At 37.3% G+C, this 70263-nt stretch overlaps 7 protein-coding genes and 1 long non-coding RNA gene across 19 annotated transcripts; 2 read left to right on the forward strand and 6 right to left on the reverse strand.

Moving 5' to 3' along the window:
• Nucleotides 1-13624: 13624 nt before the first annotated feature.
• Nucleotides 13625-15592, forward strand: LOC147868465 (uncharacterized). Its single transcript, XM_087333242.1, has 4 exons — nt 13625-13817; nt 14024-14116; nt 15055-15123; nt 15254-15592. The coding sequence occupies exons 1-4, from the start codon at nt 13689-13691 to the stop codon at nt 15365-15367; spliced, it is 405 nt and encodes a 134-aa protein (XP_087189368.1). The 5' UTR covers nt 13625-13688; the 3' UTR covers nt 15368-15592.
• A 3114-nt stretch (nt 15593-18706) lies between these two features.
• On the reverse strand, nt 18707-27968 carry LOC147868466 (transcription factor LHW-like). 7 transcript variants are annotated; one of them, XM_087319560.1, is made up of 11 exons: nt 27809-27968; nt 27229-27486; nt 26817-26993; nt 26618-26720; nt 23853-23894; nt 23505-23561; nt 21574-22818; nt 21372-21473; nt 19918-20016; nt 19578-19703; nt 18707-19295 (listed from the first exon to the last, which is right to left on the reverse strand). In XM_087319560.1, exons 2-11 carry the CDS (start codon nt 27324-27326, stop codon nt 19182-19184), a joined length of 2163 nt encoding a protein of 720 aa, XP_087175686.1. In that variant the 5' UTR covers nt 27327-27486; nt 27809-27968; the 3' UTR covers nt 18707-19181. The 7 variants fall into 7 exon arrangements, 6 of the variants coding, with proteins under 6 accessions (XP_087175686.1, XP_087175657.1, XP_087175665.1 ...); XM_087319531.1 differs by having other exon boundaries at nt 26817-27008; XM_087319539.1 differs by having other exon boundaries at nt 19207-19703; nt 21574-22436; nt 22527-22818; nt 26817-27008.
• Nucleotides 27969-30084: 2116 nt separating this feature from the next.
• On the reverse strand, nt 30085-33893 carry LOC147868467 (heat stress transcription factor A-1a-like). 2 transcript variants are annotated; one of them, XM_087319579.1, is made up of 3 exons: nt 33147-33893; nt 30888-31946; nt 30085-30414 (listed from the first exon to the last, which is right to left on the reverse strand). In XM_087319579.1, the coding sequence occupies exons 1-3, from the start codon at nt 33522-33524 to the stop codon at nt 30394-30396; spliced, it is 1458 nt and encodes a 485-aa protein (XP_087175705.1). In that variant the 5' UTR covers nt 33525-33893; the 3' UTR covers nt 30085-30393. The 2 variants fall into 2 exon arrangements, with proteins under 2 accessions (XP_087175705.1, XP_087175697.1); XM_087319571.1 differs by lacking the exon at nt 30085-30414 and having other exon boundaries at nt 30777-31946; nt 33147-33892.
• A 1768-nt stretch (nt 33894-35661) lies between these two features.
• On the forward strand, nt 35662-39781 carry LOC147868468 (NAD(P)-binding Rossmann-fold superfamily protein). Of its 2 annotated transcripts, none has more exons than XM_087319592.1 (9): nt 35662-35901; nt 37554-37634; nt 37753-37823; nt 37919-38014; nt 38093-38173; nt 38447-38509; nt 38604-38777; nt 39210-39305; nt 39395-39781. In XM_087319592.1, the coding sequence occupies exons 1-9, from the start codon at nt 35700-35702 to the stop codon at nt 39464-39466; spliced, it is 936 nt and encodes a 311-aa protein (XP_087175718.1). In that variant the 5' UTR covers nt 35662-35699; the 3' UTR covers nt 39467-39781. The 2 variants fall into 2 exon arrangements, with proteins under 2 accessions (XP_087175718.1, XP_087175726.1); XM_087319600.1 differs by having other exon boundaries at nt 35767-35901; nt 37761-37823.
• Nucleotides 39782-40080: 299 nt separating this feature from the next.
• Nucleotides 40081-40821, reverse strand: LOC147868469 (uncharacterized). Its single transcript, XR_015529791.1, has 3 exons — nt 40594-40821; nt 40366-40439; nt 40081-40255 (listed from the first exon to the last, which is right to left on the reverse strand). It is a non-coding gene; the product is annotated as an uncharacterized LOC147868469 (long non-coding RNA).
• Nucleotides 40822-43510: 2689 nt separating this feature from the next.
• On the reverse strand, nt 43511-47113 carry LOC147868470 (uncharacterized). Its single transcript, XM_087339549.1, has 2 exons — nt 45406-47113; nt 43511-44229 (listed from the first exon to the last, which is right to left on the reverse strand). Exons 1-2 carry the CDS (start codon nt 47111-47113, stop codon nt 43529-43531), a joined length of 2409 nt encoding a protein of 802 aa, XP_087195675.1. The 3' UTR covers nt 43511-43528.
• A 2897-nt stretch (nt 47114-50010) lies between these two features.
• Nucleotides 50011-57835, reverse strand: LOC147868471 (type I inositol polyphosphate 5-phosphatase 4-like). Of its 4 annotated transcripts, none has more exons than XR_015529799.1 (12): nt 57692-57835; nt 53820-53946; nt 53649-53717; nt 53393-53480; nt 53034-53138; nt 52082-52703; nt 51784-51974; nt 51573-51681; nt 51238-51386; nt 50925-51144; nt 50638-50790; nt 50011-50531 (listed from the first exon to the last, which is right to left on the reverse strand). XR_015529799.1 is itself a non-coding variant. In XM_087319630.1 (12 exons), the coding sequence occupies exons 1-11, from the start codon at nt 57743-57745 to the stop codon at nt 50746-50748; spliced, it is 1794 nt and encodes a 597-aa protein (XP_087175756.1). In that variant the 5' UTR covers nt 57746-57835; the 3' UTR covers nt 50011-50531; nt 50712-50745. The 4 variants fall into 4 exon arrangements, 2 of the variants coding, with proteins under 2 accessions (XP_087175756.1, XP_087175749.1); XR_015529792.1 differs by having other exon boundaries at nt 50910-51144; nt 57692-57834; XM_087319630.1 differs by having other exon boundaries at nt 50712-50790; nt 50910-51144.
• A 9261-nt stretch (nt 57836-67096) lies between these two features.
• Nucleotides 67097-70183, reverse strand: LOC147868472 (cytochrome b5-like). Its single transcript, XM_087319643.1, has 3 exons — nt 70027-70183; nt 67641-67707; nt 67097-67547 (listed from the first exon to the last, which is right to left on the reverse strand). The coding sequence occupies exons 1-3, from the start codon at nt 70102-70104 to the stop codon at nt 67294-67296; spliced, it is 399 nt and encodes a 132-aa protein (XP_087175769.1). The 5' UTR covers nt 70105-70183; the 3' UTR covers nt 67097-67293.
• Nucleotides 70184-70263: the final 80 nt, after the last annotated feature.

Genomic DNA, 70263 nt, shown 5'->3' on the forward strand with positions numbered 1-70263 from the left:
CAATGCCGCTCAAGCTATTAACACTTAAAACTAACTACAAAACCAACTCTAATCTCATTGTACAACCCCAATCACATTCACATGACAACATTAACACTTAGGAATTAGTCGCGTACAAGATTATATGTTTATTTTGTCCCATTGGTCCAATTTGGCATCCACATGAACCATTAAAACTATAATATGTGGCGGTTTCTTTTCTGGTAAATTCGCATATGAGATATAGAAGTCCTCATAAGTGATAGAACTCGCCAATTGTTAATGGAGTGAGTACGATATTTACTGCTATAGGCATAACATGGCATTGTTACCCCATTTTGATAGCAATACTTATTATGGAAAGGAGGCATCTTACCTACTATTTCCAATACGTGAGGCCAATTCATAAGAGAAGTTGTTTTGGATTTAGGATTCTATATCTTTGATGAATTCACAACCATTCAGAAGGACACAAGCCAAAAACTATGCTTCAAATATAAACGTGATCAATTATTTATCCAAGAGTGACATACTTTCTTGGTCATGCAAGAAAATCAAAAGGTGTGAAATAGATAAACTTTAGACTACCATTCAACCCTCTCTGCGTCCTCCTTCAATGCCTTTCTTCTATAGCAACCAAATGCCAATGCCTTAGGCATCTTGTCTTTGTCCCCCACTCTTTGAATTGAGTTTTTCGTGGTACTTTGTCTTGGTTAGGTTGGTAATTAAAGTTTTGCACTTGTTTCATGTAACAACCTAGTTTATCTAGAGTAAGACATTGATATACCTTTTATTCGTTGATAATGGATAGTTTCCTAGAGTTTTCACTATAAAACTTATGGTGGATTCTACATTCTTGTGTTATTATATTATTTTATTTTATTTTTTTCCAAAAAAGATACTACATTAGTATTAGAAAACGCCATAAGGCCAAACATACAAAATATACTACCGATCCTCTATGTTTTTCTAAATTCTAACCATCGGCTTAAATAAATACTTTGTTGTTGAGTAAAACCACTCCACCTTATCAAAAAGCCGTCTATAAAATATACATATGTCCCAAATGGCATGAACCTCCAAATGCTTAAGTTCCGCTTGATGCGTATTACCTTTTATACTATCCAACAACCCTCTGAGATTATGCACAATCTCTATCCAATTTCCCGAAATAATAATTATAATAATTAACTTGCCTTAGATTAATTTTGCTTCCTACTAAAGTAACATAGTGCATTTGGCATTTTAACTACCCTAATAGCACAAGGTTTGAACCTCTCCAATACCAAACATAATAATTGGTTGCAAATGGGATGTAGAGAAGAACATCAAACTAGCAATTAAGCTAAGTTTCACACAAATTTAAATAAATTGAGGGAACACATTTTAGATTCTTTATCTCATCATCATGAAGCATCATATTTACCAATAGGATAATAGCTCAAAGTTTTCCCTTTCTTAAAGTTGTACCTCCTACACTCTAGCTCCATAATATTGAGAGGTTTTGAGCTTCCAACACCTTTTTTTAAAGAGTATGATCTATTACTATGGTGCTACGTGAATTGTTGATGATTTCGCCCTTCACTTCTCTCTCATGTCATGTCTAAACCATCTCCTTCATAATTTCCATCATCACCAAGTCTTCTCTCATCACTCTGACTCCCTAATCCCTTTTTAATGATAAGGAGCGTGAAACACATTGTTAACAAGAAAGTGATATCTTGTCAGCTAAAGAGTCTCAAGTGAATGAGGTTTCGTGATTCACATATTTTGTGTTTTTTTTTTCCAAAATGAAGCTACTTTCCCATTAGTTAGGTACGATTATTACAAAGAGACTGTACAAGGAGGTTTAAACATAGATCGGGGAATCTCCCTCCAATCAAGTTCAAGAAATTGAGACTAGTTACATCGCCTTTTGGACTGACTACTTAGTGTAAGTACCTACAGCTAAAACAGTGCCCTGTAGTGATGGCTAGTACGAGACAACTCTTGGGATCGACAACAAAGGGAAGGTGGTAAGTGAGCCAGAAACAGCCAGCGTGGGGGCTGGTAGTTCCACCTCGGGCCACTTCCTCCTTGTGTCATCATAGGCGCGTTCCGCCATTTTTGCCAAATTCACATATTTTGTGTTGTGTGTGTGTGTGTGTGTGTGTGTGTGTGTGTGTGAGAGAGAGAGAGAGAGAGAGAGAGAAATCGGAGTGGAGTGTTCGTCTTGCCTATTGGCAATTCAACATGTTCCAATACCCATGTAGTTAGTGGGTGACCATACTCCATTGTGACACCCATTCTAAGTAATGTTTTTCACACACATTTATTAACATAATTGTGTGTTTTCACAAAGAGAGAGAGAGAGAGAGAGAGAGAGAGAGAGAGAGAACAATGACGTTCCAGTAATCGTGTTGAAACATGTTTCTGATGTAACTTTGTACTCAAAACTCCGTTTTGTATGATTTTTGCCTCGTTGCGAAGCTACTTCAGATAGCTTTCTAAGGATTATTTGGAAGCTAAGTTTCGTTGTTGTTACAAGAAGCTACAATAAAAATTGACATCGTCTCAGGTTAGTTCTCTCAATCTCTATTAGGATGGCTAACACAACAACAAGAAGTGAGTTGATGATTGTCGATGGATGCGGTAGTAATGATGGTTGTGAAAATTACAAGAGGCAAAAATGTATTGATTCTATAGAAGATGAGAAAACATCATATGTTGCTATGCTTGGAGATGATTATGATAATGACAATCGTTGTGATTTTGTTTATGGAAAAAAATGAGAAAGATTCTAAAGATTGTGTGGAGGAGGATGTTGTAGACGTGGTGATGGAGACCAAGGCTATGTTAGCAACTTTTGATGGGTCTTATGGTCGTGGTGTTATTTTGTATTACACGAGCGAACTTCCTTTGGTATCATGGATTAAGCAGTGGTTGAATTCATTCATAATGCCTAATTGTGTTGAGGATGTGTATGTGGGTCCAAGAGGTTTCTATGATGTGGTTTTTCGATCGTCGAAACACTAGGACGTTTTTTGGTGATGGAAATCAAGTATTTTGAGGATTTGATATTGTTGGTAGGAATCTATGCACCCAATAATGCTAATCAACGCATTGAATTATGGTCTTCAATGTATCCATGGTTATTAGTGGGCCGTTTTTGTGATGTGGCGTGCTCGAGAGTGGGAAAAACTAGTTAAAGGGGGGGTCAAAATGTGCATGTGCAATGTGTGTGCACACAAAGGCAATTAATTGTGCACATGCAAAAGAAAGGGTGGAAAGCAGGTATAGAAACTCGTGTAAAAAGTAAGAGAGAGAAGAGATAAAAAGTAGAGGGGAGACAGACTATTCATTTGTATATATAGAATTATATACTATATAAGAGAGAGTTAATGGGCTAGTGAATAGTAACATTGACTTCTAGCTAAAGGTGCTCGGTTCAAATCTGGTCTTACAATGTAGTGTGATTTAAGGAATTTTATTCCTCTTTCATTGAAGACAAAATTGGCGACCCCCCTTCTTTGACCCCCCTTCTTTTTTGGAGAATGTTTTGGGAGGAGGAGACTCTTCATCTTCTTTTTCACCACTTCTATTCATCTCATACCCCTTCATCCCCTCATCGCCACGTGCTCGTCTTCTTCGCGTTGGCACTCAAAGTGCTCGTTTACGGTGCTCGTGAGCCCGAGTTCGTTGGTTCGACGTTGCTTCGCTACGTTCGTCGTTGCCAGCCCGTGTGCTCACCGTTCGGGTGGTCGTGGTTCGTTGCGGTCGGCATTTTTGTGGTGCTCGTGTGTTCGTCTTCGACGTGTTCGTGCTCTGTGGTCGGATTTGCTCTTGTCTCTAAGGACATTTAGTATTTATGTTTTGTTGAGCTTGTGATTAACTACAAGTTGTCACATTGTAATCAAACCCTATTTTATAAAGGGCCCTCTTGTGTTGGAATTGAACACATATTTATTTCTTTAGCCAATATCATTCGTGTTTTTCTTTCTTTCTTTCTTTCTTTCTTTGTTCTCGTCCACTTGTACGTTCGGTCGTGTTGTGATGAGGGAACGTTTCGGGCGTGCCCATGCACCTCTCCTCCTCATAAAGGCGTACGAGCATTCTTGCGTGTGTTTGTGTCTTCCTTGTATGTCCGGTCGTCTTTTCACAAGGGAGCGTTTCGGGCGTGCCCATGCACCTCTCCTCCTCATAAAGGCGTACGAGCATTTGTGCGTGTGTTTGTGTCTTCCTTGTTTGTTCGGCCATCTTGTGACAAGGGAGTGTTTCAAGCGTGCCCATGCACCTCTCCTCCTCATAAAGGCATACGAGCATTTGTGGGTGTGTTTGTGTCTTCCTTGTACATTCGGTCATCTTTTCACGAGGGAACGTTTCGGGCGTGCCCATGCACCTCTCCTCCTCATAAAGACATATGAGCATTTGTGCATGTGTTTGTGTCTTCCTTGTCCGTTCGGCCGTCTTGTGACAAGGGAGCGTTTCGAGCGTGCCCATGCACCTCTCCTCCTCATAAAGGCGTACGAGCATTTGTGCATGTGTTTGTGTCTTCCTTGTACGTTCGACCGTCTTTTCACGAGGGAGCGTTTCGGGCGTGCCCATGCACCTCTCCTCCTCATAAAGGCGTATGAGCATTTGTGCATGTGTTTGAGTCTTCGTTGTACGTTCGACCGTCTTTTCACGAGGGAGCGTTTCGGGCGTGCCCATGCACCTCTCCTCCTCATAAAGACTTACGAGCATTTGTGCGTGTGTTTGTGTCTTCCTTGTACGTTCGACCGTCTTATGACGAGGGAGCGTTTCAGGCGTGCCCATGCACCTCTCCTCCTCATAAAGACGTACGAGCATTTTTGCGTGTGTTTGTGTCTTCCTTGTACGTTCAACTGTCTTGTGACGAGGGAGTGTTTTAGGTGTGCCCATGCACCTCTCCTCCTCGTAAAGACGTACAAGCATTTGTGTGTGTGTTTTGTGTCTTCCTTGTACGTTCGACGTCTTGTGACAAGGGAGCGTTCGGGCGTGCCCATGCACTCCTCCTCATAAAGACATACGGGCATTCGTGTTTGTATTATCGTCCCCTTGTGCATTCATCTTGCGTGCTCATCTTTACTTGTACCCGTTTGATCACTAGCTCGTGTAGTGATCTCGAAAACTCGTCTAGTCATGATCAACGAAAGCCATAGGCCTCACAAAAGTGGCAACGAGCCCTTGCTTGGGAAGGGGTCGGGAAATAATTGTCGTAAAGCAAACCTCGGGTCTTCTCTATCCCTTCAGTACTCCCTAGTCCAAGACCCCCGTGGTCCCGACCAAGTAACACATGCGCGGAAACATCGCGACACCATGCTGGTTTGTTAATGGGTGATTTTAATATGTGTGTTGATGTTTCACAATCTACTTCACGATTCTCATTGTTGGATTCTCTCGAGCAAGTAGTTTGGGACAAATTGGCATCAGAGGTTTTGAAGTTAGATGTATGGAAATGGTTGCATAGAGAGATTCCCTAGATGGATGTAGCTCAATTGGTAAGGTTGCCCAATGGAGACTAGGAGGTGATGGGTTCAACCCCTACATTCCATAGTGCCATCTAGTGAATTAAATGAGATACCTAAGGTGAGATAATTGGTTAGGGTAAGGTACTTGTGATAAGAGAGAGAGAGAGAGTTTGCTCAGATGGGTGTAGCTCAGTTGGTAAAGTTGCCCAATGGAGACCAGGAGGTCATGGGTTCAACCCCCACATTCCACAATGGCATTTAGTAAATTAAGAGATACATATGAAGTATATAATAGAGAGGTGAGAAAATTGGGTTTCGAACCACATTGAGAGAGAGAGAGAGGGTTGCCCAATGGAGACCACCCAAGAGGTGAAGTATATAATAGAGAGGTGAGAAATTTGGGTTTCGAACCACGATGAGAGAGAGAGTTGCCCAATGGAGACCATGGGTTTAACCCCTACATTCCACAATGGCATCTAGTGAATTAAGAGATACATATGATATGAAGTATATAATAGAGAAGTGAGAAATTTGGGTTTCGAACCACGATGAGAAAGGGAGAGAGTTGCCTAGATGGGTGTAGCTCAATCGGTAAGGTTGCCCAATGGAGGCCAGGAGGTCATGGGTTCAACCCCTACATTCCACAATGGCATCTAGTGAATTAAGAGATACATATGAAGTATATAATAGAGAGGTGAGAAATTTGGGTTATGAACCACGAGAGAGAGAGAGAGTTGCCTAGATGGGTGTAGCTCAATCAGTAAGGTTGCCCAATGGAGACCAGGAGGTCATGGGTTCAACCCCTACATTCCACAATGGCATCTAATGAATTACGAGATACATATGAAGTATATAATAGAGAGGTGAGAAATTTGGGTTACGAACCACGATAAGAGAGAAAGAGAAAGAGTTGCCCAAATGGATGTAGCCTAGTCGATAAGGTTTCCCAATGGAGACCAGGAGGTCATGGGTTCAACCCCTACATTTTACAATGGCATCTAGTATATGGACTATTAAAAAGGTGAGAGATTGGTTTCGAACCCAAGAAGTAGTGCTAATAGTTTTAACAACTTACCACTAAGGTTAGCTAATTACGATAAAGAGAGAGAGAGCCTTTATGGATCTTGAGTTAGGTCTCATCTATCATATTACAAGGAGGATAATTATTGGGCCATAGAAAATGAGCTACAATCTTGCATGATCAGTGTCTTGTTCATGTCAATTACCTACCCTCTAGAAAGGTTCACAACAATCCCTGATCTAAGGAGGAGGGAGTAAGCATGCTCTTGCCAATTCAATTTGAGCACAAAAAAAAAGTCTTGTTCATGTCAATTACCCTCTAGAAAGGTTCACAACAATCCTTGATCTAAGGAGGAGGGAGCAAGCATGTTCTTGCCAATTCAATTTGAGCACAAAGAATATCAATGTAGGTTTGAATATTCAAAATATGTGTCCTAAGAAATTATACTACTATTAACTAGATACTTGCTAATGATTGGATTCCAAAACATAATGGATGTAAAGGGGGAATAACAACTCTTCCATCCTCTTATAGCTTGAACACTTTCCTCTTATATTTATAGTTTACGGTCCTTACTTCTAGGCTTAGCTAAGACAAATGCATTGCAAATGTTTTCATATCCCTCATTTCCTTGGAAAGAGAGTTTTAAATGATAAATTCATCCAAATTTTCTTCAATTGTTGTACAAAATTAATCCAAAATGTCACTATCTATGAAATTTCCAAATTGTCTTATTGTAATTTAGAGTTTTATGACTACTACATTCCTCATGCAACATGAACTAATACGCAATATGTGCATATTTCAAACAATCCATTCGAGATTGTCACATGACTAACCAATACAATTATTTCACTCATATAATCCATTCTTGGAACCATGACTAAACAACCTCAAGAATCATGTTGGTGACATGATGAGTCAATTTTATCGTCCATCTATAGATATTTTTAGTAGTTACATACCTCCTCCAAATCTAAATTATATAATTTTCATTGGGAATTTATTCTATGGACTTGAACATCATTAATTTCCGAGGGCTAACATATAAGTGGTAACAAACCAATGGTAACAAAAGTCTCCCAATATGGTAATGGTAGCATAATGGTGTTGCATGTTTAAATCATGTGCTACGTTAGTACGTAGGTGCACACAAAAAAATGTAAAATTTGAGTAGGAAAATGGTGCCCACTTCACGAAGATCATGGTGCAACACTTACTGAGAATGAGATTGGAGATTGTCATGAGGGAATTCTTACTAAAGAGAATGGCTTGGTCATGATACCTTGTTGAACACTATTTTTATGTTTATTATAAACGAGGGTACAAAGTAAGTGCTACATCATGGGGGGTCTTGATTTGCATGCACCCCATTGAAAGTATCAGGACCTTTGATTTAAGTTGATGCAATTCCGACACGTACATCCTCTATCACAATAGAGTACAAGGTTGACATGTTTCATTTATTTATCTCTTCACATTATATATTCTTAAAATTATTTTGAAACCCCAAAATGATGTCTATACTATTATTATATATAACAAGATTGTACTCATGGTTTAGTAAATATGTGTGTTGATAGGTTTTGAGCATTATTAGTCAATAAAGAAATAGTTAGTATCGAACCACAATTGCTTCATTGTTCGCTTCGCCCATGATTTGTCATTTGTAATATTTTTGAGAGGCAACGAAGTTCCCCTTATGAGTGTTTGGGTGTGTGAGTTTGTCCCAAAATATAGTGATGAATTAGGTATAAAATATATAAACGTGGGCACGTGATATCAAAATGTTTAGGCTCAAGAGAGTTACGTTGTACAACCTGCAATTTCATAATGTGAATCGAGATATTAGATGATAAAATAACAAAATAAAACTATTGTAAGGCAAAACACATAACAAGTGTCAAGAGTTGGATTGAAAAATAAAGAAGTCATGGTAGGGTTAAATGTGATCATAGCAAAGCAAAAACTTTGGAATTTGGAATTTATAAGCTTAGTCAATAAAGAAATGGTTAGTATCAAGCTACAATTGCTTCATTGTTCGCTTAGCCCATGATTTGTCATTTGTAATATTTTTGAGAGGCAACGAAGTTGCCATTATGAGTGTTTGGGTGTGTGAGTTTGTCCCAAAATATAGTGGTGAATTAGCTATATAATATATAAACGTGTGCATGCGATATCAAAATGTTTAGGCTCAAGATAGTTACATTGTACAACCTGCAATTTCATTATGTAAATCAAGATATTCTATTATAAAATAACACGATAAACCTATTGTAAGGCGAACACATAACAAGTGTCAAGAGTTGGATCGAAAAATAAAGAAGTCGTGGTAGGGCTAAATGTGACCATAGCAAAGCAGAAACTTAGAAATTTGGAATTTATAAGCATATCCATTTTCATGCTATTCCATTGTCACTTGTTCACATTCCCGATACAATTTTAAATATCCATTCAAGAACATGTAATTGGGTAGATTTGCAAATTCGCATTTCAAGGTTGCAAGTATCGCAACCAATAATGGACTTCGTAGGTTTGACTTAAGTCTATGAACCACTTCATAAGGCCATTATAAAATAGTAAATCATTCATTTATATTTCGAGGAGTTTTGCCTATTCATGTTATAATCCATTTAATAAACGTCGACACTCAAATGTGTATAGTGTAACCTAATTGTTGTCTAAATACCTCATTTTAGCCAATTCATCCATAATGCACTCTAGCATGCATGACAAAGGCATCTCCAAGTTTAGACTTCTCCATCTTTGGGAAACCCTACTTCTTATCTATTGCCCCGTTTGTTTCATCGACAATCCTTCATTCTATCAATATCATACGCAATATCTTCAAACTTAGGTTGACAATGTGTCATTCGTAAAAATATCTAACAATAACACTTGACTTGAATGTATCATGAGATTTTAAAGAGCTTTGCTTACATATGCTTATATACACATGGAAAGGGATGCATAATTATTAATGAAAGAAACATAACTAAGCATGTAGTTTTATTTGTGTGGAGATTATTCCCATTAATTACTACCATATGTCATGATTGCCTCTATGGTGCCAAATTTGAGTATGCTAGCATGAGAGCACATGTACAACTCTACTTTTTTTGGTTCGTCGAGCCAATGAGGTGGTCGAAACCCTACAACCATTTGCAAATTTTGCTATACCACTTCATTTATTAAGAAGAAAATTACCTAAAGTAGTTGTAGAACAAGAATAACCAACTTCGCTAAATATTTCCGGAAAAAAGAAAGTTCTTATTAGCCCCCTAACATGTGTGATACTTTTATGCATAACTTTGTTATTGGTTAGAATGTTAATCCTCAACAAGGAACCATGGTCACGACTCACCACCAAATGTTTGTTTCATAGCCAATTTTGTGAATAGTTTTTTTTAATACAATGGTCGTAATGAGTGGAGTCAAAACAATTTCTAAGATGAAGTCGCACTCAACATGTCGAGAAGTCCATATATTTGGAGGTCTTGCACTTTTCTAGTTCAAGAACAAATATGAGGATGGACATCTATGAACCTTGGTTGTGATACTATGGTTATAACTTATAACTTATATCTTTGTAAATTACAAATCCCTTATATGTTTAAAGCTTTATGAGGAAACAAAGTCAATGAAAAAACTAGATGTTCATGATAATTTTGTCCACAATTGCATTTTGAATATATTGTCCCACATAGTTGACGAGAAAGTTAGTCTCCTAAGAATAGCTAATGTCTATGGATTGTCAAACACAAATATATGAACGTAAAGGTCAATACAATTGGAAGTTGAGCTACCAAACCCACACATTAATTTCCATGTTGTATAACTAATATTATGTTCTAATTTGAATGGTGCTACCCCTACATTCAATTAGAGCTTTAACATATATAGCCTTGTTGGGAAATAGAATGTTGGAACAAATTTTATGTAAGTTCAATTATGAGATGGTAAATGACAAATCAGCTCATGTGGTTTCATTTTTGCCAAATACTTATTTTCAAAACAAAACCTATTTTTGGTTGATATGTCTTGGTTGCCTTTTTAGTACCATGATTCATGTTTGGTTGAATCTACAACATTACCTTGCTCATATTAGTTTGGTTAACGGTCACAAAAGTCATTTAAGTATCACAAAAACATGGATATGTGATACTTCTTAAATTGTACTAGATTTTATTGCTATTCTTTCAAAGATGAAATGTTGGCGCTAATAGAACCTTGGGTAAGAGTTCTTTTGTGGTGAGATCTTTGTCAAATGACAAGTTTTGGAACCACCTATTGGATTGATGTGGACTATAGCATGTAGTGGGTTATTGTGGAAAATGCATCACTCCATTATTATGTGCAAATTTACTCCAACATAATGCAAATGACTACAAATGCCTTTCAATTGGCAAGTTGTTTATGAACAATATTTGGTCATTGCATGGGTTTCCACACACTATAATTAATGATTCTTACCTTGACACTACTAGTTTTATTACTGCTATTCATCAAATAAAATGGTCCAACATGTTGTCTTAATCACCAACGTCTATGATAGTTTGGCCTAGTTTGTGCACCAAGGTATCAAACTTAGGACCTCATGGTCTGATTTACTTATTGTTGGGGACCTTGTAACAAGCTTTGACTCAAGCTAGTTCCTAGCATAGCATATCAAGGTATGTGAGTGATGCTTAAAAGACAAGAAAATAAAGAGAACTAGTTAACATATTTTTTAAATTAAATCGTATTTTCAAACTAATACTCAGGGGGTCGAACAAACTCCTAGATTTATCTAGACCCAACTTGACCTTGGATACATATATACACATAAAAGAAAGATCAATTTTTGTAGGTTTTATTATTTTGTCATGTTTCCACTTTCACTCTTGTTTCAATACAATAAATCACTTAAATATTAGCCCATTGTGTGTGTGTTGGGGGGAAGGGAGATGGAGGGAGGGATCATCTTACTTAGAGTAAGTATATCAAATATTTGCTCGAGGAAAATTAATTTAATACTAAGCACGATTCGGGGCTTGAAAACAGCAAATGTTTTTATTTGAATGTTGTCTGCACAAGAATTTGACACTTAAAATATCAAATGTTTGGTTTCTAGGCATGTGAACAAGAATTTGATGCGTCAATACTCAATATTGAATTCTTGCATCAAAACATTTGAAACAAGGATTGGATTAAACAAGAATTTGAAACTTACTAATAAAGTCTTGTTTCTAAAGGATTCTTGCTATTTTGTAGATTTGGAATGACAGAGCCATTTTTTATTACTCTCACTTTTGATCGTCTACAAGGAAATAGACAATCGGTATTGCACTTAATGTTATTATCATGATTCACAATTATAGGTGCATTAAATCTTTTTAAATGGCAGGTATAAATAGTATATTGGAGTTTTGATGTGTAAAGCTTCAATCCATAAACTTCACAATTTTTTGTAGCTTTGTTTTTAGGAAATTTGAGAATAAGATACTATATAAATTGGTTCTTTTCAAAATAGAGCTTATTGTTCATAGTTTTACAAATTTGAACAAGATTAAAAGGGATGTTCCCCAAAATATAGCTATGTAACTAGCATTTGTTCATGTGTTGGGAATAGTTAAGGGAACTTAAACATCGTTCATTCATAATGTCATCGTCAACCTCGTTATTTTATTTATGTCGTGCTCATATTGGTATTTGTGTGCCTTATTGGCAACTTAATTTGTCAAATGCAAGGGGAAGGCAACACATGTATTACTTTTTGGTATTTGTATTGAAACGTGCATTACTTGTTTGTAGACATTCATTTCGTGCTTATTAGTTTGCTCTTTTGTAAAGGTAACGTACACCTCGTACAATATATTCCTAAGCGAACTACGCTCGTGAAAACTATTGTGGCAACCTTCTACAATCTTTAAAGTTTAATTGATCAAGAATGTGTGTGTGTGCCACTCATGTTTTATATTGAAGGATGTGTTTATAACCCACCGACGACGTGAAACGTCGTCGATGGGTTATAAACACATCCTTCAATATAAGTAGTTTACGTCGTCGATTTTTTATAAGTAGATATGCCATGCATATAGTTTACGTTAGTAACAAAAACATGTAAATGAGTAAATATTATGTTCTTGTTATGAAAACAACTTTGAAAATCCTCTTGTTGTGACCAAGAATGTGAACCATGATGAAGAAATGGTGGCATCATGTCTATTGTGCGTGTGTGAAATTTGAATATATATATATATATAATTGCATACGTATTGTATATTCCATGATGACTGATGCGAACATTTGAATCTTTCTCCAATAGAGTGGGACACATATGTATTTATAGTTCTTACTTGAAGTTAGGGAAGGACAAAGACTTGTGTGTGTGTATAATGTGTGTTATATCACGAGTTTGAAACAACTCGCCCACCACGATTGAAACCTCAAAGCGGGATTGAAATTCGAGAATGCAAAAAAACGTTACAGCGATGGTGGCGAAAAAAAGGAGTGCATGCACACGAGACAATGGTGGAGAGGAGCGTGTAACGGATTGTAGTGAGAGGGAGGAGGTGTCACGTGGTGGGCGAAGCGATAATGGGAGTGTGGTGGGTTTGTGCAAATGGCAAATGACAATGATGACAAGTGTGAAGAAGAAGAAGAAGAAGAAGAAGAATGGATCTTATCGATGAGTTTTTATGGTTGGGGGCGTGGGCTTGTTGGGTTGGGAAGGAAGGAATGTTGGTTTGGAAAGGAAAGGATAAAGGGGATAGGCACTAACTAGCTAGCTAACTAACGAAGTAAGTAACTAACTAGCGAACAAATCAATCTAGAGAAACGATAAATGAGAACAAAGGGGTCAGAAATGTAATATACTCTAACTTGAAGGGCAGGAAAACAAAACAGAAAACAACAGCAGCATGTGTGTGTAGAGGGGGGGGGGGGGGGGGGGGGGGGGTGACGACGACGTGTGGAGCAGCTGCAGAAGCTCCCATGAAATCATGCCAATCCAACCCCCCCCCCCTTTTTCTTTCCAATGTCTAGTATATAAAGCGATCGATCGATCGTTCATACCCTCGCGAGTTCGAATCTTGAACGCCCCCCCTCCCCCCCTCCCCCAATCCATCCATCTCTCTCTGTCTCTGTGTCTGTCTCTCTGTGTGATCTCCAAATACAACGGAGAACAATCATCGCTCCTATTTTCGATTTCCACTGCATCACTACCAACCACTACTGCTATGGACACCAACATTGCGCTCGGTATCTCATCCAACCAGTCCGATCCTTCTTCACTGATGAATGATACCCCTAGACTTCATCATCATTCCAGTGTTGCAGAAGGCTTCAATCCAGTACCCCCCCGCTCAGTATGTTACTTCAACTACCACTACAAACACTACCATTAACCTAACTAAATCTTCCTCTCTTTCTTCCTCCTTCCGATCAATATTGCTTGCTTTGCTTCCATTATTTGTACAGTTAGCATGTTTTGTTTGCCTGGAAATGGTTTCTTCATGAGTAACGATCGTTGCTTGGTTAAATTTAATTTGGACTTCTTTTTTGTGGACCTTAGGATGATGATGATGATGATGATGATCAAATAGACCCTTCGGATCTTGACACCAGATTCAGGATCCTTCGCCAGCTCTTGCCCCATGGCTCGCAGGTAATAATGTACATACATTCTATAGGTTAGCTTTATCTCTACACATTAAACATTATACGTTGTAGAAGATTAAATTAGGTTAGCCTTCTCTATGTGTATGTATGTATGTATGATGTGTTTATGTGTGCATATGTTTGTGGGTGTGTTTATGTACGCATGTGTGTCGTGTGGTGTGTTTATGCATACATGTGTGTATGTGGGCATGCATCGATTGCAGTTAAAGTGGGGGGCGACAAATCCCACCCCAATTGTTCAGGATTCATTCATGTTGCCTTGGGTGAACAATTTGTTTTGGAAAAATGGCTCCCTCTGTAAATAATGTGTGCTTGTCATACACTTTTTGTGGTTGGGTGCTCTCATTCATGAATCATGACCATTATGAGTGTTTGAACAATGGCTCCCTCTATCATTATTCACTCCAATCCTAAAAATTTCAAACTCAATCATGCGTGAATTTCCATCCATGATGAAACATGATCAGGGTGGAGAATCCATATAATTTGTTCATTTAATCATGCCAAGCACCAACATTTTAATTTTCTTTCTCTTAATATACATACTCTATATATGGGTATATATAATTAATTGGCCAATAGTCAACTCATAAAAGGTATACCGTATGCCTATGTATATCAATTGAAGCAAGCTAAACCCTCATTAACTACGTGGTCATCCCAATTGAAACTTTGAACTTGTTCATTATATTATTCACTTTATTTTCAAAGTTTTGAATTATCACACCACCAAAACTCAATGGAACTATGTGAAAATTTGTGATGAAAACATTTCTCACACATTTCGAATTGTATGAGTGCATATGTAAAATGCATCTCTTAGCTATGTTGCGTTCGAAACCCAAACACAATGGCTTGAGTTTGCCATAAAATTTACAATTGATTGTTCTCTTATACTAACATGTTCTCATGTCTTGTGTCTAGTTACAAGACAAAGATGACCTCCTTAAATTGGCACATGACTATGTTCGAGAGCTTGAGAGAAAAATTCAGGTAACTTTGGAACTACTTGTGCCCATACTATTTCTATTAACTTTATTTTGAATTTCCTTTGCCCACATGTAGTAGGGAAAAAGATAAGTATAGCATTTATATCAACCCTTATTCATTGTATAATTCACAGTCATTCAATTTCGAGGTCATGACGAACAACACATCAAAGCAAGAAAACCTAGGGGCCTTGCAAAGGAAAGGGTTGTGCATTGTTCAACTTTCAAAGCTAACAACAGCATTTTAGCACATCATTTGCAAAACAAAAGAAAGGACACTTATAGTGTAGCAATATAGTGCTTGGCATCATCCACATAGTTGTTATGAAAAGCAAGTTGTTCAATCACCTAACCATGTAGTGCAATGAAGCAAAAGCTCTTTGAGAAATATAATTTAACATCGCGTTCCATCCAACAACATGATAATGTACCTACCTTTCAAGTTGATAAATTGAATTTGTTAATGTTGGTTCCATTCCATTAAGATAAAATGTTTTGGTTTTAGGAATTAAGTTATATCTTTCATGAGAGAATGTTGTGGCAATCTACTAAGAAGTTTTATTATTACATGCTCATTTTGATCAAATTTAATAGCATCCACATGCTTAACACAATGAGGTATGGGAATTAATCGAATGATTAAATACATCCTTGTTTCCCATTATGATCGATATTCACTATCAAGGGCTAACAGTAACTTCACTTTTGAAAAATTTGTGTTATAATCTCTTCGAAAATAAGCTTCATACATGGATGTATATGGTGGTTTTGTGGCGTATGTTAGGGTTTATGGTTGAATGAGGTTTATTGTGATGATACAATGACAGTATTCATGACATTTATGGCGACCTTTATTCAATGGATGTCCATGTTGTGCAACAAAAGTCAAGTCCAACATCAATCATGTTTTTGCATGTTGTGTGAATTTCTATTCACCTTAATGCAACTTCATTAATGTATATGAAATGCTTGAGCATTATCATATATTGGGCAAAAAGAGTATACAAACCCAAGTTTACTCAAAGATTACACAACCCAATAAATTGATAACTTCAAAATTCAACAAGACTTGAGCATTGTTATGGCTACTTGATACTTGAATTACTCATCTTTTCTTGGAAATAATGGGCTAACAATTATGTTATATTACGTGGGATATGATCAAACTTACAAAAAATATAAAGATAGTCTTGAATGTGACCACATGAAACATTAAAATATCCGAAAACTTGACATTTTTGCGAGTTATAAATTCTCTGAAAGGATATCTATAAAAATAATATGTTATTGGGCAATGAAATGGTGTTGAGAGAGTTTTCAAAAAGCACATTCATTCTACAACAAAGACCAAGAAGTGCAAGACTAGGCAAAAAAGTTGTTGCTCGTTGAAAGCAACATTCGATTAATGTCTAATTCAGGTATGTTTAGTCTATGATCTATGGGCTTCATATTCGATAGAAGTATAAATTCATTCAAGATATTAAAATATAATCAAGTGCTTTGAAATATGATATTTTTCAAACATTTTTTAAGGAAAATGTACAACCCAAGAAAAATCTTACATGTGATTTTCAAATGGAACAACACTAATTCTTAGCTTTGCTACAACATTCTTTATCTTGTGTTTCATATTCAAATCATTACCTCCGGTTTACCATGATAAATGCATATGAGTAGCTTAGAGCTATGAAAGTGGTCATGGACAATGAAAGGAATAACCTGTAAGTATTGAAAAATGTGGGTACACACCAAGTCCATGCCCTAAGTTTTCATTTCAACCAAAATCAAGCTACTTTACCTCCTTACATGTTGTGCAAAGGATAAATGAGAACGGAGGTAGATAGAGATAGAGATAGAGATAGAGTTTTTCAAATAGGACAAACTAGACTAAAGGTGAAACATTTTCATGTAGTCTATGTTGAGAGCACATTGTGACTATTAGAGACAAAGAAAATATGCATAGTCAATGACTCTACTTGGCTTTGCCCCAACATGCAATCTAACATCAAAGAGAATGTGAAATAAGTCATATGAAAGTAATGGTGCGGACAATAGACAAAGGGACAAGCTGAAGCTTTTATTGGTGGAAGTGGTTTCTTTGTTTAGAGAAGAAGATGAACTTTTTGTTTGGAGAAGCGCGGCAGAAAAGTTGCATTTGTACATGAACCTATTGAAACATCATAATGTAAGTATAATGCATTTGAGATTCCAAACCATATAGATCTTTTTTTCTTTTTTTCTTAACATGCTTCCCATGCAATCTTGGAAATCAATGTGAGATGTTTTTCCTAACATACTCAACAACCCTTTCCATCTCATGAAATTGATGGGAAGTGATCCAATCATGAACATGGAATGTATGTCATTAATAAATTAATGTAAACCCTCGTTAGGAAACACTTTTTGGATGTTATCAAGTGGTAATATGTTATATTGCCCATACTTCTATCCCATAGAGAAGCATTGTTGTCACCAAATTGTCAAATGAGTTAAATGTTGAGAACCGAACATTTGATTTCTCCTCCATTAGTATGTTTTCAAATGCAATATATTAATCCCTTTATCGCATTTCCAAGTGGTGAGTACCTCCTAGTGTTGAGTAACATATTCATTCCATCTATAATTTGAGGGAAGCTCGAGCCCAAGATATTCAAAGCTTTTTATTGTTTCAAGTTGATCATGTTGTACACAATTCGTGATTTATCTTTATTTTGAGTCTTTACAAGCTTAACCTTCGTTTAGATCTATTGACACTCAACTTGCACTAATAAGCTTTTGGGCATTCTATAAAAATTTAGCTAGAAACAACATATCATTTGCATATAATAAAAACATGATAATATCAATCCCAATGGTAATAACTTTGATGCCCTTTCTTGTTTTACAAATTTGTCAACCATTTGTTCTAACTTGTCTATATATAAACCAAAGAGTAGTGATAATTATCCTTGGTTAGCACCATTATGCCAATGCACAATTTTTTGAGAATTTGCCTCCCATTTGCACATGACATATCATTGTTGAGCAAGAGAAGGAATGTTGGCATTAAAAGAGACAATGTGTTGACTCAAGGGAAGTACTATAATGCAACCTTATTTGTGTATCTGAGAGCTCTAGTCAAATCAACATGTATTTGGCCTACACATCACATCACTACCTCATCGAAACAAAAGTCCACTCACACACAAACGCTCCATTCATATAATGAGAATGGTTCATGTCTCATAGGCTAAATCCTAATTTGATGGCCTTGTGATTTGATTGACAAAAAATCTCTACCTAGGAAGAATGGGGGGGAAGGGATCTATTTCCGAGGATGACTCACATTTTGAGGTATGAAATTCTTCCTAGTTCATTCACAAAGTATTCCTTTTACTACTCACCACAATTTGGTGAATGAATTTATTCTACATTTTAGCATGAGATACATTATGTCAATGTGCTAACAAGGCTTTATATTTACAAATTTGGATCCTCATCAAGGAAAATAAAGCATATCAAGATGGAGTTGCACACACAATTTAGCAAATTTAGACTCAGCATCCAAGAAATTATTCCTCAAACTCCAAATCAATCATATCTAACACTGAGTTTGAATCCAGATATTCTATTGTGTTAAGAGAGTATTGTATATAACGGGGTGTGAATAAATGCACAATTACAATGTCCCTAAAAGGGTATTCTGGAACTTTAGGCCAATATCTACAGATCTCAAGTAGGTATATACATACATTGATGTTGAGGATTTCTATGCCTTTAAATTGAAGAAATATCAAAATAAAATATCCAATTCAGACTAATGGTGTGATGTGGCTATTGTTGAATTTACAAAATCAAGCATTTAGAGACAGACATTCCTTACATGTGCTTGGTTATTAACCATTAATCTCATCAACATATTTGATGATAGGGCGAGTACATGATTGGATGTGCAATCAAGACCTCAGATGTTCTTTCGAACCTTGATGAGGTGTATTAGATGCTGTAATCTGTTATAAAAGTTACAGCTACAGACTCTATAATAAAGATCTTATGTATACTCTTGGAGAACCTTAATGATGATCATTTGGGTGCTTGGCTGGCTATGGACATTGACGAGATGTTGCTTTTATTAGGGAGGGGTAGTTTTTGTACCAATGGTAATAATACATCAACTCTTTGGACATCCCTATTAGCCTGCATTAAAATAGTGGAGCACAACGTGAGGAAACATGATCTAGTTTTTGCCATATTGTTTTCTTTACTAATTAGCCGAGTTCCAGCCTCATGCATATGAAATCAAAGGGCAAAATACCAAAAATTATAAAAAGTCAGGCGGAAATTGTACACATTTCTCTTGGATTTAGTTCTAGGAAAGCACAAAAAATGCAACAGGCTGTTTAAATCTTTTTTTCTGAGTATTGTATGTAGGTCTATATCCATACAAAAGAAACAATCTACAGAAACAAAAGCACTCGCCTCAACGAAAAATTTCGCCCAAACTTTGTCCTCGTGAGATTCCATAATGCCTTTGAGAATTGTAAGTCCTAAGCTCCGAATGATTTCTGCAATTTCTAGAAAAAGACCTTTCTCTTCACATATCATCTGCTCCACCCACGTGAAATAAAGTCAGGATCTATCATCAATTATATATTATCAGGATAGTACCAATAATACCCTTCGTGTAAGGACTAAAATATCAACACTACCCCTTGAGGTTCCAAAAATATTGGCATGACCCTCATTCAAAAAGCTATAAACACATATTTACATTATATAGAATTCATAGTAAGATATGATGGAATTCTATTAGCTTCACCTCTACAAGCATTTGTCGTGGTTGTTTAAGGTCTTTTACAAGTATGGGAATTCTAGTCTCCTGGTCTAGAAACCAGGATGCACCACTTTCTATATACCCCTGTAAAAAGCAGCAGCTGATATGTCAACAAATATAGTTCTTTTGTTTCCTATGAGTGATACCTTTTCAGATGTCTTAACAATTGCAAAGTTTTTAATCGGCATTGAGTATATTTGCAAACTTACAGCAAGTATCCAAACAATTAGAATTGTCATAATTCTTGCTAATTTATATAAATGCGTGATGTTCGTAACAATGAAGCTTAATGTGATAACACATAAAAATTATAGAATATTATAGGCTGAAGTACAGAATGTATATAGTTTAGAAAAATGGACCAAAATAGGGAAAAGGATTAATCTTTATCTACATGTAGCAAAAAAAAACATTATCAAAGCTGACTTTATGGATAGAAAGTCCAAGAAAGGGACTCCAGGTGCGGGTTCACCATAAAGTGATATGAGGATGTGGATCAATCAAACCAAGGTAATAGGAAATAAAAGTCCATCGCATAAAACAACATTTGAAAAAACTCCTATAAACCATGGACATGGAATCAGAGCAGAGCATTGTTGGTCTAGACTTGATCAAGGTTGAAATTGAGCATTTAGGATAAATGAGCACAGAGCCATGTTCAATCACCTCTCTCAAACTCGACCTTAACTAGCTCTCAACAACGGATCCTTCTTAATAAGATGGTAGATACAATTATATGAGCAGATTCCCAACTAGTCACAATCAACCACTTCTGCTGAGAATCACATACTGACTAAAATGCTCAGATCATTAATCACTTCTGCAAACTGCAAAAGCAATACCTCCACATCTTTACTCTATAATCTCTTACCAATCACTGCATTGTCTTTATCCATAGAGGGAAATCATATAATAGTGAGACTAGGAGGTTATGTGCTTGGTATGCAAGATGCTTATTTTGAAATATGAACTTTAGTTTTTATTATTTTGTTAAATCTTGTTATGGGCTGGGTATGCAAGACGCTTATTTTGAAATATGAACTCATATATTTCATCATTTTGTTAATCCTGTAATGCAAGCTGCTTATTTTGAACTACGAATTTATAGTTTTATCATTTTGTTGATTTTTGTATGGGCTGGTATGCAAGCTGCTTATTTTGAAATATGAACTCGCAGTTTTTATCATTATCCCTCTCTATTGACAAACTTTTTGAATGTAATTTAAAGAAGCGAATCAGATACTAGCAGGTTGACCATTTCAAATCATGCAAGTCAACCACATGAGCTTCCTTACTATATATAGTTTGCAGAGACAGATCTTTCACTACTTTGCTTTAAGAAATTATGGGATGGTCCAATTGAACAATCATCATATGCTCTATGTACTTTCAAAAAGCATACAGTCTATAAATTGATATAAAAAAATTCTTTACTGTACCTTCAGCTCCCCATTTTTCTTTAATTGCTCAGCATGCAGCGCGACACTCCGTAAGAAGAGCATATGCTTTATAGTTTTCTCCAGTAAGGCATCAATGCTACACTGCAAAAACACGCATGCACTGATTCACAATATAAAAAATTTCACAATATCATATCCATATATTTTTCTTACAATCCAATCTACAGAAAGTGTTGATTACCTTCAATCCACTAGGTACAATATCCCTCAACTCTCGAACACGGTCTTGTATCTGCTGTCTATCTTTAGGCCTTGGTCTTGAACTGTCTCCAGACCTTGACCTCTTCTTACCTCCTCTGTCTTCAGACTTTCTTGAATGAGATTGTTGGGTATCATCTGACCTCAGACTCTGTTCCTCATCTGCCCAACCTCTAATGATACCTTTACCAGGAGAAACATTGGACAAAGACAAGTTCTGATGCCAATGGGATAAAACTTCTGCATCGTTGTACAAAACATGTCCTTGAACAACGTCTTGTAACTTTGTAGTAGAGACAGGAGATTCATGTAGTGCCACTTTTGTGTCTGTTTCCGTGACAGTGGTCAAGAAAGACGTACCATTAGGCACATTTGAGCACAAAGTCTTATCAGGAAAGCTTTCATCTGTTAATGATGAGGATGCTGATTGATAACTGTTGGGAGCATTCCCCACTACAGCATCTAGCAAAAGTTCTGATTTATTTTCTGGAAAATTAATACTTATAATACTTGAGGGCAATTTCTTAGCCCTTTGCAGGTCCTCCATTTCCCCTTGCTTAAATGTCAAACCCAAAGCTTGAGAAAGCTCATCTCCAATACCCCAATTACAACTTTTTCCCGGGGCAAAAGAGGATAAAAAGGTTTCAAGTTCATGTGTACCATTATCAGTGTGGTTGCTAAAATTTGAAGTCTTAAGTTCTCCGTCATTGGCTGTGCTTTCAGACTTAACACGATTGTTGGTATTCTCATCGATTGTTGCAAATTCATCATTGACCCAAGTGGGATTGAATGATTCCTTCAAACCCAAGTTGCCTTGAAAAATGTTCGGCATACAATGCTTTTCAGCTGTAAAGAAATGGGTACTTGAAGATGTATCTAAAGGCTTACGTATTTCTATTATTTTCTGCGCACATGTTCCAGAAGAAATGCCAATACATGAAAAATCTTCATCCTCTTTAGCACCAAATTTTGAGGCAACAATTCCATTGAATCCAGTTTGAACAGTAGCTGCCATGAATCCTGCACCTATTATCCTAGATGAATCAATACAGTGATCTTCTGCATTACTTGGAGTTAAACTTCTGTTATTGGTGGATGATAGAGCAATATGTGTCAATGGTTTCCCCTGAACTCCTGAAAGCATGTCTGACCGAACGACTGATGGTGTAGCTTGTAGGTCAGTAAAAACTGATTTGACATAGTCAATCCATTCAGGATCCTCTTTTATCTGATATAAGTTCACAAAACCATTACGTTCTGCAACTGTTTCATAACATAATGATACTTACGAGTCATAAATGAAGTACACAAGCTCAGAAAGGTGAATCTCTTTTATCTGATATAAGTTCACAAAACAATTATTTCCGCAACTGTTCAGAATATTATAACACTTACGAATCATAAATAAAGTATACAAGCTCAGAAAGGTGAACCTTTTTTATCTGATATAAGTTCACAAAACCATTACTTTCTGCAACTGTTTAGAATATTATGACACTTGCAAATCATAAATGAAGTACACAACCTCATAAAGGTGAAACTCTTTTATCGCATATAAGTTCACAAAACCATTACTTTTGGCAACTGTTTCATAATACTATGACACTTACAAGTCATAAATGAAGTACACAAGCTCAGAAAGGTGAAACTATTTTATCTGATTTAAGTTTGTCACAAAACCATTACTCTCTGCAACTGTTTCATAACATTATGACACTTACGAGTTATAAATGAAATATGAATGAAGTACACAAGCTCTGAAAAGTGAACCATTAGTAATCCACAAACACAATATGTACATGGCATGCACACAATATTTATTGATAAAGAAACCATGAACCATGTATGTTTAGCACATGATAAATTTTACTATTATCATCAAGAACGGAAAACAATAAAAAAGATATTTGGTACCAGTTTTGCTGAACCAAGCTGAACAACACCCTGAGTAACAGCAATGACAGCAATGGTCTGTGAGAGCAGAAACGTCCAACTGATCATTACGATGATCCAAAAACTCTGAAATAACCCTAATTCACTCAATGCTCCTGACTTTTCATTAAATCTGCAAATGTCCTTGATCAACACCCAAAAGAGAGAAAAACAGAATGATAACCACATAATTGTTCTTCTGGGGGATCAGCATGGATATTTGGGGAAATAATGAAAACTCAAAAGGTATTCATGCAAATAAAGAAAAACCCTGGGATATTTTCAAAGTTTTTCCCTTTCCTTAACCACTTAGTACTAACTATTGTTCACCTTGATTCCTGCAGCAAATTGACCCTGCCATCCTTCAGGATACTATACAAGCACAAAAGACATTCTGTTAGCATTGTTACATCATAGCAAGTTCCTTGTTCATGTCAAAGACAGCATAGAATCATTTGCAAAATATAATGCAAATAATATGCTCAAAATTCTACTTTCTACAAGAGATTTGAGAATAGGAAAGCAAATTTTCATACCATATTGAAAACAAAACTAAAGTTTATACCCCTACATCATTACTGTTGAGAATCAAGCTCAACCCCTTACATGCTTATGGAGAGAAGCACAATGTGGGAAAGTGTGTGAGCATACTTTATTGTAATCCATGTGAACTATCTAATTATACAAAGACCAAGATTGTGATATCTAATTAGTTTTCGAGTGTAAATGTGGTCAAAGAATATTACATATTCTTATGACAGTATCGTACTAGAGTGGATGTCTATGACAAGAATCCATCAACCATATTTAATGTTGCAGTCCCTTGAGGATTTGTATATAGCGCCCACTTCGCCCATTGTGTTCCCTTGATGATTTTTACTCGATTAATATAGTTTTCTTTTCAGGGCATAAGTTGTCGTCCCTCCTCTTGTGTACTTTTTTTATTTCTAGTTGTTTTCTCTGATACCATGAAAAGAATGCTAACTCTCATAGTCGGGGTGTGCAAAAGCGTAGTGCTTGTGTGAGAGGAGGTGGGTTGATGAACTTGTCATCGGTGTAGAAAGCCACGTTGAGACACAGAAGATCAAAAAACTGCTTTCAGAAAAGTTCAAGATGAAGGATCTGAATGACATACATTATTTTCTCGGCATCGAGGTCATTCAAACTCCAGACAGATTCCTACTCTTACAACAATACATGTTGAACCTGCTTACGAGTGCCAATCCATCTCGACACCCGTTGATTAAAATATGAAGCTAAATGACATTTCAGCAAATTCTTAACCCGACGCAGTATCGGCAAATAATTGGGTGTCTTATCTACTTGACTATCACCCAACCAGACCTCAGCTACCCAATAGGACTCCTTAGCCACTTCATACAAATAACCGGCAACAATCACATGGATTATACTAAGCGAGTGTTATGATATGATGGTGGAACACTTGATAACAGTATCTTCTACAAGCACAGAGTACCGCTTCAACTCGAAGGGTTCAAAAATGCTGATTGGGCAGGCAACAATTCTGACAAGAGATCCACCTTGGGATTTATGTTTTTGTTTGGGAGCAGAAAGTCTCCTGGAGCAGCAAGAAACAGCCAATAATGGCTCCGTTGAGCACCGATGTGGAGTATAGGGGGAACAAATGTACCTGCATGCAAGGCGTATGGTTTAAACGGCTTTAATGAATTAGTCAATGAGCCAATACCAATCCACTGTGACAATCTCAACAGCATCCAGCTCACAAAGATTTCATTGTTTCATTCCCCGAGTAAGCACATTGAGGTACACTATCATTATATCCATGAGCAAATATTGTCCAGAGACATTGACCTCCAATACATCGGCACCAACAAGCAGGTGGCCAATATTTTACAAAGGCGCTTGGTCTTGACAACCTGCAACAATTCTTAGTGGATCTAGGCCTTACACCACTCCATATCCCGAGCTTCAGGGGGAGTACAAGTAGAAAGACGAGTAATGTGACCGAGACCAAGGAACAAGTGGAGAATCAACACCCAAGATAAGCATAAACGGAAGACCAAGACCAGCATCAACAAAGAAGTCCAGCTCATCTAGTCCGGCTCGGCTCTGCAAGTTGGAGGAAGACTTTTAAAAGCCGGAAGTTACGTCAGTTCTAAGCACGACCTTGAATAGACACCCATGACGAGATAGATGAAAAGGGAGATGGGGTAAGACCTGTACATGCTCAGCACCTAGAGCGAAACCCCGTTTGGATAAGCCCAGCAGAAAACAACACCTCGAGATTTTTTATCAACATTTTTTGGATCGGCAAGGTCACTGATTGACTTTGCCTAATCAAGATCAAGTAAATCGGAGCAACATGAAGACCATGGTCCAGCAGTTCAAGCAACTTCGACCAACTTTTCAACTAAACCGAAAAACCAAGATTAAGAGGGTACAATTGACCTTGTGGAGACATGTTGAGAATCTAAGGCAAATTCCTTGTGCTGCACATGTATCGAAGTGGTTGGTGTTGGCCTCTCAAGATTCCTCTCTCATAAACAAGAAGACCAATCTTGCTTCAAGCAAGGCCAATTATAATATTGACAATATGTCAGGATGTAATGTTGTTTGATCATCTTCCATAAAGACAAGATCAGAGGACTGCCTCCTCCGTTATTATGCTTTAGCCTAAGGCAAGCATCTAAGTCAAGCATACCTGATCAAGCATATATACGTACAGTATGCAGAAACAAATGGATCCCAATGATATTATACTAAAAAGTATATAGGCACAAAGAGTATCTTGAAATTTGGGATGTGCCAATAGCCGAATTTATGATGACAAGCCTTATACAAGTTGTTCACGAATCACAATAAAGCAAGTTATCTCTGTATTACTGATTTCGTATGTATGTTAAGAGCTAAAGTCAGCACACAACTTCCAGGCATAAGAAACAGGGGAGGAACTCCTTCACACCCATATACATGTACATATTAGGATTTAGTACATACCAATTAGTCATGTACATTAGGATTAAGTCTCAATTCATCATAAAGTGAGAAAATAACAATGCCTTATTCAGAGAAAGAAAGAAACAATTTAAATAACAATAATCCATAATCACTACCTTCTTGAGCATAGACTGATTATCAAGCTTCTCTCCAGAAGCAGCATCCACGTTATGGAAAACCCACTTAGGTTTGCCAGTAAATGCCACTCTTCCAACAATACTGAACCATGGCAACAACTGAAAAGCTTAGAGATAATAGCTTCTATGAGAAACAAAGGGGAAAAAAAAATTAGAGCTGCTTTTCGTAAAAGCTCACCCTTCACCCATGGGGAACACACAATATGACATTTTGGCAACAGCAAGAGAAATCTGCCCTTCTAAATCACCACAGTCTCCTCGATTGAGAGGGTGTCCTCTACTTTCTAGGACACCCCCACATGAACCTAAACCTTTCTTTGGTTGATCATAGTATCCTTCTTCCCATGTTAGCATCCTGTTATATACGAGTCTATCACAAATAATTAGACTCTTGGTGGCCAAATTTGCAAAAGAAAAAAAAAAATTAGCCCTCACAAATTTTTAACCCATAACTTTCTAGAATCATAATCAGCAAAGGGAAAGCTTATAAGTAGAGCATATACTTTGAAGATATCCCTGGATATTATTATTGCTGTTAATGTTATTATTATAATATCATATCAACAAATATAGAGGATGAAAAAGCTTACATTTGACTACGCCGCTTCAATTTCCAAAAGACAGCATAACACCAGCCGTTTTTTGAACAAAGGCTTTTCAAAGCTTGTTGAAGATGCATAGTTGGCATTATTCTTTTCTTATTTTTAACAAGTAGAAATTTTCTTAAATCGTTCTCCTTTTCTTTTCTAAGTCTAGCTTCCACATCATGAACCCTTTCCAATAGCTTGGTGATCACTTCCAGAATTCATAACAGGAAATTGTTTCTCCACGCTTCTTGACTTTATCATCTAATGAGATAAAAAACAGCTTAGAGCTGGAATGATACCATACATCTATACGCATGTTGATAAGAATCAAATCAGTTATACAGGTGTAATTGTGTTTTCTTTTTCCTTTTTTCTGGATCATTGAAAATATGCTCAATGAAGGACGTGTTTAATCGAATCCTTAGGCTCCATTTGGATTTAATTAATTTCGAATATGTAAAGCTTTTTAAATTAAAGAATCGATCTTTAGCGAAATGGTCAGGAAAACGAAACTAAATTTACTTGATTTCGAGTATTCAAAAGCTTGTTCTACCAAAGAATCGATCTCTACATAAACGAGTACCTGCTACAATCGGGAGAGTGAAGTGGAACAGAGCGGTAACAGAGGGGTTGGAAAAGAAGAGAGTAGAGAGAGCGATGGAGAATGGAGAATGGAGATAGCGTCAGTTCTTCTCCGGCCCTCATGTTTTTGTTTTCTTCTTCCGAGTTCCTGTCGCAATTCTCTGTATATTAGTCAAAAAGGAGTTGAGCATAGCATCGATCAGGTCCCGAGCTCGAGACCTTGTTTTCTCACATTTATCATTTCACCTAAACTGACTATAGTCTATATATATGCATGCGACATCACTATATGTCCATACATTATACTGTATACATATATGAGAGCTATATGTATAATGTATATGATATATCCAACCATATGCCAATCGGTGGTGATGTTATATACATATGTGTATCTCGGTGTACCAGACACACAGCCACAATGTCCCAAACTATTGTCATAACCACCATCTTAGTTAGCTATAATATGTATATGATATATCCAACCATATGCCAATCGGTGGTGATGTTATATACATATGTGTATCTCGGCGTACCAGACACACGGCCACAATGTCCCGAACTATTGTCATAACCACCGATCGATGAACTCATAACGTCGTGATCTCTAGACAATCAACACAATCATCTCAAATGTGGCCCAATTGGCATTCATGGCATGTGCTTATAGCTTGATCAGTGAACCCATAACCTCGTGGTCTCTAGACAATCAATACAATCATCTCAATCGTGGCCCAATTGGCATTCATGAGTGCACGCACACACGCACACACATTCCTTTTCTAGAAAATCCTCTTCTCTTAAAAAGATTCCTTGAGATCTTGGTGACCCTCTCTTTTAAACTCTTTTTCCAAAGGTTAATAAACTTTTCAAGCTTATATAGGCTTATATATGACTTGTTGCTTCCTCCCAATCACTTGTGGCTTTCCAAATCATTTTCCACTAGGAAGCCCCTCCAATGGGTTTAGAGTCCAGAAACTCTACCATTGCCTTATTCTAATGCTAATAGCCTCTCTCTCTCTCTCCCTGATTGGCTTGGCGGTAGCCAACTCCAATGGGTTTAGAGTCTAGACACTCTACGACTTGTCCCACAAATCGCAATAAAATCTTGATCAATTCAATTTAGATGTATATTATGTCTATCCTTGAGTCTTATATAAGGATTGTGATAATTACCTACCGCTAAGCTACCAAAATTTTGTTACTCCGTATATATAGTCCAAAAGTTCACCTCTTTGATACTCCATATATATGGACTTAATTTACTAGATGCCACTATGGAGTGTAGGGGTTGAACCCATGACCTTCTAGGCTCCAATGGACAACCTTGCCAACAAAGCTAAATCCATCTTGGATCTCCTAAAGCTCATTCTTCCCTCACATTGCATTGCAATTAAAAAGATAAATTACCTACCAATTATAATAATAACACTATAAATTATTGCAGAAATTTATCAACACGCTCTCACATTTCTCAACTCAATCTTACTATAAACTTCTAGCCATTCTAAAGCTAATTCATAAAGTAAAAAGTGCATAAGAGGTTCTTGAATCATCACACTTGCATATTGATTTTTTATTTGACTTGGTTGCTTTATAATTTAAAGTATTGTTTTGTAAGCATCTCATTTCTTTGTTGATAACAATCAACAATGGAACTCTTTCTTCATTATATTATAGCTTATTTCCAGTATACATGTCAACATTATTTCTTGATTGTAAGTTGTTATAGGTCATTACAAAGGCAAAAAATTGAAAGATATTATACACTCTCCTCTAAGTTTACTTGGGAAGCAGCTAAAAATGTTAAAGACACAAACAAATTAAAATTTGGATGGATGCACAATGTTCAATAGGTTCCATGTGAACCAAGTATTTTTGCAACAAGGGAATCACATAGAGGCTCATGCTTCACATTTTATAGTACAAAATACGCATGTTCTGCCAAATTTAGCCTATCTTTTTATTGAGCAAAGACAATCACTCATACAAGCTAGAGCCCATTCACCCATTTTTTCCATTCGACTTAGTTCATAATCTCTTCAATGTTAGACAAGGTGAGTGCTTTGGGGCTACTATGATCACACTTAACCATGCATGGTTTGGCCCAAACAAATTCACAATCTGAGTCTACTACTCTCGAGTGCCCACTTTTGATCACATCCACGTTTGCTTTTGCCACATTTTTAACCCAAACCAATGACCACACATTTCTCACTCAATGACAATGTACACTTTCAATAGCAATGTTCACTAGTTAAATTCTTGAACTTCACCTGTTACCGATCGATTGCTCACATTGAAAAGGTTGAATGTGACTCGACACAAAAGGCTAATTTGAAATGCAACAAGTTATTTTGGAGAAGCGCATATTTCATGTTCTTCAATCCATGCAGCCTATGGTGGCCCCAAGAAAATTTGATGCAATTTTTGAAGCTGAGCTTAATACAGAAGTTATTACTCATTGTCAACTCCATCCTGATATGTTTCAAATCCTTATTTAGATTAAATCATGCAATGAATTTGAATTCGCACAAAGTAATAACCATCAATAAGCACCCTCCATTACCACTGAAAGCTTCCATGTCAAATTTCACTTTCTGGGACCTGTTTATCTGAGAAAGAGTACATTAAAAGAGAATTATCCAGTTATGAACTCCACTTCCATTTCTCATTATATAGTTGATAAAAACACATGATAGAACTAACATCTTCCTGGTTCCTCTATAAAAGTTGACTCCCATGCTGCAATAAGTTTAGATGCATGATGTTTCCCTAAATCAAAGAAACAAAGTGCCTACTTCATAATCTAGTTCTTTCTAATGGCATGCATTTTCTCTAGCTTGAGTTAACAATTACAATGGATTTTCACATCATCATTTCTTCATTATTCTCATGCCATATCCAACTTCCAGCTTTATCTGATTCCTAGTGTTTTGAAAATCAACAGTTTCTTCCAAGTCATCAAATAAACCAGAATTTGACTTCAGGTCAATATTGATATTAACCTATGGTTCTGGACCACTAGATAGTTCGTGTATGAAATCCAAATCAAAGTTCAAATCGCAAAGATCGCCAACCAGATTGCAATTATTAAACCCTTGCAAGCTAGTACTATTTATCTCTTGAATTAATGCGGATGCTGGAACAATATGTTGTGATGAAGTTTCTGTTGGGTCGCAATCAACATGAAAATGTTGTAACTGAGCTAGTTCCTCAATCTTCGACACATTGGCATTAATAGTCTGAATTCCATCCTTTGTGCTAACATCATTGTTGACAGTTTCCATAGTGTAGGCACCACTCTTGACCTGATCTGTCATATCCAAATCAAATCCCTGAACATCAGTAAATGCAACTCCTAATTTGGTTTTATATTCTCCCGATTTAGCATTGTACACTTCCAATTCAGTGTTATATGCTTCCAATTCAGTGTTATATGCTTCCAATTCAGGGTTATATGACTCTGATTCAGCATTATATGTCTCTGATTCGGTGTTATATGCTTCCAATCCGTATTCACCAAGAGTGTCTTGCATTACACCACTGATATTACATCGCTCTCCAGTATTACAACTCATTCTGGAAGATTCCTCAGCTACATTGGTCTGATCTGTACTCCCAGAAGGCAATTGCTTTCTTTTCGTTGTAGCAACATCACGATCAAGATTAATTTGAAACCTTTCAGCATGTTGTCTGAGGTGCGAAAGAAAGTCGCTATTGTGCATTGCCTTGGCCAAGAAAGCCATTATTTTCTCTTGCCTACGCTCAGCTGCTTGAACTCGATCCACCATAGATCGAATAACTTGGTCTACATTATGCTGCTCTTGTCTCAGCCTCATCACTTCTGCCATTAGAACACATCTATCATGTTTTAATCGTTCAATTTTGCCTTCAATATTTTCTTCTATTCCTCCTTCATACACAAATTTCCCAACCTGGTGATCTATACAAGGTTCTGTACTAGATTCTGACGCAATACTTGCTGAGTTGGTTGCTTGCAAATGTGTAAATTGGATATTCTGTTGCATTAAAGTTGCAGATTTCCGGCGATGGATTTCTTTGAGCAAGTGCTTTTGTCCACGAAGAAAGTTTTCGTGAGCAAACTCCCATCGATCAGGGTTAACCTTATGGAATCCCTACTAGTGTAAGGAAGATTATCAGTACCAAAGCTGCATATTATACGTTTTAAAGCAACATGAAAAGAAGATGCCAATCACTGAAACATTCAGATTGATGATGAACATCGATACAGATTTCAGACTTAATACTGAAACCAAAGAATCTGCATGTCGATCAGACTGATTGTTTAAGCTGCTCGACATATTAGAAACGAAAAGCATTAAAGAATGCACAGACTCATTAAATGGGGAAGATTAAGAGAAGACGATGCCACATAATCATGCACATTGATTGAAGCCACGGGAGATTAGAGCAAAGGGAAGTGAGAATATATATTACAAACTGTAGTGAAAGATCTGGAGATATTGAAGTCAATGTACCAGGAGATGCCATAGAGATCATGCTTGCAGCCTTTAAGGAATCTTTTAGACAGAAAACGAAATCACAGAATGCACAGATATAATCTATAATGCAACCAGGAAAAGATTAGACAAAAAATGCAATTAATGATTTGCTGATAAAAAGGGAAGCTTTAGATTTTGGAAGCAGATGTCAGAGGAGATGGCATCACAGAATCATGCAAATTCGATCAAGATTGCTTATTTCAAGAAAGCTTTAACCAGAAAAACAACAAAGAACAACTAAAGATTATTAATTGATAAAAATGCCATGGAAAGATCAGAAAGAAAATGATACTGCATACATATTGAAAATACGAGAAAGTTTGGGTTTAATAGAAACTCAAGTCTAGTTGTAGACATTGATGAAGCAGAAAAGGAAGCTTTAAATGGGGGGAAATCAGGTGGAGACATATCGAGGGAAAGCTCCATAGAGACATTAGAAAAGGTCACTCCGAATTAATTCTATTAAAACCAGATTCAAATGCAGAATTGTTGAAACCAAAAATCTTCCAAATTTGTTAAATATTAGTCAGAATATGCGTACTAGATAAAGATCTGAGAGAAACTATCACTACAAACTTTCTAAAACCAGATCAAAATGCAGACTTGTTGAAATCAGACCTGAATCCAACATATTGCAATATGCCATAACAGAAATGCAAACTTGTTATAATGAGTAGAGAGCATGATGGTAGAATAATAAAATATTTCAGAAATGAAGAATGAACACGGACTAGTTAAAATAAGCATAGAACGTAAGACTAATAATAATGGGAATGTTTTCTCACTAGAAATCATGGTAGATCAACTACTCACATAGGAATTGAGCTGCCGAACAAAACTAGAGAAATTGTTGTGTTTGAAGTATCGAGGTAGAAGGAGCTGAGAAAAGTCAGCGAGATTCCAGATGATGAAGCTATTATTATTGCTGTTCCAAGAAACGATGGTATCCGACGATATGTCGTGTACCATGTCATAAGTTTTGATGAGGAAAGGAGGAAGAGAAGAACTAGGCATATCCATGGCCATAGTCAAGTTCCGATTTATTGAATTCTGAACTATTCCCATATTATTACTACCACGATCTTCATGATTTATATTATTGACATGAATCGGGCTCTTCTCAATATTATCTTCGGTTTCTGCTTCTTCTTTTGCTTGCTTCTGCTGCGTGTTTTTCTTTTCTACTGTCATATTGAAGAAGATGATGAGAATGAGGATGAAGAACACGATGAAGATGACGATGATAGATTAGATTGATCAGCAAGAGAATTAGTGGAGCTACTAGGCATGGACGAATCAAAAGATATTTCTGCCGGGACGGTATACGATCAGAGGCAATGAAAGCAGCAAGAGATGATGGCCTGAGGTCTCCAGCGATGGCGATTGTAGATTCTGTGTACACGCACCGCTTGCAGAGATCAAATGCATCATGATGATCATCATCAGGGTCGAACTGTCCAGGCGCCATTGCTACTTCTTCCTTTCTCTCTTCTTCTTGCAACTTCGCCTTACGGGCATGATCGATTCATACAAAGTTAACGGAAATTGCAGAAGTAGCCCCCCAAAACCTCACGCTTCGATGATATTTCCTTAAAGGACTTTCAATCTATTTTTATCTAATTTTCAGCTCACACACTTAATCAATGAATGAATACTAATAATAAATCGTCACAATTTCAAAGAACCTGAATTGAATGAATGCCATTCCCACTCACTCGCTTAAATTTGAAATCTCCCAAAATACCCCTCCCCACCACAAATACTTTCTTTCACCAATTTCTCATAATAACCCTTCTTCATCACATGCATAATAGGATAGGGTTTAACATTCATTGAACAATTTTTATTAGCTTGAACCACAAGAATGCCTTTCCTTAAGCAAACAACACTTAACATTGATTGAATAGAGAGAATCGAACAACTCTTACTTCAAATCGAGGAACAATATGTATGTGTTAATTCTTACAATAGGAGAGCAAATGGGAAGGTGTACTTTAGAAATTCCAAGATACAAGTGGGATTTTTGTAAAAACCAAGCTTTGTTTCTCACAAACTTCCCATAATAATTTATATGTTATAAAAACCCTAGAACTATAGGAATTCCAATGAATTTTACTCCTTCGTTTGTTGTAAATTTGGCCCGATTTGATTTTTAAAACCTTTGTCATAATTGATAAACATTCTGGAAGTATTCCTTGAGCCTTGAAACATAGCCATTTTGCAATAAATAACCATAATTTCTCTTCAATAAATATGTATTTATTAAGGTTGACGTGGTACCTAGCCTATCATCGAGATGGCCCATGTGAATCCTTTGAAGGTTAGGGGTATTGATACAAGGTGACTTGTTGAATACACATTTGCCTGATTTGAACAACATGCCAACGTGGAGATGATCACATTTACTTTGGAGGGCAATTGATTACTCTCTTTCAATGTGTTTCCTAACCTCATATATGGTCATGGTGGCCTTAAAATATTTCACTTCGTCAATGACATCTCCTATCCACAATTGTTTTTTAGCAAAGACAATATCTTTGCAATGTGAAGTGCCCTACAAATTGCCTATATTTTGCAAACGTGTACATCCATCCAAGAAACCCATATATGGAACAACGTGATGGTAAGAGGAGGACACAAAACAATGTAATAATTAGTTCTAGAAATTTTGGTTTGTTTAGTTATCTTAGAAGAATTTGTGTTTTGTATTCTATGTTGCAAAAACATTGCTAAATATATGCACGTTAAAGAATGATGAACGTCAATGGCAAAGCAAAGTATACGAGTCTAGTCAACAAGCATTCAATCTCACTTTGGGGAGGAAATCACGAATTCAACGACAACATACCTCCCCATAGGTCACTTCTTGAATTTGTTGGTTCCATTCCTTACGACAAACACTTGCTTACTTATGAATGTGTGAGCATAAGTAAGGATCATGAGTCCTGAAAAACATGTCATTAGGGCCTTTGTACCTAGTTCCCTTGGACTCAAGTCAAAAGTTAAGACATGCGATGCGCGCACAACCCAGTCGTACAAAAGCTTAAAAATGAATTGTTACCAAATTTAGCGTTTGAGGTGATGTCTACGGACCTTCTATTTATGGACATGATGGTGGGAGAGGGGGCCAAAGGGTTGGCCCAAGAGGGAGAAGAGAAAAAGAGAGACATGGGTTTTCAAGAATCAATATGTATCACACAATCATATACATATACATATATGTATATGTACTATGTACATATACATGTACGTATATGTATAGACTTAGTATAGTATATCAGTATGTATACATATGTATATATCATATATGTATAACATGTGGATGTGAGTGAAGTCATCAATCTCTACTAACTAACACTACATGCTATGGATGTGGTGCTCACTTCTTCTTTTCCTGCGTACTCTGCAACCATCACTCGATCTATCCTTACTAATGGCTGCTCGACCAAGAATGTGAAGGGACAACATGTCGTGTGCTCAGCGAGGATCTCCCTCATAACTCATGCCTCCAAGAAGAATAACTCAGATAAAATCTCTTTCAGTGACCAATTGCTTGATTACATTGAAGGTTAGCTATTTTTATAAACAACATATCCCACGTATCCTGAAACCTTCTTTTTTATTTTCTTTCATTTTCTTTTAAATTAACTCTTGCCTCGCCTGTCCATGGTGATGTATATGTGTTTGTTTGAGAGCTCGGTCGTGCAATGGTAGTATATGCTAGGACGTTCACAAAATGTAAGGTTCAAGAGTAGATTAATGACGAGATTTAAAGTTCGAAAATCAGCTTAAGGTGAAGACATTAACAAGATTGTGGATTCGGTCAAGTTTAGGATGTTAACAAAGTTTAGCATTCGAGCATTAGCTTAAGAGGGTTAGTACATTAACAAGGTTTGAGTTTTAGGGTTCAAGAATTAGCCTTAGGCTAGGACATCAACAAGGTTTAGGGTTCAAGAATCAGCCTAAAGTTAAGACATTTAAAAGGTTTACGATTAGGCTAAGGTGAGGGCATTAACAAGGTTTTGGGTTCATGAATTAGCCTGGTGTTAAGATATTAACAAGGTTTGCAGTTCATGAATTAGCCTGACCTTAATATTGTAACAAGGTTTAGGGCTCACAAATTAGCCTGACGTCAAGATAGTGACAAGGTTTAGGGTGGTCTAAGGTGGTTTTATTTATGCTGTTGGTTTGAGGACCGGGGTGGGCAATGTCGGGATGATATGCTAGGAATTAGCTTATTAGGACATGAACAATGCTTAGCCTAAGGTATGAACCATGGTGACACGGTGCATTAACAGACAAAGCTCAGTATAACCAGAAAACCACATGCACGTATGAGGCCAGGCCTCTTATAGAAACTCTCATGCATTTGTGGGCTGCAACCTATATGGCACGATGGAAACTAGGGCATGCCCTTTCCACCTTTCTCATAGCTGTAACTAACACACAGATGAATGGATCTAAACTGGAAAAGAATATTGTAAGGGGAGACATCTTGTATGGAGAAACATGTGCATGTACAGGGCCATGTCTTGTATGGCAGGATGGAAACTAGGGATCACCTTTTTCTGTTCATGGAGATGACAATGTGAAGTGATTTGTGATGCTTATTCGAGGGCAAAGGAAGAAACTTGGAAGATTGTATCCCTGTGGTTACCCTACCATACAAGGTATAACCCCATAAATGCATGTGCTTTTTCCTATAACCTATGGTTCCATACATTCATGTGTTTTTCAAGGCTATACTTAGCCTCCATCCTAACATAGCCTTCTACGTTCACACACCATGCCCTCCATCTACTTTTCCATCCTCTAACCCGTTGGTGTTACCTTAGGGTAATTTCTTGACCCTACCCGCACTAGACATTCAAGGTACGAACAAATCCTAGAGTTCTTGTCCTGATATTTAATTTTTGGGTGATAATCTACTGATTTCCATATTTCCCAGTTATGTCCAAGACATGGAAATAATATCTCTCCTATAGGTATGCACAAAATTGTCTTCCTGAAAGCCAGTGTATTAAAATACGAATTATCTTCATGAGCTTGATTTGACACACACACACACACACTCACTCACTCACTCACTCACTCACTCATCCAGGTTCATATGAACTTGTGTACTTCTTCATTGATATTCTTGTACAGTCTCCATGCATTATATTCTATTGTTTGAATTGGAACCACATTCTTTATGTGGGTATTTTTGGAACCTCACAGGAGGACCAAAGCTTCGAAAATGGTATGGAGCTCCAGATCAGATACGGCAAGATGGCATAGATGGGGAAAAAGATGATAAAGGTCTCTATCTGTATTTCCCAATATGAAAAAAGAAATATATATATATATACACATACACACACATGATGAACTTTTTGTAGTGCTATATTTCTGATCCAAAGATACTGAGGCAGTGCAGAACCACAGATGGAAGATGAGGAGGTTAGGGATGCAGTACTTGTAGTAGATGCGGATAGCATGACTGGTCAGGTTGAAGTTCTTATAATTAAATTAAAAGCTTAAGCATATATTTAGGAGCTTCATAGACTGAATGTTAAACGTAAGGACTTGTATGTGGATTATAGCTATTGTTGCTAGCGTTGATTGTCAAGAGGGCGCGCATCCGGGCTCTTGTTAAGGATGGGAAAGAAATTGTTCAGGCATTTGGCTCATATGTGGAGGTAAACGTTGTAAACAATTTTTTTTCAAAGAACTTTGTGGATCATTTTAAAAACTTTCCACAAAATGTGGTTCAAAAGCCAGTGATAGGTAATGTAGAAGAGAGCAAAAGCCTAAAGATTGCACTGAAGGGAGTTCGTGCAGTTATATGTCCTACGAAGGTACAATCCTGCATTGTATATTGCCCTCCTTGTCAATATCAAAGAATTTATAACGTCATGAAGGATTATTATGCACAACTATCAGGTGGAAGGAAATATAATCTATGTTTTTCTTTTTAGCATTGGAAAGGTACTGTTTTCAGCATGTGCATTGTGGAAAGTGAATTTGTAATAGGTGAAAACTGTTGGGTGATCAGCATGTCAAACTAACTTTATATAATGAACTTTATGCAACATCAACACCATTGCTTGATTTACAACCTTTTCCATCAGATAGGAGCCCTGGCAGATAAAGAAATCACAAGAGGACTAGAACACATTGTCTTTTTATCTCAGGTTTTTTGCTTTTTCTATTTTGATACATGAAGCTTTTTTATTTTGTGAGTCTACATATTTAAATGCATTTTTTCATGCTTTAATAAACATACAGTCAGTTGCTTATAGCAATGCTGGAGGTTTGGCTGCATTGCTATATTCAAATGCTATGCGGAAGGCTGAAGAAGATGAGAGAATCTTAGCAGAACTTGGTATACCTTGTACGATAATTAGATCTGCACCATTACAAGATGAACAGGGTGGCCAAAAGGGGTTCGTATTTGAAGAGGTAAAACTGTTTATGGAGACAGACAGAAAGAAAGAAAGAATTGTCTATTAGAGGCAAAAATAAGCCTATGACAATCTTGATTAATAATATGGGTGAATTCATGCTATCCATACTTAAGCAAGAGAGAGAGAGAAAGGGTGTGTGTGTGTGGAGATAATAGTAGGGAGATTTAAACCCAGGTGTATGGGTTATTGAAAGTATGGCTTACCACAGGGCAACCATGATACAGAGATGATGTATTAATGTCCTTGGAGGCCCAAAATGACCCATGTGATCAAAAATATTTTGTTGAGTTTAGGGCACCAAGTTCTGATATATATCAACAGCCCTAGCGATATTTGATCAAATCTTCTACAAGTTTATAGGACTGATTCTAGAGACCTTTTGTATGTTTTTTAGGAATGATATAGCTCTCTTGTTTTGATAAATCAGGGTAGTGCCAAGAGAGGAGTTCTAAGTAGAGAAGATGCTGCAATGATATGTGTGAAGGCACTTGAATATCCTCCTAAGAAAAGTGTGGTATTCGAGGTAGCTAAGTTAGTCTGTTTTAAGATATCTCTACATATACATATACATAACACATACACATACGCAGACACTAAAAGAGAGATTCGCAGGTTGCAAATGGTGGCGAGCCTGTGGAGGATTGGAGGGTTCTATTTGAATCACTAAATTGCATCTCTAGCTGAGATCAAAAAGCCCTTTGAGGGTACATGATTTTGTTGGGATCATGCTTCTTGTTTTAGAGATATACAAACCCTGAATTGCGCCAACCACATCTTACATGTCATCTCAAAGGTGTATGCTAGGCTAATCGTTTTGATTGTTCAAAATCTCACAAAAATTGTAATGTTACATGCAACGTATCATATTGATTGTAAATTTGTAATTCCCAGAAGTGGTCTTTTAATATAGATATTCCATGTAACAACACATTTATTCCCTTGGACCATTGCATATTGAAGCTAAGAAATAATGAGGTGAACATAATATTTTTTCTTTAATTTCCTAATGCCATGCATGAGATTCTGTGGGGGAGTAGTACCAATATACAATCATGGGAGGTTGTGGCATGCTGGACTTTATTTTGTCTAGATAACATTATCATTAGGATTGCAAAAGGGAAGAGAGTCAATTAAAGTATGGTGCAGTTATATAAGCATATTTTGTGTAGATCTAGCTATTAAGGTTGATCACACCAAGATGGCGTGAAAATGTGTTGAATGACCATTAAATTAGACTTGAATATTCATTTTATACGCTATTTTTTAGAGCTTATAAAACTGTATGCCCCTTTTAAAAAAAAATGTAAAGCTGTTCATGATAGATTGGAAGAAATGTTCAGAATACACTTCAATTGATGCTATGGGTGCAATTAAGTATCATTAGATCAATGCATGTTATTTGAGCAAATGCTTGAAATCCATGATGTGAGATAACTAATGTTTGCCATGCCAATAGAGAGCTACGCCATTGCCCTACATGTAAACAACCAATAATAGCAAGATGAGTACTAATTAGCAATTATTAGCATTATTGTTGGTCAATGCACAATTTGCTAAAAGTCTACGATTATAAAATCACTCACAGTATCTCGGCCAAAGAGGTTTGGACGATGATCAAAGGAGTTGCCGGGAGCAAATTCTGAAGGGCCTTCGTGATCTACACATTGACGGACATAATATGAGATGAACATCATAGTAGAAGTAGTTAGGATGGAATCAATGCATAAGGCTCAAAATGACCATGGGCTACTTATTATTCTTGTGAAAGTTTGCGATGGTAAGTAAGGAAGATAGTTGTGGAGGATATGTACCATTGAGAAGCCTTCTCGTTGGCAAGGCCTCAGTACATGTGTTGGTTGCAAAGAGGATAAGGATTATCGAGAGAATTAACATCATGCATGCTTTGGTGCACACCATCTTGGAAAGATGTTAATGGAAAAGTGTGAAATATTGAATGATGTATAATTTGTGGAGGTTTTGATAAGGTCTGTGTATGTGCGACTAGATGATTGTGTGGATGTGTAAATGGTTATACTAGATGACGATGAAGAGAGCACGATTATATGTATAATGTTTAATGCTCAACGTGCAAATGCATGCTTCCCCTATTATTCTTCATAAAGCTACCTTCTCTTTATTAAAAGCGCCCAAAATAAGTTGTGTTCCTCCACTTTCTTCTTGTGGGAAGATTTTAAGCTCGATATATAAAATGGAAATCCCATAGAATTATCAATTCAAATGGGAAAGTTAGCAAACATGTCCGCAAATTCCCCTCTTATTTTTTAAAAGCTCGGAATACCCCCCTCTTAAATCTATCTCCACACATGCTATTTGAAAATGTTTCACTTTTGGTCCCACAGGTCATATTTTGATAAAATCTTTGTATCTAACACCATCAATTTCTAGAAATAAATGTTGCAACGAGATGGATAAGAAGGCTTAACTAGATGGATAAGATGGACATTTCATACCTCTCTCTCTCTCTCTCTCTCTCTCTCTCTCCATGCAAGGACTATTAATCTTTTTGTGGAGAGGTTGTCCCATCCTTCTCCCATGAGGTGGTCTTGAAAATCAAAGTATTTTGAAAATGAGAGGATATTCTAGTACTTTTTGGAAACAAGGATATCTGCTAAATTTCCCTTACCTAATTATTTTGCTAGAAAATACAAAAGTGAACCCCCCTTGCTTTTACTAGGCTAGCTATTAGGTCATTTACTGAGTGGGGCGTGAGAGTACAAAAAGCTAGTCTAAATTGTCGGTGTTTTGGAAAGATTTGTCTTTTCGAAATAACAAAATAACTTGTCGTGCATGACAATGCATAAGGATTAGATGGGAATTCTAGAATCCCTAGTCAAATGTCGGTTTTAAAAATTTTAACTTTTAAAGAGCTCCACTTTTTAGCATATTGACTTATATATTTAGATTTAGTCTTGAAATTCTTCCAAAATGCTTGAAGAAACTAGCATAAGTTGCAATTCACGAGATATACTTCATATGGAAACTTGAGTCAATGTCTAGAAGGCCTTTAATGAACTAACAAGAACACATATGTTAATTAGTATTTATGCTCTTAATTGCATTTGTATATTCTGTGGGACTGCCTAGCGTCCCATCAAATATGGTGGGGGGTTGGCCGCTTATTGCAATTATGCCAGGTGCAATGCTCAATCATGTGGGGAATATATGTTGGCTATCATGGCAGATCCCATTTGGCAGATACGAGCATCAGGAGGAGGGGATGACTTTGGTGATAAAAGCACAAGACGTTTTTATCTCCACTATCGGCAATGCACACTCAACTCCTCTTAATGACAAAGCTCAAGTTGTGTTGGAATTGGTCAGCCCAATAACCCTTTGGATTCTATGGAAACAACGATGTAGACGGGTCTTCTCCAACCAAACCGCGCATCCAACAATGTTACTGCAAGAGATATGGAGTGAAATTGTAGCCACTCTAAAGAGCCAATATGATGGCCTCAAGGGCGGCTCCGATGTACTTGAAAGACAACGAATAACCTTCATCCAACAATGGTCATCCTCTCCCTTTCTTGAGTCAGTAGGTCTATTACTTACATCTCCAATGATATAAATGCCGACTTTCTTGAACTTGTTCAATGAAGGTTGTTGAAGTTTCTTAAACATTAGGAGACCCATTATGGTCACTATTGGGGGCACTTAAGAAGACATGGCAAAGTAAAATTGTCTGCAAGATGTGTAGTATGGCTCTTATATTATAGGAACTACGTATTGAATCTTGATAAACCCATCCGATGGACATGACATATTAAGACAACAATGTAAATATAACATACAAATACAAGACACATGGATCTCAATCTAGGAATCTAGATATATTGAGTATAAAGCATTATGAAGGGAGTTGCGACTTGTTTTCAAATGTATTCATGAATCAAACTTTCAAATTTCATGCGATATATGAAGGAAATCAAATGTGCTATAAAACTTGACATCTATAACAAAAACTGACATGCTAGTGTTCCTCATCACGATAAGATATGACCCTTACAATAACTTATCAAATGAGGCTTATTTAAATTGGAACACACTAGTAATGAATAGTTTTCATGAAAATGTTCAATTATTAGGGGGGATCATCAACATGATTCTCATACCATCTCCTTGTTTTTAGTAGGAATGTAATTCTGATACCTCACAAACTTGGCAATGAAAAGGATAACTTTGAAGTCAGCATAAAAGCTCAGAGCTCAGTCCACGTCGTTAAAATAAGGTGGAGACAACACCCGATTATAATACAAATCAAGGAAGAAAAGAATTATACTGCAACTAAGGATACATTAGCCAAGATACTTAAAAAATAAGATGGATATCACGAGGAGTGTTTTCCATAATATGGTCGGAGAGAACCAACCAACGAAATAATTATCCTTGATCTTCTCTACAATGTTGAACATTATAAGATTGTACAAGCACCATGGAGTGTCCACATCCTCAATAACCTAGTACCATGGTGTGGGAGATCGTCGGTTTCCCTCTACCACACCTAGCTATCCTATTGAACACCTGGCATATTCCCACAATCAAAATGTTAGGACCTAGTACTTTGTACAACCAACCACCAAGGTACCTCTATTTATGCGAGGAGTAATTAGTAACCTAGCACACACTAAAGGTCATAATGCTAGGTCCTTACAAGGGAAGCATAATGGGACAATGGGCTAGCAAGTTCTCTTGTTGCCAACAAAACAAACATTGGGAGGCGAGCCCCTACGATGAGAGCGACGCTTGAAAGTTGACATGGGTGGCAGGTAGCCACGATGATCCGGCGATGAAGTTTTGGACGGTGAAGTCATCCGCTTCCTCCATGGACATTGTGGGATGGACACCCTCCCATGTGACACGACCCGATGTTCCGGCACCAGCACCATTGTTTCCATACTCGCCATAGTAAACCGTGTCGGTGTACGGATTACTGGGATCCCATGGCAACCAGCCAGGCGTGTCAATCACATCCGAAACACTACATTGCATCCACACCGTGCGTGAGTAGGCACGCCAAGGCCGGCCGAAATAGCTTTTCACCGTAAAAGGTGAGCTCAATAGTTCTTCGTCGGCCTCAAGGGTACACAAATGGAAGCTAAAACCGCTCGGATCGGACGCCACGCTTCTCCCTTGAGCGGTGAATGTGTTCTTTTGCTTCGGCATCGGGCGACGCCCCAAGATTTTGCATCTCTGGAAGACCGCGATTGCATTGCCGAAGATGAAGTCTACGGTACCCGAGATGATGCAAGATGTGTAGAATTGTCGGTTCGCCAGCGCGTAAAGTGTGTCTTGGTAACCTTCGAAGCTACAAGAATCGAAGACCGAGTGGTCGGAGCTCACTCTGAGTGCCACTGCTTGGTGCCCGCTCGGCCCTGCCGTGTTACGGAAGGTTATCTTTCTCGCGATGAAATTCGCACCGGATATAGCTACAACAAATGTCAAAAACCATTGATTAGGTTGATGAGGTTAGTACATACTTGAAATTTAATTAATGGAAAAATAGTGAGGTGAAAAAACCACATAAAAAGTCACACCCACATGTTAGACACCGTCTTCACTAGGATCAGGACTCCCTGTAGATCTAAGTTTAGGACCAATCATGGATATGTATGTTTTGTGTCGAGGTGGAGTGCATGTACTTCTATTGACAAAAAGGACTCCCCGTAGATCTAAGTTTAGGACCAATCATGGATATGTATGTTTTGTGTAGAGGTGGAGTGCATGTACTTCTATTGACAAAAAGAAGAAGTTAGATTTCCTCATTACTATTACATAGGTCACTTGAGTTGAAATGCAAGGGAAAAGCTATATTTGTATCTTCGTAAAGTAGTTGTGTTTCATCAAATGTGTGTTTAGAATTCCAAAGATTGCTAGTACACCTCATAAAAGGGCATGTTCTTTTGTCTTATACGATATAATTCCTAAACCTTCTAATGACTCATTCCAATCCAAAGGGGAAACGAAATTTGTTTGTTCACGGAAACACCTTGTAGATTGATGTCATGTGTGATCACCTTGTCGTAGATTTGGTCTCAAGAAGTGTACAGTTGCAAAATGAAAACCTAGGAGTGGGTTGGTTGAGTGAACTTTATGTTGTTGCTTCATTTACCTATTTCTAAACTAGAGGCGAGATGCTTGAGAGAAAATAATGTACAAGGTGGGTGCATGCTGTTGGAACATATAAAGGTTGGAAGCTGGCCACTAGATAATCATGTAAGAAATGTGATATTGTAAATTATAAATAAATGTAAACCAATGTAGGAAACATGACATGAAGAGAAAGCCATGGAATGTTGGGGGGGTGAAATTTAAGGATTTTGCTTTATAGGTCATCTTTTTTAGTTTGACCCCCTTGATATGGACAATTAGTTGTTTTGGACTTTTGATTGAGAGGGTGGCCGCAAATAAATGTATGTATAGCCAAGTAATGTATGCACCATTCTAAAGCAAGGAAGGCCCTAAAGGACATTCGATTGATTAAGCAGATTCACATCATGAACCTCATTAATCTCAAAGCAGTTTCACACACACACACACACGAGAAATACATCAAGAAATGGAAGTCCCAAAGTCAGACCATGGTTCAAAGGTTGAGTATGTACCCACGGTGGCGGAATCGTAGGTGGTGTAGCCGTTGCCATTGGATCGGCTACCAGTGATGATGGTCTCCCCGATGCCATCACCAACGAGGGTCAAGCCGATCATGGATTTGGGGACGATGAGGGATTCGTAGTACACACCTTTCTTGATGTAGATGGTGAAGCGCCCCCCCACATTACTACTACTAAAACTACTACTACTACTACTACTACTACCGTGGTCATAGGTAGAGGCCACATTGTCCAGGGCGTCTTGGATGGTCCCATAGTCACCAGTCCCATCTTTTGCCACAACTAAATTCACACCGTTTTTGCTTCTCTTTTGGCCATCATCATCGGACGGCCACGATTGAAGCCATCTCCTGTCCGGCCCCGTCAGCCAATCCGGGAAGCGGACACCCTCCCCCTTCCCGTCCAACAGACGGCTTCCGCCGCCACCCTTGCGATGATGATGATGATGATGATGCAACGGACGGCCCCGATGAGCCCTGCCCACTAGCTCCGTTATATGAGAGCCATACAATCGACGGCCCACGCCTGCCCCCGCCGGCCCGGCGTTAGAGATGGCGTCCACCAGCCCCAGCGCGATGACCACCGCCTTGGACACTTGGTTTAGCTCGGAATCCTCTCGGAGATTCTCCGCCGCTAGCTCCGGCGCATTTCCGCCACTTGATTCTGAGGCCTCCAAGCTGCTGCTGCTGCTGTTTCCACCGCCGCTAACCCCCAACAGCCCTGTGAGCCCCTCTTTACACGCTAATTGGAACCCCATTGTACCGCTCAGCTGCGATTTCACTTCTATCAGCGATGATCTTAGCGACGTTAAGCTCAGCTTCTCGAGATTATACACGGAGGTGTTGAGTTGATCGGAGGATAGATCCATTAGCTCTATGCAGTTGTGGAATGCTTGCAAATTATTGGACCTAATTAGTGGCGCTGATGATGATGATGATGAAGGGGAGGATGCAGTCGATTGATGAGCTGGGTTGCTACTAGCCACAGAGGCCAAAGTAGGGGCTAATTGTTGAACCAATGCGAGGGCCAGGCGGATGGTGGTGGCTGCCAAATGGAGGGGGTCCGCCGACAGGGTGGAGCCGGCGGCGGCGGAGGAGGAGATCAACCAATCGTAGCAGAGATCTGGGTAGGTGGTGGCGTTGCATGCAGAGCGGATGGCGGAAGAGGCGTCGCCAGTGGGGTCGTGGGAATGCGAGGTGGCGCCGGCCGAGGAGGAGGAGGAGGAGGTGGTGGCTGCGCGGATGGCGAAGGTGGCGGCCAAGGCGAGGGTGGCCATGACGGCCAAAGCGGAGCACAAGACAGTGAAGAGGCAGCGGGTCCGCGAGTATCTGTGCCACGACAGGGCGGCCATCAGGTCTTCGTCGGCATCATCATCATCATCATCGTGGTGGACGTGGAGGTAGTGGCCAGGAGGTGGTGATGAAGATGCGTCAGGGTGCCCGCCATTATTTTGCTTCTCCGCTGACGGAATATCACTCGTGCCGCCGCCGCCGCCGCCTCCGACTGTCACGTGATACGCCCGCTTCATCACCCCATCACGTGACACGCGGGCTTCATCACCCGCTGGCTCGCCCCACGAATTGTGCCCATTCACACCCCCGCCACTGAAAATAGCACGTAAAGACGAGAAACTCGGGAACCATCGGGAAGTGGATGTGTGAGGGGCTGGTGTTGGTGTTGGTGTTGCTTGCATCTCCATCTACTAGAAATGGAGAAGGTTTGCTCTTATGGAGGATACACACACAAAAAAAAAAAAATCAATGCTCTATATGTTATATATATATATAGAGAGAGAGAGAGAGAGAGAGACCCTTCTCTAGGATGTCCAATCTCTATATATGTATTTATATATAAGTTTGTGTGTGTATGATCTATTATTGGCCTTTGTTTTGTTGTTTTTTTGGGGTGAAAGGGGAGGTTGATTCAAAGTCAATGGTAGTATTTGTTGTTCACAGGTTGTGAGTAAGTAAATGCCAACTCATCTTGTCTATGTATATGTGTTATGCCATTCATTCTATGTGTGGGTATGTTTGTGTGTTCCTCCCATAATTCTCACTAATAATATTCACAATATTGCTCCCCATAACTACCACCTCTCTTCATCACCTTAACATCAACATGTATAATATGAGTGGGTTCATACGTTTGGATGCAAATCCTCCCCCCCCCCCCCCCCCCCCCCCCAAACACACACACCCATCTCTTCCCACCTCCACAAAGCCATATATATTCTGGTTTCTTTCAACAACAAAGACTCTAGTTCGAGCTTGCATATGTACTTGCAACATGTTTGCAGTTTGAGGCCTCGCAGGGAGGGTGCCTTGCTTTCACTCTTGGTTGTCATTGTTGTCATGGTCGCACACATTGCACATGAAATCGTATCCCACTTATACACAACCTCCACTCATCCTAGAGAAAAGGCATCACATCTACTTGTCACTGTTTAACAATCCATGGACCACTCACAAAATGGCGTGATCAATTAAATTGACAATCGCATTGTTGTTAAACACATTTTGACACTAAGTAATTTTGTGTCATCTAAATAGCTACAGTAGCATGAGTCATCTATAAAATCCCTTTTCTCATTGACATGTTGACATGATAGGTTCTCATACATATGCATTTTAAACATTTTTGTTTTTTTCTAACCATTCCTAATAAGGTATGGAAGACTAAATTTAAAATATGGACAAGGTTCTTGAAGAAAGGTTTAGAATTTGGTTCACTAGTGTTTCTCTATTTGATGGATAAGTCTTACGCAAAATTCTCTCCCATGAAATCCACTTCATTTCTTTAAGTTCAGATATTGGTAGAACATTACCTCCATACGGTAAAAGAATACATTTATTCCATTTTAAGTATATTTTCTTCTCATCAACATCTAAATATGGAAACAAAAGGAAATCATCAATTTGGTTCACACACACACACACACACCCCCTCTTGCCATTCTAAGTTCCTTACCCACACAATCTAGATACCTACTTCTCAAGTGGCTCTCACCTTCCTTCACTTGCTTGCTTCCCTCTCGCTATATATATATATACATATACATATATGTGTCCAATGCTCTGTAAATAAAAAAATCCCCTAAGTTTGATGGCATGTCATATATTGTTATTGAGGAAGCCTTCATTTCACTTCCACGCCTTTGGTTCCATCTTTCTTGATTTTGAAATATCTAAGCTAAGTTCATATGTATGAGGACACCTAGCTTGTATGTGTGTGCTTGCATTGATGCAATTATGCACGAACAACGTTTGTACTTGTTGTCTTTTCTAAACTTTATGTAAACATCGATATGAATGGTAAGAAGGTTTGACTTTGGTTCCTATAAATGATTGTTCATCAACATTCTATGGACGGCATATTATATCAGAGAATTGCAATAAAACAAGTCACTTCCTGTGGATGTTGTGCACACTTGGTGACATGGAGAACCATGAACTTAATCAAATAATGATCTTAGGACAACATGGTTGAGTTTTCCTAATGAGATCACTATGTCAATGATACATTGAATTTTCCTAATGTGATCATTATGTCAACGATAAATAATTTTTTGAATTTGTCAACACATTTTCAAGACAACAAATTATTGCCCGACAATGAGAATGGGAAAAGATATAACCACATACTTTGGGATGGGATTAAATGTCTTCTTATTGCATCCAAAATTTGAATTCAAAAGCATATAGCCATCAAATAAATATATACAAATTTAGAATTCAAAGGCATGTATTCATAAAATAACAACTACCATCATATTATTTGCTTTCCCTGAAATTTAAGGTAACTATACCATAAAATCTTATTGTGGATTGACTATCTCTCTATATATTATTTTTGAAACTTGTTGTAGAAAACCATTACTTGCTTATTAGCTACAATTTGAGCCAACCTTATAATTGTTCAAGATATGCATCATGTCATAAGATGGCAATAGGTTATTCTTGCAAGTAAATCTCTATGAATTAATAGGTTATAATTTTTAACTCTTTTTGCACTAAATAGGTTATTCTTGCAAGAAAATCTCTATGAATTAATAGGTTATAATTTTTAACTCTTTGTGCACTAAATATTACAGTAATTTCATAAGTTTCAGAAAAAGAAGTTCAATCACAATGTATAGGTCGAATATACACAGATCCCCTTCACTATGCAAACAGGATTCACGAAGGTGTCAACGCAACCTATAGCCATTATTCAGACTGTGTACAAGAACCAAAGAGCATGGCGCTTCAAGCAATCATGGAAAATAATGTTGTCAAATACTAAATGTTTGGGATGTGAAATAAAATAATTTTGAAGGTTGAGAATGTGAACTCAAATAATTTCAAACAATAAACGCTATAACATGGCATTATCTATAAATTGTAGATGAGCGCAAAATGAAGAAGCATGTTAGTTTATGGGCAATATTCTTTATTACACTTGTGGAACCAAAGCAACCACAGACGGTGATGTCGGAGTTTTCAAACTTACCAACGAGATAACAGCAGCACAAGATTAACCAAACAGAAAACGCAATTAAAAACTTTGACCAAGATGTAAATAAACTGGTGACCAACACAGAATGCACTTCGATCATTAAAAGCACTTAATTATGCTTTACTCATAAGAAGCCCGAGTTGGCTGTGATGGGTTTACAATTTGTCACTAAGACAGTGAACTCAGTAAGCCATTGGTTTGACATCTATGCTCTGGTATTTCTTCAGAGTTTTACAGCAAATGGTGAAGGGACTTTAAATTGTTGATTGCATTGACCAACAGCTTTGCCCTTTGATTAGGTGTTTAAAACTGACCTTATGCTTTTGATGTCAATGTTTCTGTAGTTGAAACTATGATTAGATTACAGGAATAGCTAAACTTTTGCTTTTTGCTTTTGTAGTTTTATATGCTTTTTCCTGTTCACAGCCAACTTTTTACCTAGAGCTCTGTTTTGCTTTTTGCTTTTGCTCTGGAATTTGGGCTTCATCTTTTTGATGCAGGTAATACTTCTGCTTCTGCAGCTCAGCTTTGGCTTTTGCTTTTGCTTTTGACACAGCTGAAAACTGTGATCGCCTGGGAGCCTTCTGCTTCTGGTTCTTTGTTGGCTACCAACAAATTATTGTCTGCAAAATCAGTAATAACACGTCTAAGTTCCTTGCTTTACATTTAGTTATTAAACTTTTTCCGCTGCAGTCTTTAGTGAGACATTTATTTCTCATAACAATTCACCTTATGCTTGGGACAGGATGGATGCTTCATGACCAGAAACTTTTCAGCTTTGAAATATGTGAAAAAGCGCTCACCAGGTAAAGACTTTCCAATTTAGCATAGAATCTCTTAATATGCTGTGAGCTTCGGCATTGATACACATTGCAAGGCTCCCTGAATATAAATAAAGTGTTTTGTCAATATCACCAGAAACTATATCAAAGTTAGTAGCATATATATCCCGTTGCTATTAAAAGAGTGATGGATATATCTTATGTTTTTTTCTTCGTTACCTTGTCATAGGTAACCTTGCCAATGGCCATGGGGTTCCCTGGCTCAGACAAGAGCTCTTCGATTGCTACCTTGGCACTCTTAAAATGGACTGTTTTTTTCAGGTTTTGCTTTGTTAATGCCTCTAGTTCTGTGACAAACACAGCCATCACGGGCCGATGGTCTGAAAGGGTCAATTCTTGCCTTCCATATGACAACTGTTGTAATCCTTCCCCATGCCATAAGATACGATCACACCTGGAATTCGAAATTTATGCATCAGATTATATGGCCTAAAGTTAAAAATGTAAAAACAAAGCATGGTAAATAAAACAGAGCAAGGAGATTTACCATGCAGGTGTGCGTCGTTTCTCTCCTGCTTTTGCATTTTGTCCAGAGTACTGATGAGAATTAATTTCATATTTGTAAGTGGGTGCAAAAGATATGCCACCTTCATGCCATCCCTCAAATGTATGAGCTGTCCGCATTTCTTTCCTCAGCTATTATCAAGCCAAACAAGAATGCTGCAATTAGTCTAACTATCTCTCTTTCTCAGAGCCATGTCAGTTAGGGGTGGCCCATGGATTTTACATCCCAGGTGCAGGCTTTTTTTTCCTTCTTGACTAATGTGACTCTGTTTATTCTACTTAATATTGAATTTGGAAAATAGCAGAGCACTACTTTACCTGATCCCTGGCAAGAAGAGCTGTCCAGTCCTCTCTTGCCACAAGAAACCGGACATCACTATCTGATAGATTAAGGCGATAATTGAGATCCCCAAACCAAATAATTCGGCTGCAGCAAAGGAGATCAACATATATCACTGGATTAGATAGCTGTATATGAGCATAGTGTGTACATGCAAATTGGATTAAATATAACTCCAAAGCCACTTACTCATGCTGAAATATGGTCTTTGGGACTTCGATATGACCCTTCTTTGTCAAAGGAAAGCGGGTGCGTCTTATAATTTCCAAAACATCAGCATTCCTCCGTAGCTCGTCTCCTTCCTTACCCCCAGCTGTGAGGTGGGTACAGATGAAACAAAAGCTTGTTCCATGAAGAAGCATACTCACTGAGATAGAACCCTGTAAAAAGATCATAATAACCCTGATGAGACTCCCATTTGAAGCCAGAATAGCTAATCAAATCTACCTAAAGACAGAAAAAAACTTGAGTGAGAAAGAGGAAATACCTTGTTTCCTAAGCATCCCATTATACCAAGACCCACACTGGAAACTGTCAAATTATGTATGTGTCGCCGCAACTTCCTTCTCACCCAGATAGATATATGTATACCAACCATCTGCTTGCTTGCAACACGGACATAGCGTGGCCTCTTTTTTACAGAATCATAATCAGGGGTCACTATAGACATTGATGTCAACAATGGCTTGAAAAGAGCCTCATCATCAGTAGATCCTGCATCATGGATAGGATCACGGGAAGATAACCAGTTCAACGGTTCAGAAGTGGCTCTATCTAGCCTTAACCTGTTGAGACCAATACATTCTGTCCTCCTATACACGCCAACTAGGTCAGTTTTTCCATGATGATCACCTTGTTCGTTTGATGATGAGAATGAAGGCATGAAGCTGGTCTCTTCTTCAATCAGAATGTGGTCAGAATCCATCTCGGTATCATCTAGGGAAGCCATCTTCTTGGAAGGTGATAAAGGAGCACTATGGCATTTAGAGTTTGTTCTTTGCCTAGGTCTGTTCAGTGTCTTCCTTATCAGACTTTGCCATTCAGCTGTTGGAGCACTATCTTCGGCAACAAAGACATTGCCCGCATTCAGGGGTACAATCTCTTGAAAGCTGCAGGATAAAACAGAAAATATTGATCAAATTAGCTGCTAAATTTGCTCCATGTAAAAGAGTTTCATAATAGATGAACCATTCAACCCTCTTCTTCTAAAAAGCCTTTTTTAACTTTGCTTATTGTTTTATCTTGGTTATGACATAGAACATAATTAGCTGTGATTAGCATAAAACATTCATATTGGATGACCCTTTGCATATTCACTTTCTCTCATCCTTGGTCTCTTTGCTTAAGGTTACACAAGAGTTACATGAGTGTTCTCTGATGATATTTAACACAACTTGCAGTTATTTGCCAGTTCGTAATAACAGTATCTGATAACTTACCCTACAACATAGATATCAGCAGGGTTATCCAAGTCCAACCAATCTTTTAGATCCAAATCAGGTGATGGTGTTCTTGCACCCACGTTCCATGTGCCTACAGTAATTCTGCACAATTATGGGAGATGTTAAACGAGGATGCAAGATGTTAAAATTTTAAAATTTTCCAATACAAAGCCCTAACAGAGGTTTTGGCCTTTTGCCAAGCAGGAGAAAGCCCACTTTTCGTCATTTTTCGCTATGCTATTCAACGTTTTTAGCTTATACAAGAGAAATGGATACTATCATAAATAATGTTATCTTGAAATCATAGGCCTAACATTACTCAAACTTCTTGTGTGTCCTTGAATGGCATGGCATACCTCAACTCATCTTTGACCACAGAATGTCTATGTGGCTTTTCAGCTTCATGCCCCTCATTGGTCTCAGAGTATCTTCTCCATGGTAAATCTACATAAAGGAAAATGACTTGGATCAGAACATAGGGTGTACATACATTCTCTTAGATTCAAAGCAAACATCATAGATATAAAAAACGTAATATAATCCAATATATATCTGTAGTCCAACTTAGATAATATACAGTACATAGCACATAGCAATAAAAAAAAGACTCACCATCATTACCATCTTTTCTAGAAACCAAAGGAGATGGCTTTCGATGTGTGCATCTTTTCAGAGGGTAATCTGAAAAAAGACTATTCAGATTCAGGAAACAATTTCTGAATTCATGGATTACGAAGAAGAAATTATAGCAGACTATTGCTGTGGTACATAGTATATACGCACCCTCAGATTCAGATTCGTTTTCACTCTCAGTATCAAAATCTTTGTCTTCTTCATGCTCATCAGCACTGAAGTCATCTCCAGACTTAATGTTAAGCCACTTTTTCATCACCATCCGAGGCCATAGAAGCTGCATCATTAATGATATCAAGTAAATTAAAACAATTGCCTAATCTTTCACATATAAAAAAAGGGAATTCAAATATGTCAGAACTCATAGCAGGGAAACCTAAACTTTCGCAGAGCATAAATGAAACCATAGCTATCTTTCACTAGTTCATAAGACAAAACTATATTTATCTTCACAGATTACCAGTAGTCAACCCTAAGATTTCTTACATAGAAAAAAAATGCATCCCTAATTCCACAGAATTAAATAAAACACAAGCACTTTTCAGCTTGATATAATAAAAAGAAACCATAATTATCTTCTAGGAAACACAAAAGGAATCCCTAATTATCTTTCACAGACTGAAAGGAAGCTCTGAACTTACAACTGTTGTCCACAGAGGTAACCGTATGCATAAATAAAGTATTTTCTAATTGACAGAACACAATACAAGCACTAATCTTTCATAGAGAATAAGACGAACATCTGATCATCTTTCACAAATTGAAAAAGAACCCATAACCTTTCAAAACTCAACCAATTATAGAAGAAGGAAAGCATAATATTCCACAGAGAGTACTTACAGACCTTTCACAGAAAGAAAAATGAAACCTTAATCTTCCTGAACTCAACGAAAATCCAGCTATTACAGACCTAGATTTTCTTTCAGAAAAAGACCCAGAATTATGCATAAAGAAAGCACTTTCGACTGGACAGAACGTAATGTTATTAAAGGGAACCCTAATCTTTCAAAGAAAATGAAAGAAATTCCTGCTTCTCTTTCACAAGTTGGAAAGGAAACCATAACCTATCAAAATTCATCACAAGAAGTAGCCACAGTATTTCTTTCACAGAAACAACCCTCGTTTCAAGAATTATCTGCAAAGAAAATTCGTTTTGACGTGAAACAAGAAAAGAAAGCCTAAACTCTAACGATAAAGGATAGTGAAAGGAAAGCTTAACATTTCTTTGCCCAAGAAAACAAAATCCTAGCACTTCCCTGATGAAGAAAGTACATAAAGACCTTTCACAATCGAACAATGAAATCCTAGCCTGTCAGAAGTCGAGGAAAAGCCAATTTCTAATAGACATAGATTTTCTTTCAAAGAAAAACCATAATTTCACAGAATTATGCATAAACAAAGCACTTTTCGGCAGGACAGAACATAATGTCATTAAAGGGATCCCTAATCTTTCAAAGAGAATGAAAGGGAACCCTGTTTCTCTTTCACAAGTTGATAAGAAAACCATAGCCTATCAAAATTCATTGAAAGAAGTTGCGTCAGTATTTCTTTCACACTAACAAGACTAATTCCAAGAATTATATGTGAAGGAAACACATTTCGACCTGAAACAAGAAGCCTAAACTTTCACAATAAAGGTTAGCAAAAGCAAACCCCAACATTTTTCTGACCAAGAAAGCAATGCAAGCAATTCCCTCATTAAGAAAGTACAGACAAGCCTTCCACAGATTAAACAATGAAATAATAGCCTGTGAGAAGTCATGTAAATGTCAATTTCCAATAGACATAAATTTTCTTACAGAAAAAGACTCATGATTCCACAGAATTATGCATAAACAAAGCACTTTCCGATGGACAGAACATAATGTCCTTAAAGGGAGCCCTAATCTTTCACAGATCACGAAAGGAATCCTGTTTCTCTTTCACAAGTTGGAAAGGAAACCATAAGCTAGCAAAATTCATTGAAAGAAATAGCATCAGTATTTCTTTCACAGCCATAAGCCTAATTCCAAGAATTATCTGTAAAGGAAACACGTTTCGACCTGAAACAAGAAAAGAAAGCCCAAACTTTCACGATAAAGGATAGTAATAGGAAAGCCTAACTTTTCTTTGGCCAAGAAAGCAAAATCCTAGCAATTCCCTAATCAAGGAAGTATATACAGACAATTCACAGATCGAACAATGAAATCTAGCCTGCAGAAGTCAAGGAAATGCCAATTTCTTATAGACATATATTTTCTCTCAGAAAAAGACTCATAAGTCCACAGAATTATGCATAGACTATGCACTTTTGGATAGGCAGACAATAATGTCCTTAAAGGGAGCCCTAATCTTTCACAGAATGAAAGGAAATCCTGCTTCTCTTTTACAAGTTAGAAAGGAAACCACAATCTATCAAAATTCATCGAAAGAAGTAGGGTCAGTATTTCTTTCACAGTAACAAGCCTAATTCCAAGAATTATCTGTAAAGGAAACACGTTTCGACCTGAAACAAGAAAAGAAAGCCTAAACTTTCACGATAAAGAATAGTAAAAGGAAAGCCTAACATTTCTTTGACCAAGAGAGCAAAATCCTAGCCTAATTCCAAGAATTATCTGTAAAGGAAACACGTTTCGACCTGAAACAAGAAAAGAAAGCCTAAACTTTCACGATAAAGAATAGTAAAAGGAAAGCCTAACTTTCTTTGACCAAGAGAGCAAAATCCTAGCCTAATTCCAAGAATTATCTGTAAAGGAAACACGTTTCAACCTGAAACAAGAAAAGAAAGCCTAAACATTCACGATAAAGGTTAGTAAAAGAAAAGCCTAACATTTCTTTGACCAAGAAAGCCAAATCCTAGCACTTCCCTAATCAAGGAAGTATATACAGACATTTCACAGATCGGACAATGAAATCCTAGCCTGTCAGAAGTCGAGGAAATGCAAATTTCTAATAGACATAGATTTTCTTTCAGAAAAAGACTCATAATGCCATAGAATTATGCATAAACGAAGCACTTTCCGATGGACAGAACATAATGTCCTTAACGGGAGCACAATATTTCACAGAGAATGAAAGGAAATCCTGTTTCTCTCTCACAAGTTGGAAAGGAAACCATGACCTATCAAAATTCATTGAAAGAAGTAGCGTCAGTATATCTTTCACAGTAATAAGCCTAATTCAGAAGAATTATCTGTAAAGGAAACACGTTTCGATCTGAAACAAGAAAAGAAAGCCTAAATTTTCACGATAAACGATAGTAAAAAGAAAGCCTAACATTTCTTTGACCAAAAGAGCAAAATCCTAGCAATTCCCATATTAAGAAAGTACAGACGAGCCTTTCACAGCTCGAACAATTAAATCCTAGCAGTAAAGAGTCGAGGAAATGCGAATTTCCAACAGATATGGATTATCTTTCAAATAAAGTCACATAATTCCACAGAATTATGCATAAACGAAGCAATTTTCGACTGGACAGTACATAATGTCATCAAAGGGAGCCTAATCTTTCAAGGAGAATGAGAGGGTTCCTCGTTCTATTTCGAAGTTGGAAAGGAAACCATAACCTATCAAAGTTCATCAAAAGAAGTAGCCTTAGTATTTCCTTCTCAGCAATAAGCCTAATTCCAAGAATTATCAACAAAGAAAACACGTTTCGCCCTGAAATAAGAACTTAAACTTTCACGATAAAGAATAGTAAAGCAAAGCAAAATCTAGCAAATCCCTGATCAAGAAAGTACAGAAAAGCCTTTCACAGATCGAACAATGAAATCCTATCCTGTCAGAAGTCAAGTACGGAGATTCTAACCTGCCAGACACCAAGAAAGGTTAAAAATAAGATGTCACGGATAAAAGAGAATAGAATTCTAAGCTTTTCGCAGAAATCTAATCCTATATGGATGAGAAGTTAGGCTATGTTAGAGACTAGGAAGGGAAGAAACCCTAATTATCTTTTATGGATCAGATGAAGCAGAAACGGATTGCAAACAATGTCATGAAGATGATGATGATGAAGCAGGAGGAGAATGAGCGATTCTGTTTACCTCTCCCCGTTTCTTGTTGTTCCGTTGCTTAGTAGATGTAGGCATGTTGGCCATTCAGCTGGAAAGCCTTCTTCTCCTCTTTCTCTACAGAAGGCAAGAGATAAACAGAGCAAGGGAGGGAGAATGCCTCTAGCCTGTGTGCCTGAGACAGATGAAAGGCGTGAATGAATGGAGGAAGGAAGGAGCTAGCTATGTATATGGAGGAAGGAGAGAAAAAGAGAGAGACAAGAGACGGAGACGGAGATGGAGGAGGAGGAGGAGGTTCCTAAAAAAATACGAAACAAAATCAATGTCTGAAGGAGAGGGAGCCTGGAGATTTTGTATTATACATATATATATATATATATGAGAGAGAGAGAGAGAGACGGAGAGAGGACTGAGCACAGAGTAAAGACAGAGAGAGAGAGATAGAGAGAGAAGGGACCACAGACAGAAGACAGAGAGAGAGCTGCTGAAGCAGACACTCTCTATGAGTCTCTCCCCCATGGAAAGGGAAGAAGGGGGGGCCATGTTTGTGTGTGTGTGTGTGTGTGTGCCCGGGGTGTGTGTGCCCGGGTGCACGCACGAATGTTATGTTTCTCGGCTAGACAAGGGCCACCCGTAGACCAAATGGTAATATGATGTTGTCCGCCGGTGGTACTCACGAACCGGGCGGACAATGCAAGCAGCATCACGAGACTCCGCGAGTTGCTTACACTTGACCCCTTTGTGATGAGGAGGCGTACAAGTGCAATTCGAACACTGAAGAAGCTCATCTGAATGAAGCAATGCAGAACAAAAAAAAAAGGATCTATCTACTGATACAGCCTCCTTCGTCAAAAAGAGGAAACACGAAAAGAAAAGAGTGTGTACCACAAAGAGCAAAGAGAGCAAAGAGAGAGAGAGAGATGGATTATGCTAAAACAAAGCATTGGCCAAAAAAGTACACCCAATTATTTGTGTCAAATGGATGGCTTCCACAATCTTCTTGTGTGTGTGTGTGTAGAGGATTTCTAGTTTTTTACTCTCGTTCTTTTTCCTTCATTCGCACCTTCTCAAAATCTCTCTCCAACATTATTCATTCAAACTTTTATTCCGCACGTTTTCCTTTTTTCACAATCGCCTCCTGCCTTTGATTTTAGACTTGACTCTACAACATTGCTCTCAAGATCGAGTCAATTTCAATTGTGTAATCTCTTCCAAAGTCAAAACTTTTTAAGTTGTCAACTTTAAAATCAAGCTTTTGCAAAATGATTAAATTGATTTGTTGCAAATCTCTTATGGCAACATGAAGTATCGACATATGCTCATGCACGTGTGCATGAATATGTGTTTACATTGGTATGCATATCTAAAGATGTGTTGATTAAAACGATTTGTTGCAAATCTCTTATAAGTGCATGATGTAGGACACATACTCATGCATGTGTGCACGACTATATGTTTACATGTGGCATGTATATCTTATCTACACATTTAAGTACCCAAACAAAATACACTTACACATGGCTTAATCCAAAATATTACATAGCCCTATGTGTTCAATGACCCTTGCATAAGACTTTTCAAATGACGAACTAGATTGGATTCGACTTTTCATTACATATATTAGTTTCTAATGTAGATTATCCAAATTTGATTAGCCAATGTAACCAAAATCAATGGCCCTTGCATATCTTTTGGTTGCCATAAACAATACTTATAATTGACCACTATTTGGCTCTATATCAAACTAACATGCCACATGTATGTATGCAAGAAGTGGCTATTGGGCTTTGTCATCAGTGACATACGTGTTGTATCTTATGTCTCCCATGTTGAGCCATGCACACACAAAAAATGTGTGGCCTCAAAGGCTACCAATATAAACCAATGATATAACCAATGATATACCAAAGGGGTGAGCATGTTTTCGAATACCCTTAAGATGAACATGTGCAAATCCCTCCATCTTTCTTTTGGAAGTAGTGATACTATTAATTAGATTCCGTGGATTGAACACAAGGAATTCACAAACCTATTTCTTTTGGATCAACAAGTATATTCGGTGACGAATCATGCAACCCCATGAAATATAGTATGATCAATAATGGACTTATTAGGTTTGATCCCGTTACATCAAGGCTATAAGTCTTTTGGTTTTAGCACCTTGAATTGTTTTATGTGCTACTAAAACATGGTGTTTTTCTATATGTGTATCTGCACATGTCCATTACTCATTCATTACATCAAACATGGGGGGATGTATATCCATTTATGCATAATGTTTGACCATCTGGTTTATCATACAAAAAGTCTTGTTTTCATTGAGCTATCATTAACATGCACCAAATTTGCACACATAGTGTGCGTTCATCATATCCTAAATTTGCTTCCCTTCTTTATTTGTTCCCGACCATTAGATTGGAAAAAATGAGACATTTTACGAGCAAATTATAAGGTAAAATGTTGGCATCATAAGAAGCGATAGGAGAGAGAAATATTATTAACATCCATGACCAAAACCAAACATGATCTAAAGGATGGGGTGGAGCCCATGGCGAGGGGGGGGGATATGTGAAGTGTTGGCATCCAATAAAGGAGTGCAATGTATGTTAGCTTAACTAAGCGCATGAGCATGTAAACACGCGACTAACAACTAATGTGGAATCCACATATATGGAGCAAGACATGCAATAAAGGAGTGCAATGTATGTTAGCTTAACTAAGCACATGAGCATGTAAACACGCGACTAACAACTAATGTGGAATCCAGATATATGGAGCAAGACATGCAATAAACTATAGAAGTTTTGGAGAACTATAAGTACCTAGGGATAGGAAGAGACAGAAATTTAAAAAATTGTCACTAAGAACTAAAAGTATTTGGCAAGATGAAAAGGGAGAGGGAATCAATAAGCTACAAACGATGACAATAACCAAATGATTGCCTGAATAGGGGGGTAGATCTAATATCTACATGGAAACAACTAATGGTTTAATCGTTTTCAAGTGTCACATGCCACTTTTCCAACTAGGGGCTTCACAAACTATAAATTGCCTTTTTATGAGACGATGCTAAAAAGTCGTGCACTAGCACATCTCATGATATTTTTGTAAACACATTTCACAACCACATATATTTCTCAAATCTGGCATTTCCATTCCATTCCATTGCCTCTTCCTATGATGTCATGAAAGGATCCATCATCCTACACATACAACTTCATTCTAGTTGCCTAGTGGGGAAATAGTACTTGACATCCCGTAGGCAATAATATGATTCCCTGTGTCACTACGTATGTGCATCCATTCATTCATGTGTAGTATTCTTTTTCATACGTTAGATTTTGTACGATGTCCAAGTTGATGATCATATAACTTTTTGACACAAATTTAGGTATATTAGATTATCATGTTTCTAGGCTATCTGCATGTATCTGAGGTTGATGCCTTGAGTTATTATCCATTGGGCTTAAGTTTGCTAAACATGTGTCGCGGGCCTTGATATGGTTTGAACTTTATGATATTCAATGAGATTTTGAGGTAAGGGCATGCATATATATCCAAAACAAATGGATGATTTCATTATAAGCCATTTTTCATGACATCAATCAAGTGTGTGTGTGTGTGTGTGTGTGATAGTCCAAAAGACAAATGTATGTTGTCATTTTTATGCTACACACCGTGTTCAAGGAATTAATTTTGTTATAATATCTTATACTACTTAAATTGTTGTCTCCTCAAAGTTATATACTTCATATAGATTAGAAAATATTCACAAAAAACATGATATGCTTATTGAAGTGCGAATACTAGAAAAGATCCAACTCTACGATGGTGCAATTTATGGGGTTTAAAATTTAAGGGCTACCCACATATAGTCTAAACATCTCATTGTGCGTGTACCTTTGATCGATGGAAACATGGAGTTTAGTATTTGACACAAACACGCATGGATCGATGTTTGCAAGTGATCACACATCTATCGAAACAAACATATTAATATAAATTGACCACTTCTCTCTTGAAATCAAGGCTTAATTTATATTTTCAAGTCTTTTGGATTGATCTCCCTTATAAATGCCTAGAGCGGTATTTCTAATCCATGCATAGGCCCACCAAAAAATAAACCCAGAGTGTCATTGCTCAATGAAAGCGAAGCCCATACAAGAGCAACTCTTTATCTTTTCATGTCATATACTTCAATTTCTTCATCCCACTAAAATAATGTTTTTTCTAAAATTGTGCCATGTATACAAGTTACTCAAGAGTCAAGACCTCAAAGTGCTTTGTATGGCATGTGTTCAACCTTTCCTCATACACTAGGTTTTTTATGTATTCAACCGCTAAAGGTTGTTTCGTAAAATTCCATATAATTCTAAAAGGTGCTTGTTGGTTGCTCTTTAATACACTTTTTCCATGACCAAGAACCTTCTAAGAAGCTGACTCCAAGATTTCATCCCTATTTCCTTCTATGATTGAAATCTATAAACTCGACTTTTGAACCATTGTCTGTGAAGTAATATATATTAATGACACGGGGAAGTTGGTTATACAATGCCATTGTTAAGCCTTCCACAAAGAAGTGAAGAACCATGCATATTCTTTAATCACATGAATTATTTTTTCCATTAACAAAATTAGCACTATGTACATGAGGGGCTCACAACAATGACCAACCGCATAAAAAGCCATGCATTATGATTTACTCGCCAGTTGAATCGAAATATTTATTTCCTAGAAGGGATTATTTGCTACTAACATATTGTAGAAGTGTTACTAAAAGTGATTATCGGTTGTCGCTTCAAGTTAAGAGATCATATTGGTACGAAATTACCACGTAGTTTCGAAGTTGATCATTAGTGTTAAATTGATCTTTGGTTGTATGAATCGCATTAAGAGTTCCACGCAAAGTTTTGATCATGTTTAACAATGACCTTCTTTCCATTTAATTATGTTATTTGTAGGGACGACAAAGCTCCATGATACAAGAATGCCACTGTAAAGGTTGTGTTAACCTTTATTTTATTATTATTCCAAAGTAAGGGCATGCTTCCATGAAATTGCTCATTGAAGGCCATGAGGCCATGTTCAATCAAAATGAATCATTCCCTTTATTTTATATCAACATCAACATTGCTGGATGCATGCTATATAAAAACCAACGGGTCTACCCTTTTACCAACGTTGATACATTATATCAAGTTTCTGATTTCTCCTATGTGAATAAAGTATCATGTTCTCCATTACCATGGGATGGTTTTTCGACAAAAAATATCTCAAAAGTTTTTGGTGGAGATAAAAAACAAAACACATTGTTAGTGAACACTTGTCTACAATTAACAATGATCAGTGATGCATAAAAAAACACTAAAAAACTTGACTCTAACTGACTTTTTGTTATGGTTGCTAGTATATGTTATTCATAGTTTTAACATAACGGATCCAATCACGTCACTAAACATAACAATATGATATCGATCTTGAAGCTTGGTGAAGCTTAAAATGTTTTCCTAAAGTGCTCCAACATAGTAGAAAATCATTGGCTAATGATTCATTCATATTTTCTTGTTGGGTACTTGCATAGCAAAAATTTAACCATGTTCAAGGAAATGAATAGAGAACCTAGGAGGAAACAAAAGAAAAATGGTTTTTGCAAATGTTAAGGTGTAGGAAACCATTATTGAGATATTTAGAATTGTGATTGCTTCCTTGTGTTTTTGTGACGTGGAAAAAAAGTTAATGCAAGCATTTTTGGGGGCAAAACGTTGGTACACATGATCTCAAGCTGAATTTACGACCATGTTCTATAGGGAAAGCAAAAATCAAGATACTTCGACGTTGCACATCACAAAATATTTATTGCCACACTAACGTGATTATATATCACTTTTAAATGGCTTGATGACCCTATAAACACTAATTCCATGCTTGGACTTCTAAAGTCTATGCAAGGCATACAAAGGCAACAATGTTTAGCATCATAAGCTCTTGGTTTCAATAGTCGAGTCTTAATTGTGTGTTCAAATATTTATGTGATGCTTTAAAAAACATGCCATAGGAATTTAGAAGTCATTGCACAAATTGTTTCGTCTTACTCACATGTGTACTTAATGAGTTGGATCATGGTTCATGCGTTATCAAAGAAAACTAGTCCCTAAGTTCTAATTGTAGAATGGTCTAATTTGGGTAGGATGTTAAATAACTTCCATTTCTTGGATAATCTAACACAACGGATTAGTTCTACAATTACCGTTTGAAACTAATTAGGTAATGTGATGGTGTGCCAAAATGGATGATTGGATCAATTCAAGTTGAGCAAGATGTGGAATATAACCTTTGCAATATCAAGGCTACTTTTAAAATGGTATAATTATATTAGAGAATTTCTCTATTTAATGCTAGAATTTTTAGACATTGATTGTACTTCGAACAAAGGGCTAGATAGTTTGTTGATTCTTAAATATCTTAAAAGGAAAGTGGGAAGACTCGTATTTAACCATTTAGGGTGTCATACAAGGGTGTGTACATCTCTTAACATGCAATGCTATGCTAATATAAATATATGGCCATTAAAACCTAGGTAAGGAAGAGCACATGCTAGAATCATTATGTACAAAAGGGTTGAAGAGTTTGAAGTGCAAAAGAAATAAGGATTAACATTCATGAGACTGTCAGCATCTACAGTTTCTCCTCATGTCAAAAGTACAAAGTTTTAAATGGCGTCTGTCTCAAAATTTGGGAACCAAGTCAAAGCCAAAATTCCCATATCATGATAAACATGTGTAATTTGAATCATGTTGATTGAGAAAAACTTGTGCGTGCTCTCAAATTTGACGAAACCTTTCACAAATTGTTTGCCCTATCCTTCATATCCACAAGTCTCGTGACATGAAGAAGATTAATTGATTATGTCAAGCTATGAACTTGACGGTGGAGGAAGTAGGACTAAAGTTATTTTCTATGGAAAATAAATCCCAGAGAAAGTGTTTGTTAATACATTAATTTCATTTCAACAAAGAAGATATGGAAGCTTGAATTGATAATATGGGAGGGGATCATTTTCTTTTTTGATCATACTGAGCATATCTACAAGGAAAAAAGTGAGCAATTCATGGTGATAGGATTTCTCTAGAAAAATGGTACAATGATGGTTCTCCAGGCTCCTTATAGATGTAGTTTGTGCTAGGACTACCACTTTGGTCACAAGGTATCCACATTAGTGCTCATCTCCAAGTAACTAAAAGGCTCTCAAGATTTTGACCAAGGATGTTTGTTTTTTCAAATACATCAGTGTTATGTGCAAGTGGAACATGGATGTAGCATTTCATGTAGTACACAATCACGCAATGGATCCTTGTTTTAATTTTGATATTGAAAATGAATGCGGGCTTATTATGAAGATACAATAATTAAATTGCAACAAAAAAAAATCTTATTTATTTAGGCAACATATTCTCGTGTATTCTATGGATATTGTCCTTTAATCAACCTAATATTTTATGCATTGGACATTGTTATTGATGTTTTATAATGTCCCTTGTAAGATATTTGGATTTGTTACGAAACGACATTCTCAACGAAAAAAGGCATTGCTTTTAGCATAGTCGGGCCCCACAATGACCACTAAACCCAAAAATATAGATAGAAGTCACATATTCTACAATTAACACTAATGAAATGCATCATATCAAAAGTCAAAGATATGCAATAGTGGACATTTGTTTTCTACCATGTAAAGGAAAGTACCCTTTTTTGTTGATTTTCTTAAAGATTAGATGGCCTAGGTATGAAGCTCTTTGGAAAGTTATGCGTGAGAGAAGGATGCTAGGCAAACCATAGGCAAGAATTGGTGTATTACGAAGCCATGTCGAAGGTTTGCAAATAGTAATACATACTTTAGGGAGACACTAAAAAATTTGTTGTTTGCCATTATTTAAAAATAACAAGCTATTTAGACACATACACATTTGCTTGCATATAGACTTTTATTTAGAGCCATCAATAAATTTGTGGCTTGAATGCACCATAGTTTCTAAAATAATAATGCTTGTCAAAAAAATACACAATCCCACAAGAAGAGTATATAAGATGAGCATAACAACGGAGAAATGTAGAGGTTTGAAGTGGTCCAAGCTTACGTAAAAAATAAATGGAATGAGTTCCATATTCCATCAAGCAAACTCTCAAGTCTAGCATTACAAACTTTAATTCAGAGCATTCAAGCTTTAGTGTTACAAACTTTATTTTTATCAAAAAAGGGTCTGCTTTCCCATTAGTTAGGAGAGTTTTCTTTTACAAAAAAGGCTATACAATGTGGCTGCACAACTGACTATTAGTTAGGAGAGTTCTTTTTACAGAAAAGGCTATACAATGTGGCTGCACAACTCCCAGCAAATGTACTGGTCGTGCTGTCCGTTAAAGAGAATACCTATACTCACCTCATATATATATCAAGGTATCACCCCCCGCCCGACCAAAATATGACAACTATGGCTGCATACATATCCTCTCATATTGTCTACTTAATGTAAGTAGGTCAATAGAGCTATAAAAACATATTTCCAAAAATAGTGACCTCCATTGCTAGTAGGCACAAACCCGATCCCCCAGCCCTCAATAGAGGGCGGGAGGTGAACGAGAAACTTTTAACAATTCATTTTTATGCTAGACTGCTCCTTGACATGAATGTATAACAAATCCCATTTGAAGAATTTATGAGACGGACATAACAAAGGGAGACCATAGATGTTTGACATTGATCCAATCTTACATGAAGCGAAGGATGTAGTTGCTAAAGTTCCCATTACTAATATAACACGAACACAAAATATAGGGACGTTTGTATAGCACATGTTGTATCCTAAGATATAATAGACTTATGTCACTGAAATGATACATATGATTTATGTTCTTGCCAATACACATCCGTCATGCGTCTACATAGGTAGCCTCATGTTTATCACAATGTATAATTCGCAACATGACCCAACATATTGCTATTCATGTGGTGTAAATCAACCAATCAACCTTGATTGGAGGATAGAAGCAGGCTAGGCTTCCATCAGTAGGACGTAAAAGGAGGAAATTTTTAACTATCCATAATTTTAAGGTCAATGTTCCACCACCAAGTAAGCAAAGATTTTGATTCGTGGTATCCTCTATCATATCATGCTTGCATAATGAATCAAATTATTCCACACACACTCTGTGTGCATGTGTGTGTTGTGAGGTTCAATGTATGCTACTTTTACTTGGAGGGACGAAGTTTTTTTTTCTTTGGGGGTTGGGGGGAGCGGGAGTTCAATTAAGTGAAGCAAAGTGCACAAAATGCATTGGTGTAGAAAGTTTCCTTGATGCAGAGACATTATCCATTTCACTCATATCAATACCAAAAATGATTGGAGCATCCATTGATCATTGATTCTACAACCATAGCTCATGTTTAAAAGAAGCAAGAAATTTAATAAACTGCCTGAGACATGTTATTTTCTTGAGGAATGAGCTCAAAATGTAAAGATTGCAGCATACATAAGCTCCAAACCCCAACATCAAATAAATGAATCTTAGATCTAGGAGTTCAAAGAAAATAAATCAGCATTACCTTGCAGAAAGTAATTAGTCTCTAATCTAGACTATACCTATGCAGGAACCTTTGTGTAGTATCGAACTGCAAGTGCCAAACCCAAAATTCCGAGTGGCACTGCAAACTGTAGAATTTTAATGATAAATTCAGGTGTCTTGTCTGAGTTATACGAGGGCTGCTTGCTAGGTTTATTAGTCACGCTCTTGGGTATAGTTGAAGCATCTATATCTCCAATACAGTATTTTGTCAGCATTTCTCTCGCGGTTTTACTGTGCCCAACATCTTCAAAATCATCTGTTGCATCTTTACCTGATTATGAAAAATTCAGAGATTAACTGAAATAAGGATATTACAACATGAGAATATATAAAATTCTTGCAATTTCAAGACAGGATGTCAGACCAGTTGCTGATAAAATTACATCGTCTCCTCCTGGATGTTCATCTAGGAATTTCGTGACGTTATATACCTGGTGGAGACATTACAAATAAATTGAGTCAAGCATTAACATTTGGTACTGAGTCCCAACAAGATAACATACACAAGCTACCTATAAATGCAACATAAATTCTTTAATATAGCTGTAGCAGATTCAACCTCAACATAGCTTGCACAAATGTGTGAACACAATAGTACTCCAATTGCTGAGCTGAGATTGGGGACACAATGTCTCACAAGATGATTCTCAATGTTACAAAAATCAGGAGAAACTCCTGAAAGTTTTCATTATTTCTGCAAACGCACCAGTTGACCCCCCAAACGAGAGAAAATGGTGATAACTAACTGTATAGCTGCTAAAATGGCACATATAATTGAGGGAAAGGATATTTCCCTTATAATTGGAAAAAACGAGATGAGTTGCACTTATAATTGCTCAAATCGCACACAATAATTGCTTCTGTGTGATCAACCAAGTGCATTTAGGGAAAGTAAAATACTTTTGGCAGTTAGGGAAAAAAGAAAAACTCTTGATGCACATTGATATTATTTTCAACCATGATGTAACTATTCATACAAATGTTACACATGGGAGGAATAAGTCTTACACAAATGTATCAGATGCATAACGTAGCACCAGTTGAAAAGAAATGTATACTATGGAAAGCTTGTAATAAATTGGTACTCAAGTGAAATTTTACAAATATAACAAGAAAACTCGGTCTTTTAAGACGCATAAATAAAATGTGATCATTAAAGACCCCATTTAGTAAAGGCATACAAAGTGATGATACGAGGACGCAATAACCTTTATTTGCATCACTACATGCATTGAGAATTCTACATGTACATGGAACACTAATCATACTACTGCAAATCAGCACTCTCCTGCTATTTTGTAATAACAAAAGGATCCAAGAATGTGGCAAAATAATGCTTGCAACAGACCACATACGCACACAAGCAGTAAGTTTGATATGCATTAACACAAAGGAAACCCCCATCAGAATATGGACAATACCATATCAGGCCTTAAATGGCAATTGGAATGCGTGCATCTGATCCCATAAACAGAAAAGGTGGTAATTTTGACATATATCACCACATACGGGTGAGTCAATACACTCACAATTTTGACGATATTAAGCCATTCTATAAATGTACGCAGAAGTAACCAAGAACGTATGGCAATCGGAATGCATGCAACTGATTGTATATGTGCTATACACACTTCAAATATCAACTCACAGATACTTCTCATGTACCAACAGATGGATTTTGAGATATGCAATTCCAAATCATAAGAGATATGGATTCTGATCTTCTTTCTGCAGAGCGTTATAAGATGATGAAATGCATGGACAAAATAAGGCAGTGCAATGTAATAAACGTTGCAAATTTTTATGCCTACAGAATTACAGATTCTGATATGAAACAGGCTTCTCTAAGGTTAAAGAAACCTAAAAAAACAACAGAAAGCTGCTAAAACCCTCGACCTAAAGAACTCTGGAGTAAGGTTCAGCATCTTAAGTATGATGAAACCAAGCAAAATATGAATACGGGAAACTTCTAATCTGGATTTGTCCGCATCAAGTTGAAAGAGAATGAAAACTAAAGAACGAAAGGAAAACTTGCTTTCGTAAGGATTAAGAAAACTAATAAAACAACAGCAACTTGCTAAGATCCTCAACCTGAAGAACTATGGTTTAAGGTTTGGCGGTTTTAAGTATGATTAAAACCAGCAAAATATGAATGTGAGAAAGTTCTGTACAAACATAAAAGACGTATTATTCTGATCAGGATTTGTCCGTATCAGGTTTAAAGAAAGTGAAAACACGCAGCATTTTTTAAATGTGAGGCGACTGCAAAACCAAAGAATCGCCAAGACTATGTGGTCTGGCATTTTCTGCAGGCGATCGCACATCATTAAACAGCCGACAAGATCAAGATTTATGAATAAACAGCTAATTGTACGATCTTGTGATCACATACCAAAAGAAGGATTTCGCGATGGGTATTTTATCCCACATTGTCTGTATAAGAGTTATAAATTATGAAGCTGAAAACATACGCAGAAAAGATGCAAAATTTCTGAATGAACATGTAGCATTGTGTGATCTTGTGAGCTCAAACGTAAAGAAGAATCCACTTGATCAAGAACTGTCTATAGAAGTTTAATGGAGGACGAAGACGAGGACGATTAAAGCTCACCTAGAATGAGAGCACGATAAATTACACGATCTAGCAACCAAGAAAGAACTACAGGTTCTGATGGAGTTATCTTTGTGTGTGTAGCAGGATCGCTAGAAGGGTGGTGATGGTGGTGGTGACGATACGAAAAGCTTTTTACCTTGCCAGAGATAATGATCCAGCAGTCCTGAGGGGAGCTATGTTTTGAGACCTGCTCCAGGGTGAAGATTTCCGCCATCTCTATATCTCTGCAGACCTCTAACGAACGAACGAACGAAAGAAAGCAAGAAAGAAAGAAGAGAAAAACCCTAACTAAAGCAAGACAGCAAAAATAAACGCACAGTGAGAGAGAGAGAGAGAGAGAGAAACAAACGAGTTTAATGAATTACAGGTGACA

This window comes from Azolla caroliniana, unplaced genomic scaffold (assembly GCF_043228905.1).
Source record: "Azolla caroliniana isolate FFs.n. ecotype wild unplaced genomic scaffold, voAzoCaro1.0.p SCAF_1, whole genome shotgun sequence".
NCBI classification, from domain to species: Eukaryota; Viridiplantae; Streptophyta; class Polypodiopsida; order Salviniales; family Salviniaceae; genus Azolla; species Azolla caroliniana.

Excerpts from the sequence above, each read along its gene's own strand:
- LOC147868467 (XM_087319571.1), bottom strand. The coding sequence starts at position 33,524 with ATGACAGTAGAAAAGAAAAACACGCAGCAGAAGCAAGCAAAAGAAGAA. Across the intron at positions 31,947-33,146 it reads TTCGGCAGCTCAATTCCTAT|GGATTCCATAAGGTTAACCC; the intron begins GTGAGTAGTTGA and ends TTACACTAGTAG.
- LOC147868465 (XM_087333242.1), top strand. The coding sequence starts at position 13,689 with ATGGACACCAACATTGCGCTCGGTATCTCATCCAACCAGTCCGATCCT. Across the intron at positions 13,818-14,023 it reads ATCCAGTACCCCCCCGCTCA|GATGATGATGATGATGATGA; the intron begins GTATGTTACTTC and ends TGTGGACCTTAG. Across the intron at positions 14,117-15,054 it reads TCTTGCCCCATGGCTCGCAG|TTACAAGACAAAGATGACCT; the intron begins GTAATAATGTAC and ends TCTTGTGTCTAG.
- LOC147868466 (XM_087319515.1), bottom strand. The coding sequence starts at position 27,326 with ATGCCAACTATGCATCTTCAACAAGCTTTGAAAAGCCTTTGTTCAAAA. Across the intron at positions 23,895-26,617 it reads ATCAGTCTATGCTCAAGAAG|TATCCTGAAGGATGGCAGGG; the intron begins GTAGTGATTATG and ends GTGCTTGTATAG. Across the intron at positions 23,562-23,852 it reads AATTTGCTGCAGGAATCAAG|ACCATTGCTGTCATTGCTGT; the intron begins GTGAACAATAGT and ends CTGCTCTCACAG.
- LOC147868471 (XM_087319630.1), bottom strand. The coding sequence starts at position 57,745 with ATGGCCAACATGCCTACATCTACTAAGCAACGGAACAACAAGAAACGG. Across the intron at positions 53,718-53,819 it reads AAACGAATCTGAATCTGAGG|ATTACCCTCTGAAAAGATGC; the intron begins GTGCGTATATAC and ends GTCTTTTTTCAG. Across the intron at positions 51,975-52,081 it reads TGGGATGCTTAGGAAACAAG|GGTTCTATCTCAGTGAGTAT; the intron begins GTATTTCCTCTT and ends ATCTTTTTACAG.
- LOC147868468 (XM_087319592.1), top strand. The coding sequence starts at position 35,700 with ATGGATGTGGTGCTCACTTCTTCTTTTCCTGCGTACTCTGCAACCATC. Across the intron at positions 38,015-38,092 it reads CATTTGGCTCATATGTGGAG|CCAGTGATAGGTAATGTAGA; the intron begins GTAAACGTTGTA and ends GTGGTTCAAAAG. Across the intron at positions 39,306-39,394 it reads AGAAAAGTGTGGTATTCGAG|GTTGCAAATGGTGGCGAGCC; the intron begins GTAGCTAAGTTA and ends AGAGATTCGCAG.
- LOC147868470 (XM_087339549.1), bottom strand. The coding sequence starts at position 47,113 with ATGGAGATGCAAGCAACACCAACACCAACACCAGCCCCTCACACATCC. Across the intron at positions 44,230-45,405 it reads CTACGATTCCGCCACCGTGG|CTATATCCGGTGCGAATTTC; the intron begins GTACATACTCAA and ends CATTTGTTGTAG.
- LOC147868472 (XM_087319643.1), bottom strand. The coding sequence starts at position 70,104 with ATGGCGGAAATCTTCACCCTGGAGCAGGTCTCAAAACATAGCTCCCCT. Across the intron at positions 67,708-70,026 it reads GGATCATTATCTCTGGCAAG|GTATATAACGTCACGAAATT; the intron begins GTAAAAAGCTTT and ends TGTCTCCACCAG. Across the intron at positions 67,548-67,640 it reads TGTAATTTTATCAGCAACTG|GTAAAGATGCAACAGATGAT; the intron begins GTCTGACATCCT and ends TTTCATAATCAG.